This window comes from Drosophila montana, unplaced genomic scaffold (genome assembly GCF_035044405.1).
Source record: "Drosophila montana isolate Dmon_TW-CO22-7 unplaced genomic scaffold, ASM3504440v1 contig_3733_1, whole genome shotgun sequence".
Classification (NCBI taxonomy): domain Eukaryota; kingdom Metazoa; phylum Arthropoda; class Insecta; order Diptera; family Drosophilidae; genus Drosophila; species Drosophila montana.
Window position 1 is genome coordinate 3,943,669 of NW_026998620.1, and position 72,089 is coordinate 4,015,757.

The 72,089-nt window shown below is 37.7% G+C and overlaps 1 protein-coding gene and 1 long non-coding RNA gene across 4 annotated transcripts; both read right to left on the reverse strand.

The window, feature by feature from the left end:
• Positions 1–15,136: 15,136 nt before the first annotated feature.
• Positions 15,137–15,746, reverse strand: LOC135436791 (uncharacterized). The gene is made up of 2 exons (XR_010437592.1): positions 15,562–15,746; positions 15,137–15,504 (listed from the first exon to the last, which is right to left on the reverse strand). It is a non-coding gene; the product is annotated as an uncharacterized LOC135436791 (long non-coding RNA).
• A 24,950-nt stretch (positions 15,747–40,696) lies between these two features.
• Positions 40,697–46,370, reverse strand: LOC135436477 (uncharacterized). 3 transcript variants are annotated; one of them, XM_064694083.1, is made up of 2 exons: positions 44,792–46,370; positions 40,697–40,917 (listed from the first exon to the last, which is right to left on the reverse strand). In XM_064694083.1, the coding sequence occupies exons 1-2, from the start codon at positions 45,737–45,739 to the stop codon at positions 40,834–40,836; spliced, it is 1,032 nt and encodes a 343-aa protein (XP_064550153.1). In that variant the 5' UTR covers positions 45,740–46,370; the 3' UTR covers positions 40,697–40,833. The 3 variants fall into 3 exon arrangements, with proteins under 3 accessions (XP_064550153.1, XP_064550152.1, XP_064550151.1); XM_064694082.1 differs by having other exon boundaries at positions 44,780–46,370; XM_064694081.1 differs by lacking the exon at positions 44,792–46,370 and adding an exon at positions 41,378–44,773.
• Positions 46,371–72,089: the final 25,719 nt, after the last annotated feature.

Here is a 72,089-nt window from a genome sequence, read left to right on the forward strand (position 1 = left end):
AGTTGGCTGCCTTCGCCGAGGTCCAATAAATAATGTTCAAAATGCAAGTTGTATTCTATATTCTATAATTTTTGTTCTACTCATTCAGCATACTCTTCCTCCCCCCTCACAATCTCTTCGTTACCAATCAATCACGAACGAAATTGTAAATGTCACAACTGTCATGTCCACTTACAACTTTCCCCGGCTTTTCAAATCGTGGCGGCCCTGACAAATTCAACGGCCCCATCGTCCCAACGCAAGCTCAGAAACTCTGCTGTTGCTCATATTAATTTTCCCTCACATAAATTTTCACGCCCCGATTGATCAATAGAAAACACTTCTCTTTAAATTTGAATATAAAACAAATATTTTTGAATTTGAATTTAAAGAAACCTGTCTTCTATCTTTCTCGTGGTCTCGAACTTCGAACCTCGAAACCCGGAATGCTACTCAACCTTTAATTACTATGACAAAAATTTAGATAAACAAAATAATTTAGAAAATAATTATTAATAATAATTATTAATAATAAAAATAATTATTAATATTAATAAAATAATAATTATTATTATTATTGTTATTATTATTATTATTATTATTATTATTATTATTATTATTATTATTATCATTATTATTATTATTATTATTATTATTATTATTATTTATTATTATTATTATTATTATTATTATTATTATTATTATTATTATTATTATTATTATTTTTATTATTATTATTATTTTTATTATAATTATTTTTATTTTATTATTATTATTATTATTGTTATCCATTTTCCATTTTCTCGTTTTTTTTAATTCCTTATATGCTACAATTGCTTTTATAGTTGCTCCAGGAGTTGAGCCGGCGACTCTCCGCTTGTTAGTCCGACGCTCAGACATACTTTTCCTATCAACTTTCACCTCCATTTTCGCCCACTTTTAGTTCGGATTCTGCTCACTTTCGACCCGAATGGAAGCTTCAGTCCTTTAGAAAGTAACTCAAGACAAACTTAAAACTTTAATGCTTAAAGGATAACAAGAAATTGATTTTTTAACACGAAATTTTCCCAGCCAATTCTAATCATTAATTTTTCTTTTATTTGAGGTCAATATGACTTTGCAGAGTTTGAAGAAGGAGAAGTCTTCGACCCTTAAAATATATATATATATATATTCTGATCAGTATAAACAGGCAAATTGATAAAAATCTTTTCGTCCATCTGTCTGATTCTATGCCTTGTGTTTTTGTTCAAAAGCTTTCTTGATGAAACTCCTGCAAGGGTTTATCTTTAATTACTTTCAGTACATTATGCCGTCCGATAAACAAATACTATATTATGTAGTCCCAATTGCCGAAATGGTCTGGAAATTGGGCTTCAGTGTAAACACACCGTTGTGTGGCTAACTATAGAAATATAACGCAAATAACATGTATGTCTGCCAGGATATTGCATTTCTGGCATAATAAAGATAACAATTCTTTCTGGCTTCACTTAAATTTTCAGCATATGTACTTTATTGTATTTATGCCATTCGACTGCGGTGACTGTCTCCATTTTGTTTGCTTGTTTGGCTTCTATTATCCTTGAAACAAGATGTTGACTTGGTCAAATAAATACATGGACGCATCTTTGTTTATATGTCTCTGTCTGCGCTCAGTTCTAATTCAATTTGTATACCCTGAAAACCCTGAATGAAAATTGGCATTATGCTTTTGAGAAAATGTATGTAACAGGCAGAAGGTCGTCTATAAAATATATATATTCCTGAGCAGGACAACTTGCTTAGTGGATCCAGGCAGGTGCCTAGATCTAGATAAATAATCTCCTATACAACACGTAATATGCGTAAATGTTTATAATATCGATAAGTATCTATTCTGAGGAATGGTTTTTTATTTAAACATACTTTGAGGACTAACAATATTTTACTATATGCAAACTTCCCACTATTTTCCCCAAAGTTGATTAAAAGCATATTTTTAAAGGTATATCCTTGCGTCATGTACACACAGTTATATGCCACATTTATGACTTAAAGGATCGGACAACAAACACCGAAGATTTTCAAGAACTTTTTCCTAAGGTATAGAGCTAGGGAACGAAGAAGCATATCTTATACTTAACTGCGTGCTTGTATGTGCATGTAGATGTGTGCATGTGTGAATAGAAGGACTCTTAAGTATTTTATTGGGTTCAGGGTATCTACTTGTCGGACATCCCTCCACTGTCGCACTCTTACCTATTGGCTTGGCCTATATTTCAGGCTAACCTGATTGGAAAAGAGAGAAAATTAATTTCTGTCAGTAAACGTCAGTCGTTTAATGCGCTTTGCTTTGAGCCTATCCACGGACTAAATGCGAGTGCTTTAAGAGGCAAATACAAGCGTAACTGAATTTGAAATACTTTAATAAGTGGCCCCTTTTAGTTAGCTGCTTTGTAGTTGTTCAGGATGCTCGCCAGTAATTTGAGCTAATTTGCAGGCACTCATAAAATTTCAAGCTGCAGCAGCGAGCTATCCTCCCCCCCCCCCTCCCCACCCTGCGCGCGGGCGTGGGTCTGAGTCCAGGATATTGGCGCAAACAAAATGCAACACTTGAGCTGAAAAATTGCCGTAATGAGCGCGCGCTGCCAGCATCCGGACCCGGACCCGGGAGGGTTGCGCCAGTGCAAAATTGTTTAATTACTGCAAATTCCTTCAGTTGTCGCTCCTGCACGTTTTGCTGTGGGTTTCGCCCGACCGTGGAGGGGCTGCTGAAGTGGGCGAATGAATGGTGGTTTGACACATTTCCAGTTGTTGCTTTTGTCGGCATTTTCGGGTTGGCTGCTTCCCTGCGAGCCCAATTCCATTTTAGCTCGTTCCCTCTCTCTCTCAGTCTCTATCTGTTTCATTCCGTTTTAACATTCGGTTTTTCTATTTCCGCCTGCCGTCATGGATTTCATTAATTCGCCATTAATTTGTATTTTCTTTGCAGTCGCTTGGTCTTGTTGATTTTTCTTTTTGGCTGCAAGCGAAAACTTGCGCATTATTTCAACCCATTTGGGGGCTAATGAACTTACTGAAGGGTTGCTCCTCGTCGTCATCCCCCTCCCCATCGCCCTCCTTCTCCTCTTCGCCCCCTGACGCTGCTTAACTTGTGCCAGACGTTTGCGAATTCGCTGGCTTAGTTTTTGAGTATCGTTTTTTAGACTGCCTCGAGTGCTAATGATAAATTAATTTGAGGCTTGAGTTCGCATAGTTAACAGGAAACATTTAGACGAGTGAATGCGCTTTCAAAAGGGCAACAAATTAGCATTTTATTTAAATTAGCTTATTCGTTTCAATTGATAATAAAAGCTAAATGTGTCTTGTATCAATTCTAATAGCTGTCATAGAAGTATTAACAAATTGTTATTTATAAATAGTTGTGGCCTCGCAGGGGAAAGGGGCAAAAGCAATAAATATATAAATCACAAAATTTCTTCGTCTTTCACTTTTTTAGATCTGTCTAATAGAGATGTCAAGCTGTCGATAGTAGTTCGATACTTTCGATAAGTTTTGACTTCGCCTTCGATACAATCGAGTTTAACAACATAATTGCGCATTTCTTTAAGGCTGACACTTATAAATAAAAAACTAGCTTTATTGCTATCTCTGGAAATATCTACATATAACATATTTGAAAGATCTAAGCGCCATGTCCTATTTTACAGTTGGTAACTTTATTGGAATTATAAGATAGTTCTGGAAACTATACGAATTGGTCAGACATCTTTTATCAGACTGCTTTAACTAACCTAACCTCATAATAGAAAAACTATAATAAATAGTCATGTTTGGAGTTTTTCTATAAATAAGGTAAAGATGAAGAATTTAATTGTCATTCCGGATATTTTAGGGTCAAATATTTACGACGAAGGCTTAATACGACATAAATCTATTTATTTTACCTCAACTTCAACTGTTCAACTTCATCAAAAGGTAACCACAGTAAAAATCTTTGCTTCTTAGCTCTTACGATTTCGGCTCTGCTTTGAACACCCACAAGTCAGGTCAAACAGATTTTTATATAGAATTATATATGTGTTTATAGGGATACAGTAAGTGGAATGGAATGCTTTACTTGCTGACGCATTAATGTAGTCCTTATCTATGGTTCATTTCAGTAGCTTGATGCGAGCTTATCCCTACATCAGGCAACGTTCAATGACATTTTCCAGTTGACCCCGAAATGCCAGTGAACTTAATTATGGGCCAGGCATTGCAATCGCCTACAGCATGCTAATGAACAGCATATTTGCAGCAAGTTAGACGAGCTACGAAATTCTGACATACTCGAGGAAAGCTGACAACGATGGGTCGGTCCGATGACAGACGACACGATTAATAATTGTCTGAAAATATTGTGCCATTTTAATGGGGGAGAACGACAGGGCAAGAAACAAACACAGACTAACGTGTGTCTGGGTATATATATATATATATATATATATACGAATCTGTAAGCGAGAGTGAAAACTGTAATTAATGGTTTAGCAACAGCAAGAACAGCAACAAAATTGTCCATTTTACTAATCTGCAACACAAATATTTTATGAGCACACTAAATCGCAGAGCCGAGTATGTTTGTCTGTGTGTGTATCTGTGTGTGCTTGTGTGTATCTGTGTGTGCTCAGTTGATATTATGAACTGGCAAGCCGGCAGCCCAGGACAATCATATTCAAATTAATATACCCAATGTGTTGTACAGTCATAAATTTTAAGGCCAGGCCCAGTTGCTGGCATTCGGGCCCTTCTGGCTGTTGTTGTTGTTGTTGTTGTTGTTGGGGGTTCTGTTCTGTTGGCTGGCCGGGCTACCTTCACCTTGTAAACAAGATAATTATGGCAGCAACTATGACAGCGAACTTCCTGTTCCTGGACAGCGCACTCGCCCCACAGTCTCTCGCCCCTCGTTTTTGGTATGGCTGGGGAGTGGGGTAGGCCAAAGTAAACTCATTTCCTGCCAGACGATTTTGACTGCGACACGAAATGTTGACAATGCCTAAATGTTTGGGGGGAGGGAGGGGCATCTAACCGTTTGGGCTTAGCGTTTCGTGCATTGGACCACAGGCGCATAGCACCTAATGAGGCTTTTGAACTGGCGCTAACCCTGTCCGTGCTCGTCGCTATTGACTTGGCTTGTTAGCGGCGCGAGCAAACAACTCAAGCCAAGAACCAGCATGCCAACTCCTGTCAACACTTGGGCCAAACTTTAGTAAACACAGCTCGGAATGCTGAATATATTTGTGAATGGTTGGGGAGCGGAAATCACATCAAAGCTGGATGCTTGTCACTTATTTGGATGCCGGCTTATTGCCAAAAAGTCTGAGACTCCACTCTCTTAAACAATCCTCAAGTGTAGCTTACAGCTCCGACACATAAATATGTTAATAAATGAGACTACGAGGGGCAGACCCAACAGCTAGAATAGTATGTACATATTTTTAATCTGTGCAAAATACTTGACGTATATTGCGCACTTGTGACAATCAAATAATGTTAAATTTAAAAAAGCATGCTTTTTATTATCGCCCTCCTATGCGATTCTCATGCTTTTAAAGCAATCTAACAGGTTTTAATGCTATGCCTATATATGTTACTTGTTTGTTGTTTACACTCATACATATAATAGATGGATAATTATTTGTAAATAAATAGGAATTATACTTTAGACCTTTGCCTATGAGCAATATCCTACAATCGTATCGAGTTCATATAAGTTTTAGCTATATTTGTATTTACATTGCCCTACAACTATTTTTAAAACCGTTTCATATTTCTTGCCCTTGGCCAGTCCAACTTTTCTTCTTCTAATTTAGTGCTCAATTTTGCAGATTTTTCCCCGCAAGTGCAAAAATTTAAATTGAGTGTCAAGTCTACCGAATTAAGAACATAAAGTTGTAATCAACTTTTTTCGCCCATTGTAGTCCCGTGGATTCAACCTTGTAGACGAAAAATGAACTTTTTATGTTTATGCAAACGTTGACCCGCATTTTCTTTCTGAGAGGGGTGGATTTTGCGAAAAGTGCTAAACACGTCTCAAATTAATTGTAACATTTACATTTTTGAAAATGAGTTGGAAGCCGATCGGATAGTAAACAACAAAATTTCGTTCAACAGTTCCCGCGAATTTCCCACACTTGCAGGTGGAATTCTCGGCTATGCGTGCACCTTACACTCATAAGGCTTAGGGATATTTATTTAAATTCAATTCTATAAAGGGGAAAACAGTCGTCACTTTCCACATGAAGATGCTTCTTTACTTATCGGAAGATAAACGACCCCTAAGCAGAATAATTAAAGATAGTGATAGTCTACTTTTACTCAGCCTATTTCTATCTTTTCAGAGATGCGGCTTGTCATTTCTTTGACTAGAATCATTGTCCCTTCATAATTTGCCTTAGCCTTGGGCGCCCTCATTCAATGATTTTGGCCCTTAATCAAATTGCCACCACAAAAATTATCTGAGCCACATGTCAAAAAAGTTCTCGATATCTCTTGTTTGGTGATGGGCTTTCGGTTCTCAGCTCTCGACTATCAGCTCTCGTCTCATATTCATTTGAGCCTATTATTGGAAAAGTTGTGCCAACTTCGCTAAGCTTTTGTTATGACGACGATGATGGGCCTGAAGCGGCGTTGTTCGCTTTAGATTTATCGAAGTGGCCATTAATAAATATAAGTATGCAGCCAACGAGTACAGTTGTTGTTGTTCCTGTTCTTGTTGTTGTTCTTGTTGTCGTATCAACTCTCCAGCGTGCGATACAACGACCAACACGTGCCTACAGTCCATGTCCAAACTTTTTTCGTATTATATAAAAATGTATACAAAAGCCAGGTATATATAAAGTGCCGAAGATTGAATACCCCATGTGAATAACATAATTTGTTACCTTAGGGTAGGGCAATACGTTTAAGAGAGTAATAAGAGAAATAAAATAAAAATAGATCGTACCCGAGGAAATTCGTTTAAAGAAATAGAACCCTCTTTAGCATTACTTTTAGATCTAATCGACGATCATTTTGTTTGTAGTCCTTTGTGTTTGTTTAGCTATAATAAAGCCCATATTTAATTACTTTGTAAAATTAGAGAAATAAATGGAATACAATAAGTTTTAGATCGTACTCGAGGAATTCTTTTAGAGAAATAGGAATTTTGTAGAACCCGTTTTTAGAATGGCTTATAATAAAGCCCATATTTAATTACTTTGTAATGTCGACATGTTGTTGACTTTTTCGTTTTGCCCATATACTCTACGCTAGGGTATATAAAAATATAAAAAATCCTTCACGTTCATGAACTTATCGACGGCGTTAGCTCAAAGCCACTTCACCAAAACTTTTGGCAATGCGCGCAAAAAAAAAAAAGCGGCCCCAGGCTGAATGTACTCGTATCTCGTAGTTGTTTTGCATCTAGGAAGCTTTGGAGCCGAACACGTACGCCAAACTTATTGATTTTCGGTGCGGCATGCAGTTTGCGGCTTTTGACTTAGTTAGCGAATTATGAAAATATTTGCGCTGCGCACTTGGCAATCGAAATCTGCCCTGATGCCCGCCAACTCGTTGTCCCGCGTTGTTTTGCTGCAATTTAAAAATCCTTCGTGCGTGATTCCCGCTCACATGTGAACGAATTTGACTGCCGGTGAGAATTCGGAATTCTGGCTCTGGCCCTGCAACTGCCTCGCCCCCAAGTGTCACGCTTCAACGGCACACAAAAATCAAATAATGAACGATTTCCCTGATAAGCCGAATCACATACACTCTAAACAATCAAATCGATTGTCGTCTGTTGTTTGCGCAATAATATTAAAGTTTTAGGTGGCAGAAAGTCGACTAACACATTTTAATAGACCATCAAAATTGTGACATGCTTTTCAGCTTAAAAGCTTGGGTACTTTAAACATTTGATACATTTTATATAAAAGTTGCTTGTTATTTTTGTTTTTTTTTTTTTAAGTTAATAGCACAAGTTTCTTAATACTCTGTTTCCATAAAAGAAAGATTATATTGTTTAATGTTTATTGAAAATTATATAGTTATATCCAATTCAAGACTGAATCTGCGAATTCTCCTGCCTCAAAGAAAAGCTTGACCCGCACGTTTGCAGCTTTTATAAATCGCTTACAGAGTATTGCGCAGTCGTTATACTCCTCTTGCTTTACTTATTTTAGTGACAGGTATCTACGACAACGAATAGGAAAGTGCTCGTAAAAGCACAGGAAAACGGCGAAAGTATACAAAACATAAAACAAACTTGTAGCAACATAAAAAAAATGTTGTTTTCCGTTGCCCAAAAAAAAAAAAAATCAAAACAAAACTATTGGCCAGGATCTGGATGTCGGCAGTTGAAACATTTTTGCGTCGAATTCGAGGCATTAAAAATAGAATCGACGGCGCATCGGTTGGGCCAAGGGTTAAGGCGGTTCGAGGTAAATGGGGTAGAGAAAAGTGCGCCCATAAAACTCGTGTCCGTCTCGTTTCCATATAAAATGATTTTGATGGATGATGTTGCGCAACTTGGGAGCATGTGTTTTGAGATTTACGCCAAGAGCCAAGAGCGAATGGGAAAGTGCTCTGGATGTGCCATATGATGTGACGTCTGGCGGCAGCTGAGTTTAGTTGATTTAAGTCGAGTCGAGTTTAGTTGACTGCCTGGATGCGCTGAGATGGGCGTCTAAGACGCGTGGTTAAATGAGCTGGAAATCATCTGAGCATGGGTTCAGAGACGGATATGAAAGATTGAGCTTGTTTTTTTCTTGTTAAATGGAAAGGAGAGATTTTTAGAGTTTATACTGTGAAATTTGTAAAGCCAACAACATTTTAATCCAAATTTTTATTCCAATAACAATACCTTGAGGAAAAAAAACTTTAACCAAAAATATCCTTAAAATAATATTTACCTTTGATAATTAATGTGAAGCAGTTCAGAAGATGTAGATCTTTGCAGCTACGAATGAAATATGCCTGCGATTATATATTCAAGTTTGCCTTAGGACTTATCCTGTAATATTTATTTCTTAATTGCTGAGCAATCTGAAGATCGCATCAGCAGAACCTGACTACCTTTACGAGGAAGTGAAAACTTTGACCAAAAATATTCCCTAAATAATATTTACCTTTGATAATCAATATCAAGAAGTACAGAAGATGAAGATCTACAAACGAAATATGCCAGCGATTATAAATTAATTAAATATATTAATTTATTACTTGCTTAGCAATCTGGAGATCTCATTAGAAGATCGTAAACAGAACCTGACTATCTTTACGAGAAAGTGAAAACTTTAACCACAAATATCCTTAAAATATGTTTACTTTTGATAATTAATGTGTACGAATGAGATATGCCTTAGATTATATATATTCAACTATTATAATATTTATTTCTTACTTGCTTTGCAATCTGATAAGCAGAACCTGACTACCTTTGCGAGAAATCTGTAGAGCCTGCAGTCATTTTTTGTCGCAGGACATTTTGAGACCATTTTGTAAGTACGGGCGGTTTTCTCAGAGGACACGCCTGTCAAGTTTTACACCGTTGGGTGCTAAAAATCGTAAAATCAATGTGTCATAAAAAAGTATCAGCGAAGCCGGCAAAACGGCTAGAAGGAAATTGTTTGACTTGAGTATTTTTTTGTTTTGTTTTATGCCTTTTCAATGGCTGCGCAATGCGTGTTTATGTGCGTTTCTTTATGACTGTTTACAGATGGCAAACAAGTACACACACACACACACACACACACGCACACACACGCACACACACACAGATTTATACTTAAGTCAGAGTGTGAAGGCGCCAATTTTAATCAGCGCTGGAAATGCGCCTCTGAGATTTCACACTATTATGCGCTGTTAGTCGTCGAAAACTAATTTCTGCAATTTCCTGTAAACAATGCAATTTGCCGAGTATATAAGCAAAAATAACAATAAACAAAATTACAGCACAGGCAAAATGTAGCACACGAAGGGGATATGTCGAAAGGGGGGAAGGGGGGAAGGCCTAGTCTCGGAAATAATTAAATAAATGAAGCAGCTGCAGCAACATGCTCGAATTCCACAGGCAGACAGACAGACAGACAGATGGATGGATGGATGGATGGATGGCTGGATGGATAGTTATAGAGTCTGGCATTCAGTTGGAGTTGAGCGTTGCCGAGCCGAAGAGCAACATGCAAAGCTTTTGTGCCTTTTAGCGGGAAAAGGTTTGAGCCGTGTCGCCGCCGTGTTGCCATCCAACTTCATCTCTGGCGTTGTCGTCGCCATTTTTGCCGTGTAATTTGATTTCGTGTTCTTTTCCTTTTGCCATTTGCTCTCTCTCTCTCTCTCTCTCTTTTTGGCCTCTTGGCATATTTCTGGTACATTTTGCGCCGTCCTCTAATGAATGACAGCAACAGCCGACGGCCGACAGGCGACAGCTAAGACTAGGACAACCATCGACCGACATCCTGAGCCGACATCCTGAGGACAACAGCGAACTGCCGCCGCATAACTGACATAATGCTGATGATAATGTTGATGATTTTAAAATGCGCGTGTTTCTCCTGCAATTGCTGTCATTTGGTGTCGTTTGTGGGCGGCTTAGGCTTTAAGTTGTCACCAAGCATGGCATAGTTGCCACGGGGCGTGCCTCCTTCAAGGATAACCAGAAATTGACAACAAAAAAGCAAGGATATTCGACAGCTTGTCTCGTGGAACTAACGAGCATGCTTTGTGCTTAACGAATTGCTCGATAATCTGTGAAGCAATCAAAGCTTAAATTGCTGGTGTAAAGATAATTTTTTAGCGGTCTACAAAAATTAGCTTTAAAGGGGAATGAAATGTAAAAGGAAGCGTAACAATTGAATTAAGAGCAGGTTATAAACGAAAAGGGTAAAAAAGGTAATTGCAAAATTATTGATTAAGAAATAGAGTGATGGAAAAAGTGACTGCAAATATTTAATCAAATTATGTTTCAATTGAATATACCTCGTATTTCACGATATTAGGTCAAACAAATCATTTGTATTTGATTTAATAATTATTTATTATTATATTACAGATACTCACGGTAAAATCTATGAATTACTTGTGCTTAAATATGTATTGTACATTTCTTTTTAATAAAACAATTTTATCTTCAATTGAGTAAAAATTTATACAAAATTGAGTGATGGATAATGTAGTGTAGTTAAATGTGTGTGGATTTTTCAGCTTTTATTTGCTGAAATAATGTCAAAATTAATTTACATTTTATATCAATACATTCAGTCGAAAAAAGGAATGTCAGTCGCTCAGAAAGACATATATATTATTAACCAGTAATCTTGCTACTTAAATTGATAGATTTGTTATATGCTTATAAACCAAAATGTTTTTTACAAGGGATTGATTGCATGAAGTGTCTTTCGCAGACCAAGTTGAAGTTGTTTTTTCCTATCTTCTGCAATTGCTGCAACGGGCTAAAAGTATGCCTTTGTACAATAAAACTAGATTCGAAACAATTAAAGTCTGTGGTTTATGGTCTAGAGTTTGCTTATCACCGCACCTTTCAGCTTAGTTTTAAAATTTATTGAGAATAATATTCTAATAATAAACATATGCATAAACAATGTTACGAAACATAAGCTTTTGATAAAAACTGAAAAGGTAAAAAGTTTTGCAGCCAGTTTAATTAACCGCGGTATTTTGTTGCCAAGCAAACACAAAATGGCCAGCAACATTCAACTGACTGACACAGAATCCCTCCGTTGTCTGCCAAACTGTCACATTCTACATAATGAGCTCTATGTCAGCCGCAGATACAAGTATATATATATAAGTGTATATATATGCTTATGTGTATGCCTGTCTGGAGCTGTCGCTGTCATAAAATTAAAACTATGAAAGACAACAGCGTCAACTGTTGTTTGCCAGAGACGGGACTAGAGACAGAGACAGAGACAGATAAAGTGAGAAACACTTAAAAGCAAGAAAATAAAAGCAACCCAAATTAATTGTTCCACATGGCAAACAATTCAGATATATAGAGCCAACATGTGATATTGATGATAATAAAACCATAATGGGATGTCCACAAATAAATCCAGCGACAAGCACTGCCCGTGGCAGACACTGACTGTCTGTCTGGAGGTCGGCAGATGGCCTGGAATGGGCTCTGGGCTGTGTCAGAAAAAACCTAACTTAATATCAGACAAACGCGGCTAATGAGGACAACAAATAAGTCCATTGTAAGTACATGGTTGTGGCTGTTGGAACTGAATTTTCCTTGATGTGAGAAACTTTCTGCGACAAATTTGCTCTACTCAGGACTTCAAGTGAATTTTTGTTTTTTTTTTTAAATAGACGCGAAGCTAAGATGCCCTTGATTAAAGTAAATGTTATAAAATACTAATTAAAAACGTGCAGTAAAACATTGAACAAAATATTAACCTTAGTAAATGGTACAATTAATTTTAGTTCAAATAATTAAATGCCTAAATAAATTGGAAGCAATTGAATACAAGATGATTGTAAAAAATTAATGAACAAAACAGATTATAAATAATTTATTGATAAGTTTTTATATATATAATGACTGTTGTTACTTCGATATAAAAGTAAAATTAACAAGTAAGAGGTTCTAGTCGGGAGCTCCCGACTAGGGGATACCCTGAACCCTCTTCTTCCAACAGGCGATAGGTACAAAATAAAAGATACTTGATATATATATATATACACTATTCTAGATGCTACATGTCAAGTTTGGTAACTCTAGCTCATATTATTTGCCGAAATTGCTCAAAAAACAGAATTTCGATATACATTTTTATCGATTTCTTGGAAACGGGGCAAGTTATCGAATATCGGAGGCAAACTCAATCTGCGCGGGCACTAGGAGGACTTACAGCTAAAATTTCTCTAGCTCTTATAGGTTCTGAGATCCTTGCGTTCATACATACGGACAGACGGACGGACGGACAGACGGACGACTCGACTGTTGATGCTGATCAAGAATATATGTATATACTTTATTCGGTCGGAGATGCTTCCTTCTGCCTGTTACATACATTTGCACAAATACATAATACCCTTTTTACACATTTTCAATGGGTTCAGGGTATAAAAAGGGATGCACTTGTCCAGAATCTTGATTCATCCCAAGTCGCAATCATCTCTGTTAGGGTATTCCGAGCTGTGTGGCATTTGCCACTTACAATCTCGACGAGTGACTGAGATTCAACACACGCACGAAAAGGCCATTGACATGGATTGTTGTCTCATCAGAGCACTTCAATCGCAATCAAGTCAAATAACTTTGCGCTAATTTACTGTCTTACTGGCGGCATTCGCATGAATTAAAAGGAAAATTCTGCACACAGTTCGAAATAATTTATTTGCGCCAGACAAATGTTAAAAACGTACAGACAAACAATGCCAGAATGCCAAACGCAACTTAAAACTTTTGCGCGTTTTACTTTAGCGCCTGGCAAAAAAAAGTACCAAAATGCAAACAATACAAAACAAACGACACACAGAGAATATTATTCAAAGGGCGCAACCAGAACTGGGAAACACACAGCCAGAGGAATTGTGTCTGTGGGCGCGGGAATGCACATGGGGCAGATAGCTGCAGGAGTGAAAAGTCTGTGTTTGTGGCAGGTTGCACGAAGCACTCGGCTGCAGTTTGAGGCCAATTGCCAAAAAGACCTTAGAGAAAAGTTGCAATGGTTTTCCCCTGCAGCCGAGATACAGATACTTTATGTATAAAGCAGTTCCGCAAGCAATAAATGTGAAACTTAACTTTTGGCTATATTACGGCTTAAATAAATGTAATTAAATTGAATATCAATTTAGATGTGAACCTGAACTAACGTCCTAATAAAATGATTCTATTTGCTGAATTGAATTTACTTTGAATAAAAGTCAATAAAAGTGACCAATTTAATTTATTAAAAATTATTTTTGCTATATCTGCATATTTTTATACCCTGCTAGAAGGAACTATTAGTTTGTCATGAAATGTGTAACGCATAGAAGGAGACATATTTGCACCTATAGAGTATATACTATATAAAAATATATATTTGTATTAAAAGTCGACTCGCTACAGCTATGCATGTCTGTCTGTTCCTCTATTTGTCCGTCTGTCTGTCCGTCTGTCTGTCCGTCTGTTCCTAAAACAAATTATTCTCTCAGTTTTAGGTCCGACTTTCTTATGCAGACAGTCGAAACCAGCCAGATCGAACCCTTAAGCCATATTTTAGAATCGGTCGAAATGTATAGAAACATTTTCTGTTCTTCAAGATATCTTAACCAAATTCAACAAATTGAGCAAATCAGTAGGCCATATTTCTACAAGGGTATTTAAATTTAAATAAATAGGTGTGTCTTAGATAGAAATTTTCAATATTTATCAAACTCTGTTAACTTTTCATATTCATGGTTCGGAAACTAACTTAGGCGCAAGGTGGAAAATTCCAAAAAAAATGTTGCCACAATATTCCCAGTTTTTTTTTCGAAACGAACCATTTATCGAAAATTTTCTTATAAATTCGTCATGGTTATTAAACAACCGCAATTCCGGACTCAAACTATGCATTTAGTACATTATTATTATTATTAATATTATTATTATATTATATTACTACAATATTCCAGTTTATTATTTGGTAAGCCATTCTTAAAAATACAACTTAAATTATACTTAAATTCTTATATATTATTTACTTCGAATAAGACAGAAAAATGTAGTCTATTTTTGGCTGTGACATAGAGTAGCCCTAGGATATTTGAAATATAATCTAACATATATTGAAGACATTTTCTAATACTATATTTCTAACATCTAGTAGTAGGCCCATACTTGCTATAAAGTTCTGTTCTCGAGCTGCGGTTTTCGCCTTTAGAATTTCCAACCCATCATAATCATCTACTTCACTGGGCAGACGTACGGCTTCTGGTCTGTGGTATGCCCACCTTTTGCCGCGCCTTTCACCTGGTTTAGCTGTGCCCCACTTTAGCCCAGGAGTACAAGCATATATCTAGATAAATATGAAGGAGGCGCATGTATAGATATTTTGCGCTGCGCGGGCTACAATAACACTTTGTTGTCTGTTAGCTCCGTTTTATCCTGCCGATCCATAAGCCGGCTCGCCTTACACATGTTCATAACTTTTTATGCACATATGTAGAATACATTTATATGATTGTTTTTTGCTGTTTGCTCAATTCATGATTTTTATACATTATTTGTTTATTATTTGTTTTCTTCTGTCAGCTGATGCTGGTTTGTTATGACTTCGAAATCATTGGAGGTGGGCTTTAACAGGTTGCCTTGATTGGGTTTAGTTCAGTTTGACTCAGTCTGCAAAATCGATATGTGTACTGAGTGTACTTACACATCCAATTTGTTGTTTGTTTGCTCTTATTGTTATGTTTAAAGGAGATTTTAAATGTTGGTTTTCATATGCCGTTCAGATTGGACTCAAGTTGCACGTTAATGTAGCTCATTCTTAAAATGAGCATGAACTATTTGCCTGCATCAGTGGAATACTGATAGAAAAATGAATATTAAATGTGTGTTTTTTCATATTTCATTCAATTTCTTACACAGTTTTGGCTTTAAGTCACAAATAATTGAGCCAACTTCCAAATATGGATATCGATAAAGGCGAATAGCATGTTAAGCGAGTCCTGACCTTCACTATTTGGACATAGATTTATTACCAATCCATTTACCCACTGTACTTATTGAGATTGGGTAAAAAAAGTATAATGCTTTGTGGACATTTAAAAGGTGGCATCTTCGACTCAATTAAAGAAAAAATTAAGTCTTGATCGTCATTAAATGCCTCGCCGATCTATCTATATCCCTCTGTCTGCCGAACTCAGAGACTATAAGAGCCAAATACTTCAAAAAATCTTATGTCAGGTCTTTTTAGTACAAGAAATATTGAGCTTGTTATCGATAAATCGCCACGATGAAATCGAAAGCGAAATAGAAGTATCAATTTTAGTATGTGGGATGTAGGCAGGTATAGACAAATGCAAAATATTTCAAATTCTCAATACATTCGGATGCTATATATATGGTATAAACACCGAAGCTTAGCTGATGGTAGAAGAAGCACATCCCTTGCTGTTGAGAATCTGTATTTGTGTTTCGGTGTATATTTAAAAAGCTCAACATTTTTTGAGGGTAGCACGGCACTGATTTGAGGGTATCTTCTAGTCGAGCAGTTCCAACTTTTTCTGGCCTACATCTGTAAGGGGTAATTGAGATATATGTATATAAATCTCCCTAGGGAATCGCTGTTGCAGCTGGTTTCGGCTTAACGTATATCTGAATTGCGCTTCTTTAAAGATCTTATGTCCTGATTGGCAACTGATCAGAACATGTCCACTTATTTACCTCGAATTGCTATATATTCTATAATACATGAATATTTTCTTTTTGGAGCTGACTAAGCAAATGCACAGCAAGCAGCTCGTAGGGGTTCCAGCAGGCAGGGATAAAGGACGACATATTGAGGGATTGAAACAATCTGGCGCCAAGTTCGCTACTCGTTCCCAATAAAAATGTGAAATGACAAGCAAACACATACCCATACTAAAAGTTGGCGAGCTGCCGCTCGACACAAAATTTGCAGAGAGAAATATGTCAGATGTCACGATTTGCTATTTGTGTGCCAATAAGAAGATGAAACTCGATGTTGGCATCTGTCTGCTGGCGCTGTTGTTTGTATTTATTTCGCTTTCAAAGCTGAGGCGCTGTACAAATGAAAAATAAACAAATTTCTTAATGACAATACTCGCCCGGCTCTGTGCAAGAGTAAATTGATATTGATGCTCATTGAAGCACATTTCGGGCACAATGCAACTTGCCACTGGGCCAGCTCCACAAAATTCCAAGCTTCAGTTTCAGCTGCGTGTTTCCGAAACCGTCAGCTGTTTGGCGCTTATGCTGTACTCTGTGGGAGAAACACTTTCAAAAGAAAGCAGCAGCTAAGGAATACAACATTTAAAATGTTGCTCTCAAAGAGATACATGTACAGACATCTGCTGCGGTGTGGAGGGTAAGCCAGTAAGGCGAGAAAGCACGAGAAAAGCTATCATCGACACACAGAAGATTTAATACCCTCGAAGACATTTGTCCTATGGCTTCGTAGATGTGTGAGAATAGTAGTGAAAAATGTTGGAAAACTGAATTTCGATATTTTCCGATGTTGATAGGATTTTGCATAAGGAACAATATATTCGAAATTTAGCCTATGTACAATTATAGGGCTATGTGTTTTTTCGACCCTTTTCATAAAAACTTTGGCTACCGTGTTGACCCACTTGCAATTCGCAAATCCCGTCTTAGCGCTTACTTCCAGCCCAAATGGAGCTTCAGTAAAAATTTCAGCTCCATACATTTCGCCAGTCAGGAGACACTATTTTATGCATAAAGATTATAACTCTGATAAAAGATACGTTTTACATAAATATGGAAACTCTCATACTATTTGTGCTTTCAGTCTGGGTCTTTTATAAAAAGTGTTTGCTTTAAACTTATCCAATATTGAAAAAAATATGGTTTGGTTAGTTTTACGGCTTAGCTGTTTTTTTGAAAACTGGTTTGACTTAAAGTTAAAGTTAAACTGGTTCGCTCCAACTCCGGTTTTTAGCCCTCCTTAATAATCATGCAATCATATTGTGTGTTCTTCCTATATATGGTACTTATATTTAAGCCAGCAATTTTCCCGACTTTAGACATTCTTTTTTGTGCCATTGAAAACTCTGTTTCGGGCAGTTTATATAATTATCAGATTCAGGTGCTACCGTTTCCCCGAAGCTTATTGCCACATTCAGCTTTTGCGCGCAGAGAAGTATGCTACACAATCGCATTTGCATATTGTCCCCATTCATTATTTGTTGTTTCGGTCTCTGCGCTTCCGAGAGCGCACATGTTGAAAAAACATTTGCTTCATACATTTTAATTTTCTTGTTGTTTTCCTTATCTCAGAACACACATCGCAAAGTAACTCTTTAAATGGAATGCTTGGAAGCAAATGTTAATGTGTATAATATATTATTTGTTTGTACTTGTTGCATAAATCATAAAGGCAATTAAATGTATTGTTTCCATATAGAAATTGACAGCATAATCTAATTTTGACTTTCCCACAAATAGGTCAAGTTCGAAGTAATCTGATTCTTAAGTTTACTTCGATTCTTCACATTCTTCCCAATTTTACTAAATTTTGAGATAGATTAGTTTCTAGTTCAAGTTCAAGTTCTAATTAAACATCAGAAGGTACGTATATATATATATATAATTTTATGTCCAAATTGTCAGTTCTACCAAAAAATAGCAAAAAGGGGCTGGCGGCCGTGTAAGGGTCATAAAAACTAGAATTTATGTGTGGTAATACATATTCTCTGAGTTTTCGAGACAACAACACGGCTTAATAGTAAAGTAGTCGAGACTTATAGACTAATGACTTATATAGACTATGTAGACTTATAAACACTGCCAAAACAGCTAAAATTCACAAGGCTTCAACTCAATGAAGTTATATCCCAGCAAAATGGCTTAATTTTTTCACGTCTTAAAGCTTGAGTTGATTTAAATTGTGCTTATGTATATAAAAAGATTTGTCCGCATCCCAAAAAGTAAGACCTAGAAAGTTGATTAAATAACGGGGGTCAAAGGTTTTCTGTTTTCGCACGCCCATTTCTATTGGATGTAATATTCGGATTAAATGTAAAATGAAAGAAAGGTTGCGGTAAGCTTTTATTAAAGTTCTTTATTAATCTTAATTATTGTAATTAATTTAAACTCATTTTCAAATATCCATGGCCAATATAAGTTGACACGTAGAGTCAAAGACAAGTAGTACGGGTAGATTAAAATGTTCTACAAATAGGAAATGGCTTAATTTTATTCATATATGTCAAATAACTAACTCTGTCTTTGTATTTATATGTAACATTTAAAAAGAACAAAGGCAAGTGTCACGCAGGAATATGCATAAGTGTTTGCTTGAAATGTACAAAAAACGTTATTAAAGTAGAGAAAAGAATGGTTGCTACACACACACACACACACACATACACACAAGCCGGCACACACACAAACATTTATATAAATAACATAAATCTTTTTATTTGTCATTTTTATTGGTTTTTATTATTATACCTTTTTGTATATTTGTGAATGTCGCTGACGTCGTCGCCGTCCCCGTCGCCGTCCTCTTCCTTCGTCCTCGTCCTCGTCTTTCGTTCCCGTCCTCGTCCTCGTCCTGTTTGTCGTCAGCAGCGACACTGGCGTCGGCAGTTGACACATGCGTGCCCGATAATGTCATGGGGACCTGGAGACATGAGTGAAAACAAATGAAAGACGTCGCAGCTGTACGCAAAAAACATCCCAATTGGCGCTGCTCCATGTCCATGTGTGTGTGCGTGTTTAACTAAAATTTCATAAAATGCCAGAAATATTAAATAATAATAAAAAGCGAGCATTCGTTGGTAGTATATGTAAACGTATTTATGTGTCGCTGTCACTACTTTTGCCGTTTCACTTTTATGTTTACGATGTGCACCTCGCACAAAACATTCCGGGTACTCCCCAGTGTGTGTGTGTGTGTGTGTGTGTGTGCCATATGTGTGCGTGTTGTGTGCGTGTGCGATTCTAATCAGCAGCCAAAACTACTTCAATGGCAGCCGAACAAAACGCACGAATTGGTTGGGCTTCAGCGTCTGTTGGCGGCACAGACGGGTCCGAGACCCTCGAACCACGAGTCAAAGAGTCTCCCACGAAGTCGACCCCAGAGCCGGGCCAGACACTGTTTTGGGCAGCTAACAACGACAAAATTGACAAATATTCGTTATATGGTTTTACCAGTGAGCAGGTTCTGCTTGTCTGCCCTGCCTACCACCCACCATTCCCCCCCTTCGACCCCTGCCACCTTCTAGGCCCCATCAATTGTTATTTTCGCGTGTTTCGTTGGCTTTTGAAGCCGCAGCTGGCGACGTTTTGTCGTCGTTGTCGTTCTCGAACCATTTTTAATTTGTCTGCTAGCCAAATTGAAAACTGTCAAAACTGTTAACGTGGCCTTTTGTTGTGTGTGTTTTGGCCACAGACATTAATAGTTCTCGAGAGGTTGTGCGTAGGCCTGATATATGTCCATGCTTTCCGAGTTCGGCTTGTAGTTTACGTAAATAACTTTAACATTATTCATTTACAAATGTAAATTATATTATTACTTATTTAAATACTCTATTTGCTCTCATTAATATATAATGGCTTACATATATCTGAGATCGAAGATTGGCATGTATTTAGGATTTAATTAGATAAGGAAAGATCATCGACTTTATAGATAACTTATAAAATCTAAGTTAGATATAACCGCCTCTATCTTTCTAACAATTTGCTTCCATGCAAAATATCTTGATAATAGTTTACATATATATAGCATGTATTTAGGATTGAGCTAGATAGGGAAAACCTCATCGACCTTAAAAAGTAATAAAAAAATTCCAAGTCGATATTATAATCTATCTATTATTCATTTTATAAGCCTTAAAATTACCTTGTGGCTTGAGTATTCGGCATCCCAAGCTAAAAACGGAAAATTAGATGTGATTCCCGTTTAATACCCTTTCCAGTTTATTACAAACTTTAATAAACTTTAGTAGTATTTTATTGTTGATTTCCGTATTCGAAACAAATGTATTTAAAATATTATTTGTTTTGTTCGAATTGAATGGGAATATTAAAATATGCAACATTTTGAATGCTGCTTGAATTCATATTTCATTTGATTTTACTCTCATTCAACTTTTGAAATTCATTTTCGCTTTAATCAGCTTTGAACATGCATAATAAACAATTTTATGATTGAATACTCGTACTAAGTATCACAATTAATTAAATTGCAATTTAACAATATTATTTCGGGCTTAAAAAAAAAATTGCGTACACGTTGTATACGATTTAATCAGGCTTGAAAATGTTGCATAATTTTGTTGCATGTGAAAAAAAAGAGAAGAAAATTGAATGCTGATAAAATGTTGCTTGTGAAAAAATATAAAATCGAGCGGAAAGCAATTTGGCTGAAAGGTGCACGCCACTTCTATCGATAGCTGACTGTAGTTGCGTGCGCTCTGGGGGCGGGGCGGGGCGGGGCGGCCGCTTAGTACACCTACATACATGTACATTTATATGTATGTGTGCATATGCAAATGTTTGCGTGTGCGTCTAACGGTAACGGTGTGAAATGGCGCATATGTAAGCAGGGCCCCAATGGATTTATGGCTTTTAACACAGGACTTATAGACGGTTGAGCCTGGGGCCCGTTATTGTTGTCTGTATATCGCGTCCTTCGGTGGGCCTTTCGCTGACTTTTGCCACGACGCGACGTCGCGACGATGTGGCTTAAAATCGAATCGACGCCTTTGAGCCGGGCAGCCCAGGACTGTTTCTGGCATTGGCCGTTGCGCGTTATTTACTGACCGGAATTACCACTTTCAGCGGCATAATAGATTACGCAGATCTAACAGTTGGATCTGAAACATGCCGAACCGAAGATACAGTTACGCATAACATTTGTAATTGCTTGCTGTTAACATGAGGAAGTGGGCGGCACCCACACACACATACACACAAATATCTGGGCATATTTAATGAGAGCCGTTTTCCGCCTTAGCCAGCCCCTTTCTTCTCACACAACATATTGGCTACAAATCGTTGGCGGGAAAGCTTACGGCTTTTGGCTATTATTAGCAAATCGCTTAAGCAGGCTTAGGCCAGGCAGCAGCGGGAGCAGGAGCAGGAGCAGCAGCGGGAGAGCGGAAGTCCTCGCATTTAAATTGATTTTCGGGCCAGGCATTTTAAATGTGAATTCCATTTGGGGCCGGCGAAGTTACGCAACCGAGTGCCATAACAGCTGGGCAATTTGTGTGTATTATGTTCGTTTTTTTTTCTGTTTTTGCCAAGCGATGATAATATTGAATATCGGTGAATATTCGGGTCATGGATTCGCATTGCTGCGCAAGCAGAGGCGGAAAAAGTTAATTGTAAAGGTGAAAATGTTGTTCAGGCCATGTCAACAGAAGTTCCGTTTGTTAACTGGTTATATACATTTTGTTTTTTTTTTTCAAGGGAAGCACCTATACACAAAATAAATCATATTAATTAATAGTTATATAACTATTTCAATTAATACTTACGTTTCTATCATATATAATTGAGTCCGCCAAACTATATAATATTTTAGGGGATTATATGGATTATAGAGATTACTAAGGATTATATAAAAAATACGAATTAATACAAAGCAATATAAATGAAGAGACAAAATCGCATTGGCATTAAATAGAAATATGTTTTACCAGAATTAAGAGCAGGAGGAGAAGATGTGAGAGCGATAATTATAAAAAGTTATGTCTGGTCAGTTGAACGATGAATGTTTTTTTTTTAATAATTCTTTGTATTGCATCGTGAAGCCATTACATTTTTGATTATTGTTGGCAAGAGTTAATTATTTAATCATCAACCCATATTTCAGTTTTAATCATTCTTTTAATACATTTTAAATATTTTAATGAGTTACTCAACAAGAAAACGAACTTTATTGAGTAATTAAAGAAGAGTGAGTTTCATTTTATTCATAAAATTTGTATATGTATTCATTTCATTTTTGCTGGATTACTTTGCTGCTATCATTTTCAAGAAACTTCTATAAAAGTTCAGTTCAGCCTAGAAATATAAATTGGAAAAGCCTTCTTCGTCAGCCAATCGACTGAAGAGACACACAGCGACACATAAAAGGCGATTAAAATATATTTTTTAATTACCATAGTCAAATAAAAACTTTTATCATTTATCAAATGAGTTGTTCAACAATAAATTCAATAAATCAAAGTAAGCGCGTAAACAGTCGAGAGTCCGTGATAAAAGGAGACACGAGGCGACGAAAGGCATCAGAATGAAGGACGAGGAGTTCGCCTTTTCGACTCTTCGACTCTAGATTATGCAAGCACCATAAGGATACGGCAGTTCATTGTGAAAAGTCTTTGGGCTCACGATTTTTTAATTATTTTTTTAAACAAATTAAAAGTTTTTGGTTTTAAGCGCTTTAAGTGGTTGCGACTTGTTTAAGGGTTTTACTTTGCTAACTGCTTTAAAATGTTGTTTTGTATTTATTTCTCTGCTTGGCAGCGCACAAATGCAAATTTAAAATGCTTCCTTTTGCAAAGGGTATTAAAGTTTTGTTATACAATTTAATGCCATTTGATCCATTTCGTTATATATGGTTAATGCAATTAGTCTATTCGCATGGAATTGATATACAATATTCAGATAAAATGAAGCTGTTTCATTAAAAAGTTAACTTAATTAATTTGGAATAATGAAATAGATATGCCTGCAATTCTTTTACATATTTCTCTCTATTAATATGGGGTTTTTTTTAATAGATTTAACTATTCACCATAATTCGTGGTCTTTTGAAAATCGCATTAAAAATCGGGCACTAAACACATTGATGAGTGGTCTGCCAGGGGATTAACTAGACGTTAATCGTTTTATCTTTCTCATGGTTAAGATAATTATACTCTTTTTCTATTTTCTATTTTTTTAAGCAGAGCTGAAAGCGTATTCACAGATTTTCATACAAATCCAGCTTCTCAGCGCAAAACGAGATGCAAAAATGGCAAAAAAAAAATAAAATTGTAACTACAAATGCAGCTGCTGGCAAGAGTCGTCGTCAATGAGAAGTGAGACTTTAATTAATTGTAATTTGTTTTAATGCCACTTGCGAGCGATGCAAGCGCTGCCAGTCAAGCGGATTAAGCACCTGGCGGCGATAAGAAGGACACGGCGCTACCTCGAGCTGCTACCTGGTGCCTGGGTACACGTTCTAGTAATCCTTGTCGCAAGCTGCTCATTTGATTTGATTTAGTAAGCAATTTAATTAAACTTTCAGCTGGCGCCTCAGGCAGTATGCTGCTTAGCTAACTGAGTTATGAAACAATTTGTGGCGCCCAACGTGCCCCCATCACATGTGCTTAGCTGCTCGTGTTTGTAGGCGTGGCCGCGTATAGGTATGCGGAATATGTGCGTATGCAACCAAAATTGATCATTAAACATTAAAATCGAACGAGAGAGGAGATTTTTCCTGCTGTTCTTTTTGTTTTTTGCCTGCCCGACTGCCTGCCTGGCATTGCGTCAACTCGCATTCAAGAAGATAATTTCGTCAGAAACTCATTTCATTTAATGGCGCGCAGCTTTATGAGTCAAACAGACGCATGCGAACGGGCAGGAAACGGACGCCGATGATGCCGCGCATTCAAATTGCAGATTGACAAACTTTGTGAGCGAGCGCGTGTGTGTGTGTGTGTGTGCGATGTCCTTCTGCCATTTAGGGTGTGTGCCTGTGTGTGTGTGTAAGCAGAAGCAATTAAAATGCGGCAAACGACGCAGTAAATGAAGCAAATGTGCCAAATGCGTTTGCCAAAAGCATTGTGGCCCAACTGCGTTGCATGTCTGTGTGCGGATATGTGGCCATGGGTGTGTGCGCAAATTGTTGTAATAGTGTGCTGCCGTGTGTGTGCATACGTGTGTGTGGCCTGTGAACCAAATTAACAAAGGCAGACCACCAGACCGCTAAACCACCAGACGACCAATAACCAAAAGCCAGTAACTTGCGAGCTTGGACAATGCCGTTGCCCGCCCCATGTAGATCGCCAGGACGATGATAGGAGTGGGATGGTTGCCTGGCACCGCAGTCGCACACTAACCGCGGACAAAAGGATTCACTGCAAAATTACTCAAATTGAGTTGGGATTTGAGACGGCGTGAAGAGACGCATTGGTGTTCAGCACAGCGTACCGACGATGCCAACTTTCCATTTTATTTGCGCCAGCCAATGCCAGCAAGCAATCATAAAAGTCAACCGAGTTACGCCTCCCCCCCTTTGCTGTTTATGTGTGTGTGTGTGTGTGTATGTGTGTGTGTGCCATAGCAGCAGCAGGAGCGGAAGTCCTTGAGTAGCAGCAGCCATCACTAGCGGCACTTTCACTTGGCATTGTGCATAGTTTATGGGCCGCACTTTCCCTTTTCTCCACGCTTGCCCCCGCTGCCTCCTCGAACCCGGCTTTGTTTCGGCATTTTAATTAAGTTCTCGCACTTGTAATAAACGACGCTGCTTGATTTGTGCGCTGCCTGACATCATTATGGTAATTGCACAAGGGCGCAGCTAAAATTTGACAACCAGTTGACTTGGCCAACCGCTTCAGAGCGCAAACCTTTCACGCTGTACTGTGTTTTTTTTTGTTTCTTTTATATTACTTTGCTTGTCTGACAATAAGGTATTTGGGAATGTTCCCAAATGCGCAATCTTCGCAATGAATTCCCTTATCAATTCTTTTTCCTTCTGAATATGGAGCAAAGGAACCTTCATGTCGAAACACTCTTTCGGGATTACACGGCGAGTAAGAGTATTTGAGTCTCTGCAAGCGGACAGATGAAAAGACGGACGGACTTGGCTAGATCTACAAGGCAATTGTTGCCTAAAATATACTTTATATAATTTCCACTGAGCACAGGGTATAAGAATCACAATTTCTGTCGAAATAAAGGACACCAAATTCGGCGAAATTGAAGCTAAAGAGTTTTAAGGAACACAAATGCTCTTAAACGTGCGTATATATATATATTTTTTTATATTTATTTTTGGTGTATTGTTTTCCGACTTTATTTTAAGTTATTGGCAGACATTTTTGATGGATCTGCTTAAATTCTGACGTTTGCACGAAAGACAGCCGAACAAATTGAAGCAAATTGTGTTTGCCTTGAACTTATGCAAAAACAAGTTGATTACCTGCCGCAAGGTAGGCATTAATGAGCTCGAATCTTATCATTTTTTGGGGGGCACACTAAATGCATTTCATAAACAATCAAATGTGCCATTAGGCGGTCACTTATCACACTTGGCAAACTTTTGTCGAAAACGCCCGGAGTCAAAGGAGCCGGAAAAAGAGCAGCCATCCCAGGCCATGTTCCATGCACACATTTCCTTATCGGGGCTGGCACACGCGCCATTATGAAATAGCCCCGACACGTGATTTGTGGCCATTAAAAAAGTCGAACGTTGAACTAAGGCAGCCGAAAGAGTAAAACTGCCTTTGATTTATTTCGAATGGAATAAAGCTCAGAGGCGCACAAAAGTAGGCAACGCAAATTGCCAAGCCAAAGCCAAGGCAAGAAGTTTGACATGCGATGTTAAAATTAAAATCAACTTCTTTTGCGTGTTGACATGTTTATTTCGATTTTTTTTTTTTTTCTCCTTCTATGCCAAAGTTAAATTTGCAAAACATTATGCGAAAATTGTATTGTCAAAGTAGTCGAATCGCATTGGAAGAAATTTGTTTTTAATGTGCTGATATGAGCCACATTTTATGAATCTCACGGTTGAGTCCACAAACATTGCCTGCCACGTTTATTAATTATGTATAAGCATGTGTTTTTTGGGCCTTGACATTTGCCAGAAAAAAAGCTGTAAATTGTTTTAATGCTTCTGATATTAGCCGGGGCACTTTGTGGACCCGCATAATTTAATATTAATGAACGCAAAAATCGATTTCGAGCGGAACCACAAAGGCTGAAAGTTGTTGACTTCCAAAAAAAATATACATATATATACATACATATATATTTATATTTAAAAATGTGATAAATATATATTTTTCAACATTTTCTTTATAACTTTCGACATTCATACATATATTCCATTATAAATTAATATTACCTGCTAAAACTATTTTGCTTAATTATGTATACAAAATTAAGGCCTATTAATATATTTATCAATTACATATATTATTGTTAAAATAGTTTTATTAATTAAAATTGTGAAAAGCACACATGTACCTTGTTGAAATTTCAACAATTTCATTTAAATGAATCATGTTTTTTTCTGCAGCACAGTTAACTTTCCTTTGGTTTTCCCTTTTTGATTTATGCGCCATATTTTTTATACAATTGAGTTTTTACATGCGATACGCCAGTTAGTTACTTTTATATATTTTTTTGTATATTAATTTTTTTATCTCCTAATAAGTTTTATTAATGTATAATTGAAGCATGTGGCATGTGATTTACCGAGGGCTCGCGGCAATTTAAGCAAACCAATGAAATTTAATACACGTAAAGCGAATAAAGTCAAACAAGAGCCGATCAAATAAGTTGTAAATATAAAATGTTCCAATTATATTTGTGGGAAGTCCATGAATTCAGCTTGCAACAATAAAACATTAAATCGAATGAGACATGATGAAATGTAGTATATAACAAGTAAGAGGTTCTAGTCGGGCGCTCCCGACTAGCGGATACCCTGAATCCTCTTCTTCCAACAGGCGATAGGTATAAAATGAAAGACACTTGATATATGTATATATATATACTATCTAGAAGCTACATGTCAAGTTTGTTGAATCTAGCTCATATTATTTAACAAAATTGCTCAAAAAACAGAATTTCGATATCGATTTTTATCGATTACTTAGAAATGGGGCAAGTTAAGGAATATCGGAAACAAAGTCGATCTGTGCATGGACTAGGAGGACCTACAGCTAAAATTTCTAGCTCTTATAGGTTTTGAGATCCTTGTGTTCATATAGACGGACGGACGGACGACTCCGACTGTTGATGCTGATCAAGATTAAATATTCTTTATGGGGTCGGAGATGCTTCCTTCTGCCTGTTACAAACATTTGCACAAATACATAATACCCTTTTTGCCCATTTTCAATGGGTTCAGGGTATAAAAAGGCAATAATGATATGGTGTAGAACCAAATTAAGAGGACTTTGGAGTAGACCACTTTGGGGGCACTTCAAAATCGGATATGGCTGATCGCTAGTTAATAATAGCGTACTTTCCCCCCTGATGAGGCTATCTCAATTACTGCGCCATTTCCAATTCAAATTGATGGGTCATTCAATTCCAATTCCATTGGCAACAGCTGGCTCGCCTCGACAACTTAATTGCTGTGTAAAACAACATTAAAATGAACACAATGCTCGTAGTTGGGCGAAAAAAAAGAAAATATGATCAAATGATAATTAAAAATGTACAGCAATAAAAAACCTCTTAATGACATAATAACAGATGACAAATAATAAATTGCACGATGAACGAACTGCGCAAATTATTGGCCACACAGTTGTCCTTGTCCTTGTCGTTGTTGTTGTTGTCGTTTGTTAATTACTGCAGTAATTAATACGCACAGCAATGTTCATTATTTCCCAAAAAACTCACAGTCGGTCATATGGCAAGCTGATGTATTCATATCATTAAACATTAAGGTAGAGGTAGTGGCAGGCAGCATCCTCATATGCTCGTGCTGCAAATCGTTGCAGATATGCGCCAGATGTGTATCTCACGAAGCATTATTAACATTAGTATCAACAAAATCTCACGTCGTAACACATTCTATGTACCTAAAAGAACAGCCAGGGCTGTGCCCAAGATGTTCTGGGCTATAACTTAATTATGATGAACGCAGCGAAACGAGACTAAATACAAGCTATATACAGATGGGAGAGAGAGTGAAAAGCCTGCAGCTGGTCCGTTCTCTCTGTGGGTCCAGGGCCAGCTAGAAAAAGTGTAATAATAACTATTTGCATTTTATGTGACGCTTATTTTAGCATAAATTTTGTAGCTTATGGAAATTATTCGTGTTTTAGCCAACTTGTAGTTTTCCACCACACTCGCAGTCGCAGTCGCCGACGCAGTCGCCGACGCAGTCGCAGGCGCGCAAGGTAAAGTAATGACCTTTGCGGGCGTACGCTGCGTATGGGTAATTGTGAAAATTGCACAGAATGGCTGGCCGGGCCGTGTCGGGTCGGGTCGGGTCGGTTCAGCTCTGCTGGCTGCCTGGCTGGCACACGAAATTTCACATGGTTTTATATGCAAATTAGAGCGTTGCCTTAGAAATTGTTCGTTCATTTCATTTTTGCTGTAATTTACATTCAGCCAATTTAATTTAAGCAGCTTTTCTCTAAATAAACAGTTGATTATACCGAAACCTATTTAAAAATTTCAAACTAATTATAAGTGTTAAGAGTAGTTCACAGAACTATTGTTCACAATAGTATAATATAATAGTTCACATAACTAGAGTTCACAATTGTATAATTTATGCACAACTTTTAACGAGCTCTGGGAAAATGGAAATATGCTCCTGTCAATTGTAATTAAAGCAACTTGTGCTCCATATTTACTTATCAGGCGAAAATCAATATTTATTAAATTTATTGATACTTCTTTTAACATATTATAATAATCCACTCAACCGTTGATATCGATTAAGAATATGTTTTAGACTCTAGAATCAGATTTGTCTAATTTTAATATTTTGTCTAAGGTTAAATATCCCTGCAGACATTTACCTTTTGCAGATATGTGGAAATAGTAGGCTTGTAAATTTTGAGCGTGTTGAAAATATCTGAGAAAACAGAATATTTTGCTTACTTTTCGACCGAGCGTTCCTATGAGAGATATATGATAATTTGGTCCGATCCGGCCGGATATATATAGTACACTGCCTGCATCAGGAAGACGTCCCTATGCATAGTCTGAAAATGATAGATTTAAAACTGGAAGAATAGCTCGCGCAGAAACTGACACACATACATGCATATATTTTATGGAGTCGAAGATGTTCTATGCGTTACGAATTTCACAACGAAATTAGACTACCCTCAACAAGGGTATAACAATGAAGCGACACGCTAGGCTGTTAATGCTTTTCAATTAGGTATGTCATTTTCTGGCCAATATGTTTACCCTACACCGAATACAAGTTTATTGATTTTCCTTATGGTATGAGTTTTCGGTAAATGCACAGAATTGTCAAAGGAAAATAACAATTAAAGCCATAATTATTTGAAGGCCAGCTCGTTTGCCTATTCATTAATTCGTTTTTTTTTCTCTTTTTCTCGCGGTTATTTTCCTTTTGACAATGCGCCCTGCATATTGACATTATTAATAAATTGGATTTTGCTTGAATAAGTAAGGCATTTGCTGCATGCCTCAGGCTGAATTAAATATTTAAATCTATAGAGCACACGCGACTCCGGCGGGCAATGCAAAATATTTGCAATTTTTATTTGAGCTTGTGGCAGCTAACGTATTTTTCTTTTATTTTTGTAAATAACTTGTATTGAAAGGCAGCCGCGCTGCAGCAGCAACAAAATGGCAAACGTTCAAATACCATTTCACTTATGTACTTTTATTTATTTATTTTTTTTTTAGAAAAAATGATAACAAAATCAATAAGTGCGCCGTTGCGGCGACTTGTCCATAAAATAAATGCAAAATAGCCACAATTGCCAGCGATTTATCTTGATTGTGTGCCAGATACGGAAATGATGATAATAAACGTTTTAAAGAAATTGAAAATAAGAATGAACTGTTCGGATCGGAATACCGAACTCAAAATACCCTCGCAGACATATTCAACTCCTTGCTTCTAAGTAATCAAATGTTGAAAGTAATTTTTAACCAAGAGTTAATACCTTATTTTATTATATTCTTATTATTATTATACTTAGTATTATACGACCTTCTTCAAATCTCAAGCAGCACAAATTTCCCAACTGTTTGGAATATAAATCTTCTCTTATTACGTTAAGCACCTAAAAGATATTTTTAAATAAAGATGTTGGGTTGAAGTAAATAATAAGTTAATATTTTACTTCCGTAGTTGGAACTTTGAATATTAATCTGTCGCTCAATCAACCATTATTCCTCAATGTTTCCGCACAGGTGTTGTTAAAAGTATAAAAAACATTGTGAAACATTATGCTAAATGAATATTGACAAAGATCTTTGAAAATCAGAATTAAGCCTGCTCTACACTTGTCGGCGGAATTTTCAAGACCCTGACTGAGCGTCCAAGGCTGCAAGCCTGAAGAAACAAACTATCAGAGGGAGGTTCGGTTTACGGCTGTAATCACATCTTAAACGAATACGAGTACGTACAGACATGTGCATGTACAATAAGAATGTGCGTCAAAACTCTTTTGGTTTGTTTCTATGAACAAAATTCGATAAGCAATATTGCTGTATATATGTAAATTTAATGCATTACCAAAGCAAACTTAGTTCTGGTTTCAGTTCGTAGCAAAAATAATGAAATGGAATTCCGGGATTGAACCAGTTAGATTCAAACCCGGTTTGTGGCATACGTTACAAATTTCAAGTAAATAGTCTTTGTGGGTAGAGCTGTGCATGGACAACAATCAGTCAGCCAGTCAGTCAATCAGTCAGTCAGTCAGTCAGTCAGTTGGTCTGTCAGTCAGTCAGTCAGTCAGTCAGCCAGATATTCAGTCAGTCAGTCAATCAGTCAATTAGTCAGTCAGTCAGTCAGTCAGTCAGTCAGTCAGTTAGTCAGTCAGTCAGTCAGTCAGTCAGTCAGTCAGTCAGTCAGTCAATCAGTCAGTCAGTCAGTTAGTCAGTTAGTCAGTCAGTCAGTCAGTCAGTCAGTCAGTCAGTCAGTCAGTCAGTCAGTCAGTCAGTCAGTCAGTCAGTCAGTCAGTCAGTCAGTCAGTCAGTCAGTCAGTCAGTCAGTCAGTCAGTCAGTCAGTCAGTCAGTCAGTCAGTCAGTCAGTCAGTCAGTCAGTCAGTCAGTCAATCAGTCAATAAGTCACTTTGTCAGTCAGGATAAACAGTTTTATGTTAATGATAGATAGCAAAACTTTGTATCCGTTCCTACTTAACTTTTGTTCTTCAACCTTTTCAGAACTTATAATAAGATTTATATAAGTAGCACATATAACAGATTAAGTTGAAATATTAAAAGACCCTCTGCTAGGGTATCACATAAAGAAGAAATGGGGATTGAATGTACGCCTAGCAGCGATGTATTGAAATGCTATGGGGAATAACAGCCCCATGAGCCCCATCTCTTGCAGACACCACACCAAGAGCTTAAAAGAGCCAAGTGGGCTTAGCTTAAAGTTTATTTATATTATTTGCTTTCTGAAAATGCGACTGTAAGCTAATGAATTTACTGATGTTATTGCTGTTGTTGTTGTTGTTGTTGCTTACATTCATTTGAATTGCTGGGAAAAGTTGCCACAATGTGGGGCACTTAGGCACAATTATTATGGATGACCTTGTAGTGGGGCCCGTGGCAATGTCTATTGATTCAAGGCGATTCACTTGTCACTCAGAAACAGTTCCTTTCGGTAAACATTTTGACGTATCGATAAATTTGACATGCGAAGCTAACCAGAGGGCTCAAAGTAAACGATGGAAAGGTAAACGTGTCTTGAATGTGTGCCTGAGTGGCCTATAAAATGCTTTGGGCAACAAAAATATCTGATTCCGCATAATTGTTAAACCTTTGATTATCACGTTTTGAATATGATATAAATACCTCTACCTATCATCTATATACTGTAAGAGATATATTCATGTACATATTTTCACGCAGGTCTCTACAAAAATGTTAAATGTTTTGAATAATACTGTAAAATTCCAAGAACTTTCTAATTGGATTTTAATTGTTCAAATGGCCTTAAACGTTTTTTCCGTATGCCTCGGCATTTGCCACGCACACTCTAATTTGATGAAAACGTTTTAATTAACTGGCATGAATTGTTATTTCTATATAAATATTATGAAAACAAGAAATTAAAGAGCGAAAAAAAAAAATGAAGATAAAAGCAAAGTCAAAGGAAACAGCCGTAAGGTAATTTTTCCGAATTACCGTCCCCATAAAGAAGTGTGCAAAATGTGAATTCTACAGAGAAGTGGAGAGGAGGGGAGATGGTGGAGAACTTTTAGCTGTTGGCACATCGCAAAATGTTAATTAAACATGAGTGAAGGGAAGGCAATGAGCCGGACAGCCACAGTCATCCTGCCGCTGTGCAAGTTGTTATTGTTGTTGCTGCTGAAGCGAAGCCCACGTAAATGTCAGCAAAATGTTTTCATTTGTCAGTAACAAAGCGGGCAAACAGCGCGCTGGGCATAAAAGTCGTGCTCGTGGCAATAAAAGCAATTCAAATTGTAATTATGTCGTGAAGGCATGAATAATGTGGCCTGGACTGGAAGTGTAGTTGAACTTATTAATGTGTCCTGCGACTGTCTGGCACGCGATGAGAGTGCGCCAAGTGTGTTAAAGTGAGATGATATATAGTTTAGTGTACCAGCTGGAGAGTTACTCACATTCTGTCATGTGCAGTGGCACACTTCAAGACTCTTGGCCACTGCTCAAGTATCAAAGTGTCCGACTGGTCCAACTGGTCCAACTGGCCATCCAAGTGTCGATTCGTTGAGTGGGTTAAGTGCAGATGAGCAGTTCGCCTTCAGTCTGTTTGGAGTTAATGGCCGACATAAAGCAAAGATGAGACAAGTCAAAAGCCGTCCAACTCATGTTGCTCGGGCTTTAAATAACTTATTTATTTGGGGTTCTGGGTTCGTGTGCTCGACTCCAGAAACAGTATGGAGTGGGAGTACGCGATATACCCTATATTATATTTAATAGCTTAGTTATTTCTGTAAGTAATTGGATTAGGTTCTATATAAAATGATTCACAATTAGACAATTAGATAGCAAAATGTAGCTTACGTTATATTTGAGTGTATTTAAATAAATTAAATTAAATTAAATATATAAATTAAATTAAATTAAATTAAATATATAAATTAGATAACAAAATGTAGCTTACGTTGTATTTAAGTGTATTTGTATTAAATTTGAAGAAATACATTTAAGATCTTTATCATTGATTTTACAAATAAATCTCATTTATATGAAGGTAAGAAACTGGTTTTTATAAACGTAATAATAATAATGCCTCAACTTCTTTATCAATGCGGATTATCAATAAGAACATGCGCAAAATTTATTAGTTGTGTTTTTCTTTTTTTTAACCCTCGCAAGTCATACTTTCTTTACTTTTCGAAAGCGTATAAGCGTATAAAATGATAGCATTGCAATTTAAAAAGATTAATGCGCAGGCACTTGAATAACACAATTAAGATGCGTAATGAGGTAGAAGTGTGTCGCAGACCAAGCCACCAAAGGACTTGTGACATTCTTAAAGAACACCACAAAAAAGTTAACTCAAAACATGAAAGACATTGCCGTCGGATGGAACCGACTACACAATACTTTGTTCTTTAAGAAACAGAAGGTTAAATCTTTATTATTAGGTTGACAAAGTAATAGTGAATCCCATCTGCATATAGAAAAAAAAAAGCAACCGATTTAAGTCCAGTTGCTGCGAAATGACTTCAGAGCTAAGGAAAGATTGTTGTACACATATAAATGAAGCTCGTACTTATGATCAAGAATGTTAATATATAATTTTTAAAGAGAGGGAGATTGTTTTCTTCGAAATATTTCATGCGAAAATAAATGAAAAATTGTTTGACAATTAATATGTTATGGAATATTTGGGAGGAATGCAGACGAATGAGATTGTCAAGCGAAAATAATTTAAATTTCATTGTTTCTCTTGGCGTTTGCTTTGTTAGTCGAAAAAGCGGCAAAAATGCATTATAAATAAATATACGCAACCGAAATGAAAAACAAAAGTCGATTTTTTTTTGTTTTGCAGAAAAATCAATAAATATATAGACGAAAAGTTATATTAAATATTCATTACAATAATCTACATGTCAGGACGAGTCAGTATTTCCAGTTGCTTTTTGGCCATGTCGAAGGCATAATTCAATGCTCATTTACGAGTCGAATGTCGGGGGCCAGAAAAAGTTTGCCCCGACTCGCCAAAAGTAGAATATTGAAAGAGATACACATAAAAAGAGGGTGCGAGCGAGCGAGAAAGAGAGAGAGGGAGAGAGAGAGAGAGAGGGGGCCGCGAGAAAGTCACACATTTGATATGCTGGCGAACATATTGAATTCCAATTTTGCGCTTCAAAGTTAACGTGCTGCCATTACATTAAACGTGATGAGAATTAACAGCTTGTCAGGCAGAAGGAAGTGTCTGTAGGACACACTCTTGGCCATAAACACACAAAAGCACACACACACACTCATACTCACGCCCACACCAGCTAGAACACAAAGGCATACGTGTGTGTTGTAGGCGTGGCTTTGGGCCCACACTAAATTCAATTTGATTGCCTACAAATAATGCTGAGTGTCTAATTATTTTCCGTTGCGTGTGGAATGGCGGCGGGGCGAAGCACATTTAATCGTTGGGCTGCAAGGCAGGGCCATAAACCACAGCTAGCGCTCATTGAATATAAGATTCGGACCCATGCTGCGTATACGCAATAATCCGCATGCTTTAATTGCAGTCCTGCACCCCTTACAAATTCTGACTTGCAAATTCTGGCATGTTGCTGCAAATATTTGCGCAGTTATGCAAATGTGCATAAATTTGCGCACATTCAATTATTTATCCATTCTTTTCGAGTGATTGAACTGGCATTAAATTAACAAGCTCTTTATAAGGGGTATTTCGGTTTTGTGCAAATGTATGTGACAGGCAGAAGAGGAGGCTGTACCGGCTCCAAAGTTTATCAAGCATGCATTTCCTATGCTTGGGTTGGTGCATATTCTTGTAGAAAGAACTAATTTGGAATGTTTGTAGTGGAAACTCGGCACTGAATACGGGGTGTTTCCTCTTCTCCTAAAGTGTTTTTAATCAGCTTCATCGACTAAGAATAGTTCAAGGCAAGGCAGTCCGCAAGGTGGCCGGCCTTTTATGGCCTGTCACAAAGGTCGTAGATCAAATTTTCAATTTCGTCAGTTGCGACAAGCTGCTGCGGCTGGCCGAGCGCGGTCGCCAGGGTCCAGGCTGACCCCATTACAGAGGAGCGCCTCGAAAGGCTACACCCCTGGGACCTAGAAAGCAGCAGAAAGCAGAAATATTTTAATCCTATTATTTTTATGGCTATACCCTTAATAGTAAATAGCCCATCATTGTAAATAACCCTTCAATTGTAATACCCTAATAGACACAACCTTCACCTCACAACCTCAGAAGGCACTGATAGATATCATAACAAAAAAACAAAAAAAAGGAGATAATTTCTGGTAGATTATAGGTGCTAGATTAAAGATATAACTTGTATAATCACAAAATAGTTGTACGCTCACTTGGATTGCTTTAACAGACCTTCCAACCTACCTTTAAATAAATACCTATCGATGTACATTTTAGTTATTTTGTATTTACTAACCGCACGGTATAAAGTTTTTGGTTAGTTATTTGTCGTTTAAAAATAAATTAAAATGCATCTAATTTAGAGCCCGAGGGGTCGACGAGCTGGGTAGAAAAAAAACTATGCTTTTGTGGCCCGTGGAATTTATTTCCCTCGCCCGTCTCTTGTTCTGACTAACGCAAGACCGCAAATTCGTCAACATAATAGTTGAAGTGCCACGAGGACCGCAGGCAAGATTTTGTTTGATTATTAACAAAAATTAAACTAAACACCGAAAAGTTATTGATTAAAAATACGCATGTTACACAAATCGTTGTCTTTTGTTCGCGTCACAAACGATTTCGAAAGTTTAATTACAATTTGTGGTTTAAGGGCAAAACTACTCGGAGGGAGAAAAAGCAGGTAAACGTGAGCTACTAATTTAAATATTTGATTAAATTTCTGAATAAAGCCAAACTAAATGAATGCGAACGAATTTAAATCAAACTGCATAATGTCACATGTCCGAAAGAATGATTGCCAAAAGTGGAGCATAATGATTAAATGTACAAAATTGGAAACCACACAAATAGCCAGACAAATTGATACAATGGCAAGCGTTTTTTTTTTTTTTACGAGTTCGTTTGGCAATTTATCATATCGTGCGCATTTTGATGGCAATTTAAATTTCGAATTTGTCGCCGCAAAGTCAATAAAACAAAGTTGCGAGAACATGCTGGAAAAAAACGTGAGTCAATACGGCAAAGAAGGAGCAAAGAATATTATGGAAATTCAGTTAAATTCAAGTGGACTTTGGAGGCCAAATGCCAAAGCGGTTTATGACACAAATGCCACAAAGGCCAATAAAAAGTGGGCCAGCGACTCACAAAGGAGTCCTCGAGCGACGGCCAACGGCGACTGTTAAACGGGACGGGGGACAAAAACTGTGGTCAGCAGATAAACTGCATACATATATTGTTGAAGAAATGGCAGGAGCATGCACACAAGTGTACAAGGAGCCGGCCAGTTGGCCAAAGGTCCTGGCAATGAAGGATTGTGCAATCAAATGCATTGATGCCGCTTCTAACGAGAGTCCTGTGTACGGATTGGTCCCAGGGACCATGCTGCATTGTCTTGCAAATTGATATTGTCGAAAGCCAAGAGAGTCAGCCAATTTACCAACGGGGTCAACAGTTTTTTAGACAACATCTCGTTTACATGACAACAATGTTACCATTCGCTCGGCTCCTCCCGATGCTTAAATAATATTACAAAGCTATTGAACCCCGTTCATTGCACACAGCAATTTATAATTGTCATCGTATGTGAGTACATTTCTATTATGGGATATATTCAGCAGTATTCAGAATACGTTGTGCTTTGAATTTAAATTGCATTCTCAGAGAAATTTCAATTCGAATGAATATTAAGAGTATATTAAGAAGTGGAATTAATACCAAGAAATCTTAATGTCAGCTGTTGTGCTGGTAAATTATTTTAAATTTGTTTCGAGGAAAACTTTAAATATATGATAAGAACAATAGAAAATGTTCACAGAAATTTCAATTCGACTGAATAATATACTCGTACTAAGAAGTGGGATTAGTACCAAGAAACCTTAATTTAACCTGTTGTGCAGGTAAATTATTTTAAATTTGTTTTACTTTTTGTTTCGAGGAAAACTTTATATATATTTATTTATATATATATATTATATCATACGATAAGAATAAGACCAAATTTGTAGAGAAATTTCAATTCGACTGAATAATATACTCTTACTAAGAAGTGGAATTAATACCAAGAAACCTTAATTTCACCTGTTCTTCAGGTAAATTATTTTAAATTTGTTTAGTTTGTTGCTTCGAGGTGAACTTTATATATAAGAACAATATCTATTATATTTGGACTTAAACACAAATTCGGCTTAAACGTAAATATCTAAAAGTTTTTAATACTCTACGGGGTCGGAGACGTTTGCTTTGCGTGACATAACTAATATGCTCTCCAGAAGGGTATGAACCATGCCCGCAAATCAATCAGATAATTCCGAACATCACATTTAGAATTTATAGAAAGAAACTTTACAAAAAGCTGTGAAAGCCGTAAATTGTAAATGCATATTTAAAGCACAAATTGTTAAAGTACCCAATGTGTATTTATGTGAATACAAACTGTTGCTACACAGTTAAATAAGTAGCTTGTATTTTCTGTCGTAATTCCGTTGCTCTCTCTTCTTAACGTCTTCCTCTGCTGCCTTGGCTTAACCCTTTCAGCCCTCAAATGACCCAACAGCCGGCCAAGTGGGTGCATGAACCATTCATGAAGTTGCATCTGTTGGGGTTAACTGCTGGGCGAAGGCGAAATGTTGTAAAACGCAGCTTAAAGCTCTTCCGAGCATGATTGTATCTGTGTGCTAACGAGTTTATAACTGCTGTTATGGACATGCTCCCCACTCCCGCAGAATATAAGTACTATTAGTATGTGTGGAGCCAGGCGCTTAATAGTCATCTAAATAAGTATACGACCCGATGCGTATGTAATTCACGTAATGCTCTATTGAGTGCGCGTGTTGGACACGCTCCCGATTCTAATGCTTATCAATAATACTTAGCTGCGAGAACAGGTGTACGAATTTCAGTGGATTTGGCCGACAATTTATGACCTACCTTATGGTTGGAGTCGTATTAGAATGCTAAGCTCCAGCAGGACGCTGAGGCATGAGGCATATAAAAATCTATGCACTGTACGTGCTGGCAGCCAAAAGCGGAACCTTGAACTCCGGCTAATGGAATTCACATCACCTGCCTCATGAGTAGAACATATATATATATATATATATATATATATTTTATATATATTTAAAATATATATAATAGCTTTTGCGACTTTTGTTTGCATATTAATTGCTTTCTGGCACTTACCGCACACTCAAATGGTTTTCTTCTTGCAATTGATTTTTACTGTTTTTCAATTAAAATCACTTTTTGATTGTTTTGCGGTTAGTCAGCAGGCATTTGGCGGTAACTGCTACTCGAGATTGGGTTTTCCAATCGTTAACAGGACGTCAGCACAAAAGAATCCTATTAATTGCTGCCTTTTTGTTGCCCGCTTTCTACATAGAAAACATTAAAATTTATGGAAATCTATGAAAAGTCTGTGGTAAACATTTTTGTCAATCAACTCAGATGTTCTTTGTTCAACTTTTACAGTTTGTCGTTAATAGTTGGGTTTTATAGTGTTGTAAAATGGTTTTTAATTGCAGCCCGAAGTCGATAAAGTTTATAGCTCCCTGACGTTAAACGAGCTTGTAATGAACTAAACTCTTATTGAAAATTCGGACAAGTGGCGTCAAGTCAGCTAATTGTTGATCCCAAAATCAAACAACTTTTGCCTGGTAATCAATAATATGATGCATATTTAATCGAGTCGTCTCGAGCGCATTTTACTCATTTAAAGTATTTTGATATTATAATATCACTAATATTTAAATAATATCACGCATATTTTAATAATATCACTAATATTTAAATAATATCACTAATATTTTTATAATATCACTAATATTTTAATAATATCAATAATTAATTAATAGTATCACTAATATTTTAATAATATCACTAATATTTTAATAATAACCTTAATATTTTTATAATATCTCTAATATTTTAATAATACCAATAATTAATAAATAATATTACTAATATTTTAATAATATCACTAATATTTTTATAATATCACTAATATTTTAATAATATCACTAATATTTTAATAATACCAATAATTAATAAATAATTTCACTAATATTTTTATAATATCACTAATATTTTAATAATATCACTAATGTTTTCAAAATATCACTAATAGTTTACTATCACTAATATTTTTATAATATCACTAATATTTTAATAATATCAATAATTAATTGATAATATCACTAATATTTTTTTTTTAATATCCCTAATATTTTAGTAATATAGACCCAGAATAGCTTCCTTTAATTTTCTTAGCTATAAATTCTGTTAATTTGATCTTAGGGAATTTTCAGCTCTTACCCCTTACCGAAATGAGCTTGTTTTGAGGAGATGCTAGTTTGCACCCCACTTCGGCCCCTTTTATGTTTTATAAATTTTAATAAAAATCAAAGGAGCCTTTAGACTGCTTGTAATGCGTGATTTACTTCTCGAACTTTCAACAATAACTATCGATAGATTAGTGGTGAGCAATTTACAATGGTATTTTATGGTGGTTTAAAAATAATAGTATGTGACTTCAATATCGTGATTTGAGAAGTAAAGATATATTGTAATTCAGATATAATATTATTCAGAGGGCGTTCTGCTGCGAACATGCTCCCCCCGTTGGAAGATACAAGCTTTCAACCGATGTGGTCTCGATTGGCAGAACGGCGATTTTGGCAATGGCTCTCTTGACCAGACCATTTTGTGTACGAATGACTGCTACTCTCACAATGCCGTCGTCACCCGTGATGACGCTGCCGACTCGACCAAGCGGCCACCTGAGTGGTGGTGCATTGTCCTCCTTGAGCAGCACGATGCTGCCGGCCTGAAGATTTTGCTTGGACGATCGCCATTTCCCGCGCTCTTGGAGCAACGACAAATACGATGTACTCCATTTCTTCCAAAATGATTGCTGCATGTGACATATTCGCTGCCAACGGCTGAGGCGACCTATGCTTAGGTGAGTTATGTCTGGCTCGTCGATAGTGGCATTGGCTTTGCCCCAGATGAAGTGCCCAGGCGTGAGTATCTCCAAGTCATTCGGGTTTTCTGTAATAGAGCAAAGCGGTCTTGAGTTAAGCATTGCGGATATTTGACAGATGAGAGTTCGGAATTCGTGGAATGAGAGAAGAGAATTTCCAACGACGCGGTAAAAATGATATTTTGCTGACTTGACAGCGGCCTCCCACAATCCTCCAAAATGTGGCGAACGGGGCGGAATGAATTTCCAGTTGATTCCCAGAGCTAGGCAGTTGCGAACAATCTCATTGCGCTGGGGATCGCTTATAAACAGGTCGCGCAGTTCCTTCAGCTCATTTCGAGCACCCACGAAATTTGTGGCGTTGTCTGTCCATATTGTATGCGGTTTCCCTCGAAGGCTGATGAATCTCTTCAAGGCAGCGATAAACGATGACGTGGACAGGTCCTCTACCAACTCTAAATGCGTTGCTTTCGTTGCAAAGCATATAAAAATTGAGATGTAGCATTTCGTTGGTGAGCGATTCCTGACCTCTGATTTGACGTAGAAAGGACCGCAAAAGTCGATGCCAGTTACGTGAAACGTCGGACTTGGCTGCACACGCTCAGCTGGTAGCGGGGCCATGACTTGCTCCAGAAGTTTAGGTCGCATTCGAAAGCAGCGCACGCACCTGTTGATGATATTTGAGACAGCCTTGAGACCTCCGATGGGCCAGTATCGCTGGCGGAGTGTTGCTAGAAGGAATTGCGGACCAGCATGAAGAAATTCCAAATGATAATATGTGATCATAGCTGCGGTGACTGGGTGGCGTTTAGGCAACAATAACGGATGCTTTGCTTCATATTCCAAGTTTGAGTTCTGAAGGCGCCCGCCGATGCGCAAGAGTCCCTCAGCGTCCAACAGTGGGCACAATGAACGAAGTTTGCTTCTTGTTGGAAGCGGCCTTTTTAAGCTGAGTGCTTTGTACTCTTCGGCGAAGTGCGTAAGTTGAATGTTTTTTATAAGTAAATGCGTTCCGCACTTGATATCATCTGGAGTGAGTGGACCTTTTGAACTCGTCGAATCAGATCTTTTTAGCGCAATAAATCGATACACGTATGCGAAAGTGCGCTGTAACTTGGCAAATGTGTTGTTGAATTTACAAGATGCCGATAGGTCCGTCTTCGTTGATACTACCAGCACTTTCTGGCGTCGTTCTGGAAGCTCAAAGGGGTAGGCGACGTTTTGAGGCCAAGTCGAGCTAGCGGCCTGTATAAATGGGGGTCCATTATGCCATAGCTGTGAGTCTAAAAGTTCCAAAGGTGTGCATCCACGTGATAAAATGTCCGCAGGGTTCAGCTGAGAGGGTACATGATGCCAGGTCATGCCCTTGGTTCGCTCCTGTATTTGTGATACCCTGTTGGATACAAAGACGTTAAACTTTGAAGGTGATTCACGAATCCATGCAAGCGCTACTGTTGAGTCGGTCCAGCAATGATATCTGCATTCGAACTGAATGCACTTGGCAATGTTCCCTATGAGCTCTGATAATAAAAGTGCAGCTGCCAGCTCAAGCTTTGGGATTGTCAGCGTCTTTAATGGGGCGACCCTTGATTTAGAGCATAGCAAATGTGATGAAAATACCCCTTGCATTTCGGATCTGACAAATACGCAAGCACCATAAGCGGCTGTGCTGGCGTCGCAAAATCCATGCAGCTCATACGTAGCTAGCGGCATCAATACAAAACGGGAGAATTTCAAGCTGCTGACAAATGAGAGTTGCGATATGAGTTTGATCCATTCGAAGTGTAGCGACTGCGACAGGCATTCGTCCCAATTGACCCTTTCCTTCCACAGTGCTTGGAGAAATACCTTTAACCTGGTAACGATGGGAGCGATCAATCCGAGCGGATCGTAAAATCTCGCTATCATTGATAATATGCTCCGCTTTGTGACTGGTCCTTCGGGTACGATCTCCGCAAAGTTGAAAAGCAGGCTATCCGAGCTAGGGCTCCAAGCTAAACCAAGCGTCTTTGCAATGTTGGTGCCATCCTTGAACTCCATTAGCTTCTCACAATTGGATTCGCTTTCTCCTTTTAATGCATCAGGCTCGTTTGAGCACCACTTTCTGATTGGAAAGTGACCTTTAGCCAGTAGCAGTTTTACTTGCTGTCGGATCTGAATGGCTTCTTCTATAGAGTCCCCTCCAGAAATTAAATCGTCTACGTAGAAGTCGCGACAAACTATCTTTGCAGCTAGTGGAAAGGTAGGCTCTTCGTCGTGGGCCAGCTGCTGCATCGCTCGAATTGCTAGAAATGCAGCGGGTTTAGTTCCATAAGTTACTGTATCCAGGGTGTACGTCCTTATGCTTTCATTTTGGTGATCACGCCATAAGATGCATTGCAGAAATTGATCTGGATGCGTTATTCGGACACAGCGGTACATCTTACAGATGTCACCGCACATGGCAACCTTTAAAAAACGAAACTGAATTAGAATGTTGAATAATTTGGGTTGAATTGTTGGGCCTGTATGCAAAAGATCATTCAGAGATGCGCCTGATGTGGATTTGGCTGATCCATCAAAAACGACGCGCAATTTGGTGGTTGAGCTATCTGGCTTTTCTACGCAGTGGTGGTGTAAATAGAATTGTGGGACAAGCTGCTGCTTGGAAGCCAAAGACATGTGGCCCAAGTCGATGTATTCGCGCATGAATGCAGAGTAGCTCTCCTTCAGCTGGTGATTTTTGTCCAATTTGTTTTCGAGCGACTTGAAACGTCGTAGAGCACGTTGATATGAGTCTCCTAGCGTGTCGAAGCTGAGCTTTGCTGGAAGCCTAACTGAATACTGCCCTGACTTTAGTCGCGTGTAGCCTTGGAGAAATAACTGCTCACATAGTGCGTCTTCATCAGAGAGCGCAGGGGTTGTACCGCAGCAATTGTCGACTTCCCAGAATCGTTTTACAATATCCGACAGTGGATCCTCCCATGGATTAGGTTCCTTGTAAAGGGCTGAAAGGGATGTGTGTTTGTTGTGTACGCGAGAGAGTCCGCCAGACGCAATCCATCCGAGCTTGGTCTTTTGGAGCGTTGGTAGGTTATCCGCCATTCGAATTTGGCCGATGCAAATGAGATCGAAAAATAGTCCGGCACCAAGTAATAAATCTATTCTTTGAGATTTGAAAAACGTTGGATCCGCGAGCGAGATGTTTTTGGGGATATTCCACCCAGAGATGTCTAACCCAAAGTGGGGCTGATAATCCGTTATAGTGCGAGTAACGACTGCTGAAAATGATGTGCTGAAGCTCCTATCACGTGACTGCGCTGATATGTCAGTGGACATGTTAGAAGATAGGGTTGATTCGCCTATACCAGATATTGATACGGCAGCATGATGAGTTTTGAGTTGGAGTTGCTTTACTAGACGAGCAGTGATAAAGTTGAGTTGAGATCCAGAATCCAGTAATGCACGACAGGGTATGAATACACCTGAGTGGCTCTTGGCATATAAGATGGCGGTTGGAAGCACCACATAGTCTACAGGCTGGGCATTCGTGGCTTCAGGTGCGAATTCAAGAGCAGTGCTGACGAGAGTTGAAGATGGTGGATTACTTGAAGACGATGCGTGAGGCTGGATCGTGGCTGCAGCCTGCAAGCTTGGTGTACACAGGGCAGATGATTGAGTTGTGATGGGGCTCATGTGCAGCAACGAATGATGTTTTTGTTGACAATGCCTGCAGTGACCTGAGCGACATTGCTGCAAGCCATGGCCTTTGCGCAAGCAGTTTAGGCAAAGATGCAATCGCTTGGCCTCCTTGTGGCGCAAACTTGGGGACAGATTCAAAAACAACGGGCATTTAACAAGAAAATGCTCTTTTGAGTCGCAAAAATTACAATTTTGCTGGTAATTGTTAGATGAGGATGCAATGAATGTGTTACGATTCAATTTTTGTACATTTCTGGTAACCTGGTGGCTAGGCGTAGGTGCCGTAGCGCCTTTCAAGTTTTCCATCATGCGGCATCTCTTCTCTAAGAACGCCGACATATCCGTCCACCTGGGTAGCTTATCCGTTGCAAGCGCTTCCTGCCACTTTTCCTGGCTGTGGTGATCGAGCTTGTGCGATATTGTGTGTATGAGTAATCCGTCAGCCAGCTCCTCAGTTGTTGACATGGTGCTAAGCGCCCGAAGATGAGAGTTAATTTTGTCACTCAACTCACGCAACGCCTCTGCTGATCCCTTTTCAACGCCTGGCAGGCCGACTATAGCCCGCACGTGGCCCTGAAAATGTAGCAACTTATTATCAAAACGCTTTATGAGTAACTCCAACGCCTTGTCGTAATTCACGTCGACAGGCTCTAACGATTTGATTGTGTTGAGAGCAGCACCATCCAAGCACGCACGTAAATGTTGTAATTTCTCAATCTTACTCAGGTCCTCATTGCTGCCAATGACAGTCTTGTACATGGCGTAAAAATCCGGCCAATCCTCGTAGGAGCCGCTGAACCTGGGCAGCTGCAATTCCGGTAGGCGAGACTTACGGTTGAACAAGTGAGCAAATGTGTGCGTACTTTCAGCAAAGCGTGGGATAGTTGTTGAATTGGCGTCAGTCATACGTCCCTTAGTGACTACGTCCATTTGACGAGCGAGAGTGGATTTGATCATCCAGTAAACCTTCTCGAAGTCTGAGCGTGCGTCCGTTGAAAGCTCGAGCAAATCTAATTTTTCTAGCCTTGACTGGCTGATATCAAACTCGGCCTTCAAGCTCTCCGCAGATTCTATACGCACCATCAGATCGGCCTCGTCAAAGCTGATCATCTCACCAGCGCTGAAGAATTCGTTCATTGCTAATAGTTGGCGTTGAACAGAAGCGCATTTGGCTTTGCAAAAGTCTTTTTCACTTGTCGAATTTTCCATTCTGTTGTTGGCGAGGTTATGTTCGGTTGGTACGTTTTGTTGAGTGCTCACTGTACTCCGGCCTGTCACCAAAGTCCACTTATGGAGAAGAGCTTTGCCCTTGACCACTGCGAATGTCACAGAGTGAGCAATGCGAGAATGCGATTACCGTTTTATGTGTGCAGCGGCTTGTGTATGTGTATGTATCGAGATCAATTGTAGCGGCACTTGCATTCACATTCATATGTATGTATGTAAGTGTGTAGGTATCTGCTCGACGGCTTCTTTTCTAAGCAAAGGGTTGTGCTTGGCACTGATATGCACCAAACAGCTTGGTTATAATAGCCGATCTGCTAAATAACGCGATAAGATCGTTAGAGAGAAGCGCGCACTCGAGCCGGTGTGCGAAATATGTATGTACATACATATGTACATATGTCTGTACTTGAGTTTAGTGCCTATGCTGCAGCAGCAAAAGAGCGATGAACAACGAAAGTGAGATTTGCGGCAAGACGAGAAGCAAGAAATAAAAATCACGTCGGGGTCACCAATGTTTTGAGGAGATGCTAGTTTGCACCCCACTTCGGCCCCTTTTATGTTTTATAAATTTTAATAAAAATCAAAGGAGCCTTTAGACTGCTTGTAATGCGTGATTTACTTCTCGAACTTTCAACAATAACTATCGATAGATTAGTGGTGAGCAATTTACAATGGTATTTTATGGTGGTTTAAAAATAATAGTATGTGACTTCAATATCGTGATTTGAGAAGTAAAGATATATTGTAATTCAGATATAATATTATTCAGAGGGCGTTCTGCTGCGAACAGACTTGATGATTAAAATGATTTTCAACTGCGCTCCATAGCTGGACAAAATATTTCCATTATATCAGAGCCATCGAATCAGCCGCATTTTTGGTCCCCTTCAGGCACTCACGTTGTTGTCTGTCCGTGTTGCTTATGCCTTGTGGCAATGTCAAAAATAATAACGCGAGATAAACAAACGCAATTGACATGCAAATACAATTTTGGTATAGGCCAAGCACCAGACGGCGCTCAGAGCAAATCCTGCAAGGAATTCCGGCGCCGAGGCGCATCAGTTGTACAGAATGTGAATGTGAATGTGAATGTGGCTCCCATCCCTTGCAACATTTGCCCGCACAATGCCAAATCAAATATTTTGCTATGCTTTTGTTTTTGGGTTGGCTGCCGCTTGGCTTTGGTTTCGAAACAAATATAAAATATTTGCTCATTCGTCTGCTGGATTTGTTTTAAGTATCCTGCACTCTAAATTCCACAAAAGGGTACGATGACATATTCTGTTGAAGTGGACACGAGCTAATTTAAACTCTATAACATGCTTTTGTACATAAATTAAACATATCGATACTTTTTGCTTACTAAAGCTCAATTAAATTACTAATTTAAATGCATAATTTTTTCATAATTTATTTCAATTTATTTACATTTGAATCAATTATTCTGGTTTTCTATGAATTTCCAGTAGAAATTACTTTGCAGCCTTAAAGCCTATTTACGTGGTAGCTGCTATTCGAGCATGCTCCACATTATTGAACTTACATAGATGTTGTTGTTGTCGGGTTGACACAAGAAATCAGAGCAAGCAGAGAGTAGGATATTAAGCTTGAGCTTCTCCTGGCCTGAGCTCAGACAACCTGCCGCGGGTGTTGCAGACTCAAATAAACAAAATTGAAGACGTCAGCTAAATGCTGGCAATATTTATATATATACGAATAGAGTGAGGCAGATAGAGAGAGAGAGAGATGGCTGTGTGGATTTAGATTTATGCATGTTAAACCACACGCACTGGTAAACAAGTCCAATTAGCATAAATTTTGGGCATTTCTATGCCCGTTTATTGCCAACGTTTGCATTTTTATGTTTATGATATTTGGCCGCTTATGTTTGGGCAATTGTCTGTTACGCTTGTTATTATTATTATAACTATTATTATTCTGGTCGTCATCGAGCGGAAATAGCAAACTTAATTTACTAATTGTTTTCATTAATTAGTGCGCATAGTTTTGTCGGCTTATACGCTTAGCCCGATTTTGATTGTACGCAACGAATATGTTGCCCGTCAGCACAGAAACCTGGTAGAGATTTCCTCTTATCCCTGGATGTGCGCTCAACTTGTGTTTCGCCTTCAGTACACTTGTATTCTTGTGTTAGCAAAAAAAGGAATGTAAGTTACCGGGCATGACTGCCTGCCTTTGCATAGACGAAGCATACATACTCTCTGAATGTGTCTTTGGGTACATAAGCAAATAGTAGACAGCATATATACGTATTCGATATGGGAATGGGTTTCTTTCAGTGAGTACTTCAAAGCGCTCTCCTTTCGCTTCTTATGATCTCGAGCCATGTAAGTTTGCTGTAGGTCGTCCACAAAAGATTTCCAAGCTGAAAGAGATCGATTGCTGATTTTTATAGAAAGTGGGTGCTACTTACGTTGTGTTCATTTCGATTTTCCTGGTCTATTGTGTGACTTCTACATTTCCATGTACAACTTATGCTATGTGTGCTGAATTAATCTGGTTCACAACCTCTAGTTATTTGGGATAGGGGACGGCTTCCTTGTATGAAAATTGTATAATCTTTATTAGCATCTACCTCTGAGTCGATCTAGCCATCTACGTCTGTCTGTATGTTCAGTATGAATGCGTCGATCTCCGGGGAGCAAGAAAGAGAGATAGGGCGAAATGGAGAACGAGACCTTGGGACTTAAAATGTTGACCGTAGGTGTTTCAATTGCCCGAGTAATTCATAAATCGAAAGGAATAAATCTCAGATGTATAGCATCGAAGCTTAAAAAATACATACGGCTGGAAAAGCTTTCACCTTGCACAAAGAAACAACAAAAGATAAATATGGGCTCGATTTTCGATGTTATATATCTCCATACATAAATCTGTTTGACCTGTTTGACTGACTGACTCTTTGGTGATCAACGCACAAGCTTAAAGCCTTATGATCCAGGAAGTTGAAACTTTTACCAAATTTACCTTATATCAAGATCTTCACACTAATTGATTTCAGGAGCAATCATTTTATTATGAAGCTGGCTCAATGTCGGGCTTATTTATTTACACATTCGCACCGTTTCCACAACTCTTTTTGCCATCTGATCGTCTTCAAACTCATTTTTAACACTCTTTGATGAAATTCTAGTAAGACGTGATTCAGCTCTTCGCAAAATACAGGCCCTTGGGTCGAGACAGTGGATCAATTTTAGCTTCCTAGGATTTACTTATATACAGAGATACAGAGAATACAACACAGAGTTTGTTAACGGAAATAAATATCTCTCTGAGAGTAATTCATATTTTTAGTACTCTCTTAGAAACTTCAAATGTATCTTTAAAATACAATTGTTTTTTTTCATGTCTTAAGCCCTTAGCTTATAGAATTATTTTCATTTTATATGTTGCACACCGCAATCCTAATGCATAACCCGTGATACCCTGGAATTGAGTGGCATGAAAATCTTCAGCTGTTGCCTGTGGCACTAGAACTAACTGCCCAGTCAAAACCGTCGGCAGCTTAAGTTTCTACTTCGTTAGCTCTGTTGCTGAAATGCACTTGATCAAAAATGGCGCGTTGAGGAGAGGTTTAAAAAGGAAAACGACTTGGACTAAAGTGCCATCAAACAGCAGGCCAAGAGGGACGCTAAGTAGGGCAGGGGCAAAGTCATGCAGCTGGCAAGTCAGCCGTGCCACATGTCGGTTTCCATTCCATGCAGCTGACCCATTTCCCACAGATTTCAGACAGTCAGACAGTCAGTCGCTCAAAAACTAGCCATTTCCATCAACGTGGCCAGCATTAAGTTGACATCTTTTATATCTGCCATGCATGTGGGCAGTGCATGTAATTGCAAAAGTTCAATTGCCGCAAAAATTAAACGAAGCTGAAGCATATTTATGTATCAAGAGAATTACTCTGGCCCATAACCGCACTCGAACTCTGTGATGTGGTCCGCTTCCATATGGAGTCAAGCTCAGCAGCTGACTATTAACTGACCGGCAGACGCATTGCCTAAGGCGACATACTTTGTCCATTGTTATGTGGCTCGACTTGCATATTAACTGCCTAGAGCACGGCAGTTATTACTTTCTCATCGAAAGAGTTGATAATATCAATTAAAATTTCAATTTACCTGTCATATAAGAATTGTTTTTTCTCTTTTAACTTCGCTTGACACTAGTTTTGTTATTTACATAAAGTAAAGTAACGCAAAAACTGAAGTTCAAAGTTCAGATTCTCTATAATAAATCTCAGATAGGACAAACACCCGTTGCCATTATTCTTGGCTCGGAAATTTAAGCGAATGCCAGGAAGCTTTGCCGCTTTGCTTTAAAAACTTTGCCAAGATTTGAGTCTGGCCAAGTACCACGAGTATGTTGTGGCCATAAGTGAATGAGCCTGTGACTTTGGCTGAGTTGCTGGATTACTTATTAAAATGCGCACGTGTCGACATGCAGCAGCGCCAACTGGCGCATGGAGATACACTCAGCCGTGCGAGCATGTCTGCGGACTGGCATAATGGGCATTACTCATACGCAGTGGGTAACAGAAGGAACAGAACGAGCTGCTACGCCGTGGCTTAAGTCAAGGCAAAGCTTGTACGCACGCGAAAAATCAATTATTAAAATGAAAATATTCTCATGTGGCCGGGCTAGAAATTAAAATGCATATGTAACGCGACAACACAAATAGGGCGGTCTCGGTGGGCGTGGCCGGGCGCAGTAGCCCACCATTTAACTAACCAAAAATATTTATTTTCCAGCAGCCCGAGCAAAGCTTTCTAATCAATTTGTGGGCAACGCCGAAAAAAGGGACACAACTGTAAAACAAATTTGACGGAAAATGCTTTAATCTTGACGGTTTACTAATATGAAAAAAAAATAGAAAATTCATAAAGCATCTGACACTAAAAAAGTCAATAAATACTAAAAAAACGTAACTATGCCAACACGACACGCAAAGCAAAGCAAAAAGTTATTGCACTCACATGCGCGTGCACACTCGCACAAACACAAACATGCACGTGTGTGTGTGTGTGTGTGTTTGAAGGCAGCTAATTTAATTGCAAGCGCTAAAAAAGTTTTGTGGCACGCGTGGAATTTGTGAAAAGTTTTAAATATTTTCAGAGCTGCCTTGGGTAAACAACTTCAATTTATGGGGCCCATGGAAATACAAACATGACTTTTGTAATTCACCTTTTAATTAATCATCATTTTATGACGGCGAAAAACTTTCATGTAAATCTCTGTGCCTCCATCTCTCTCTCTCTTATTCCTATATAATATGTACCAAAATAAATTTTTCCAGCTTGTGCATATGTCACAAAGATAAACACAAAATAAGCAGAAAATTGTCAATTAGCCTGCTGTTGACTTTATAGGTGATATATGTGTATTTGCAGTTCAATTTGCTGAGCATTCTATTTACCCATACGAATTTACTATTACACTAGACAACCCAATTAAGGTTTCTGCAAATCTGAAGATTTTACTTACTTATTATTTTATTCAGATTGTACTTGCAGCGAATGAATGTATGAATATTTCAGCAGCTAACGAAAGTATTCGAAATTTGTAATGTTTTCGTTCTTTTAAGAGAAAATACTTTGATTAAATAGTTGCAAAACTTGAAAATCGGAGAGTGTAATCACTTTGAAATACATATTTAAGCTTGGGTTAATTAATTTTTAGCTCATGACAAACACATTTATTTGCAGAAGGATATGGGAATTTACACAGTGCCTGCTAATTACTAAGAACTATTGAGATTTGCCTGGCTCTGTCTGTGATTTTCAGTTGAATTAAGATGAAAACGTGGGAAATGTGGAAAATTTGGCAACTTGTTGCGAATCTTAAGGCTTTAAATAAATTATGAATTGATGCAATAAAGCCAGCAGCTCATTCATTTTGCTGCTAATGGATTTTCCTTGGAAAGGCAATGGGCATGCGAATAAGGATGAAAGATGCGCGTTTATCACATAATTATATATGTATACAGATATATATATTTAAATGTGTTGAGCTAGCTTTGCTGTTTAACTAGCTGAAGGCTGACGGATTTTGTTGACTTTGGGCCTTGGTGTTTTGGAGGGGAATGTTTTTTAGCTCCCTTTGCTCTTGGTGGCATTTAAGTTATTGCTTGGCAAAGTCACAAGTATTATTTATCGTTTGATGTTGCTTAGTCGTAATTCGGCAGACTTGTAATTCTCGCAACTTTTAAGCAGCTTACAGACGGTGGTCAGTCGCTGGAGGAGGTTTATTTACTTAATAAATGAATACTTTTTGGCATTTTGGGATTTATTAAATGCTGTAAGCCACTTTGGCCGGCCACACTTTAAGCCATCCGTTTTTTATTTTTTGTCTTTTCCCATTTGCTAGCAAACAAACTTTTCAACTGGAAACAAAGGGATTTGGTCATTTATCTTCATAATTTCTTTTATTGCGGATTGCTTTTTAAGTTCTTGTTCTTTTCTTTCCATCTTTTTTTGCAACGAGTTGCCCATAAGCGTGGAATTCTTATTGTAATTCGCATATCAAAAAGCCAAAATTGAAGGCAACAAATGTGCACTGAATGTGCATTGAATGAATGTAGAATGTGTGCTAGTAATAAAATATATTTATCTATGAATTGTTTGTCTTATCGACTTTATTCAACAAATATCATCAAATATAAAATATAAAATTTCAACAATTAATTGATGTATAAATTGTATTTAAACATGCCTTAAGAACCTATATACATATATATATTGAGATACATTTAGTATTTGACACAAGTCATACAAAATCTTTCCAAAGTTCTCAAAGGTCCTCTTGCACTCCGCCTCGCCCCAAACACAAGCAAGGAAGATTTGCTTGCTGCCTCAATTTTTTGGCAGGGTAAAAACAAGCGACTTCCGGGAGTGGAAGCATTAGGCAAAAGCCAAGACAAAAAAAGCATAGCAGCAACATAATTGACTTATTAAGGCAAATGAGTTTAGCAAACGCAGCTCGGCAAATGAATTGGCTTCGCACTGGCAACGCTGCTGGCTATTAGAGTTAATTTAAAGTGGCCCGAGGTCAGAAAAGTGCTCCGAGCACTGTCGACAAACAAATAATGGTTTATGTGCTTCTGTTTGTGCAGCAGCATGTGTGCTTGTGGGCGAGCCTAGGCACACATGGCGTATGCGTCGTATTTGTCGTTCGCTCGCAGTTCGGTAACCAAAATGCACACAACACAGCACACAACAACACACAACAGCACAACAAGAACAACACACAACAACACAGAACAACAGAGAACAACAATTGGAACGGCAGCAGCTTGCTTTCTCCTCTCTCTCTCTCTCCCCCTCTCTCTGTTGTTGTGTGCAGCTGTTGTTAGTGCGCTAATTTCGCTAAACATGCAAATTATATGTACACCGAACAACGCGCATTCTGGCCGGTCACGCCCATGTGCCGCCCCTTGGCCCACGATAGCAGGCTGGCTTGCACTCCAGTTCAAGCTGCTGTCGCGGCCGAGGCACGCGATGTTGGCGCCTTAGGCATTTGCCTTGCAGGTTGTCATTACGACCAAATTGTGCGCTGGAGTACTTAATAACAAGTGCAACACAATGTGGCACACACTCGCACACAGCTATGCTTAGATGACAACAGTGTTGCTGGCATTGCGACAACATGTCGTATTAGCAATGTGTTGAATTTTCAATGATTTGTAAGTGCAAGTGGCGCCCACTTCAAAGTAAACTACACTCAAAATAAGCATCGGCGCTGCAACGTTGTTGCATCTATCCGGACCCCAGCTCCAGCTGAGGCAAATTCAAATGCAGAGCAGCAGCTGCAGTTGTCTCTGCCTCTCTCTCTCTCTCTCTCTCTCTCTCTCTCTCTCTCTCTGCCCCACTCGCTGCTGATTGCAACTGCATAAATTGTAACGCTCTTCGATGTATTTTTATCTATTTTGCATAATATTGTGCTTGTGAAATGGAAAAAATTAAACATGCCACAGCTGCTTAACTGCTGGCTAAAACCGAGAAAGCCACAAAATAATTGGCTAAATGTTTAGTTTGAAAACACAATTTCAAATGGAGCCGTGCTCAAGAACCGACTCGAAATGCTGCAGCATATAAGAACTACTGAACTACTTTCGCAGACTTCTTTCAATTAATTAAATATATGTATTTATTAAATACATTAAATTACATATTATGTTAAGAAAAATATTATTTTTATTATTTATATAGAATTATTATTAAATATAAAACATAGATATGCTTATGAATTAGAATTTTTTTGTTTAATAGCTACGAACAATTTTTATATCTACCATAAAACTATTGACAATGGATATAAATGAAGGTAATAGGCAGCAGGATCAGGACGACGAGCTGTGTCCATGCTGTCACGTTCGCTTTGATCTCAAAAACTACAAAGGCTTGAAATTTGAAATAAATATTCCCATTTATCACACGTCGAACTAGCTTGTATGTATTTTTTTTTCGATATTTCCCGTTTTCATGATATCGATTAAAAATCGATTTTGAGAAATAGTTTCTTATGCATAACTCGGAAATTAGAAGACCGGGATGTACCACTAGCGATTTACAGATACAAACGTTGTCTTCCCAGCCCACCAATCCCGAACAACCATATTGACTTTCCATTTACCAAAGTAATAATGAAATTCAAACAACGTTCACATTTCGATCTCAACTTTATGACGCATGCAGAAGAAATTGCCTGCCATTACGCGAGTCAAATTGAATGTTGGAAATTCAATTGATACTGAAATCATTGTCTAATACTTAATCTAATGATCGCTGAGTTCTTAACCCGGTTCCTTAAATCAAATTGGGAAATATTTAATGCTATCAGGTATTTCCCAACCCAGCCCGATGCATTATTTAACAGGCATTCACCTTACTCCCATCCAAAACGCGGTCGAATAGGTTTTTTATCTATTACAAATGAAACTGTAATGTCTGTCACTGGGATTTTATAACCGTTAGATAGTTAATTCTGGATAGGAAACTCATTACTATTCTCATTCTTAATATTTTTATACCCCGAACCCATTGCAAATGGGTAAAAAGAGTATAATGTATTTGTGCAAAATTATGTAGCAAAAGTTCCCTAGTTGGGAACTCCCGACTTCTTAATTGTCTAGCTGCACCTGTACATAAGATAAGACTTGTTTTTTCATAGTCATATTTTCTAATTCAAATTTAAGATATGTATGTTGTTTTGTTGTACTGTTTTTCATTCCTTATACATTGTTTTTTAAATAATAAACAAAACAATTGAAAGTTGCTCCTGCTGCTGAACTGGCGACTCTCGCTTGAGAGTCCGACTCTCATACACCTGAACCACACACATGCTGATGACTTTACGTCTTTTCTGAAATATTTATTAATTTTATTAGATGACTAATAAACTTTCAATCTATCTTAAAGAAACACTGACTACCAGGAGCCTCGAAGAAGAAATTACCACAGCCAAGACTACCTGTCGGAAAATTAGCCAAATATTAAACTAAGCAATATACGAATATTTAAATTTCGTTGATTGCAGACCGGCTGCCAACATACAAAAGTTGCTACTTGTGTTGTCAATGGCCAAAAATTTAATAAATCGCTGTTTGCAAAGTAGATTGTTCTCACATTGTATGCATGTATGCACAGAGTAGAGTGTCTTTCAAACATTGACTGTACGATGTTTGCATAGTTCGGCTGCTGCGGCTATTTCCGAATGCCTGTGCAGCTGCAAGATGGCCCACTCTGCGTGGGAACAGTGCCACATCAATGTGCACAGACATATAACAACAACAAAAAAACAACTAGAACAGCTGCAACAACAATAAAAACAACAACAACAGCAGCAGCGGCAGCAAGCAAAAACAGAACTCGCCATATCCTGTCCGAGTGCGGCATGTGGAAAATGTTGTACATTTCAGTGTGTTGGTGTTTTATGACGGGCGACGATGAAGATGCAGCCATTCCCCAATTGGACTCTTACTCTTGGGGATTTCGCTCCCATGCTTCCATGCCACGAACCAACCATCTCGTACTTTGCCAGTGCGTGATTTCGAGTCGTTCGTCTGCTGTTGCTTATGTTGTTGTTGTTGTTGTTGTTGTTGCTTCTGCTGTTTGTCTTGTTTTAGTTGTTGTTGTTGTTGTTAATGGCCATTGTGAGGGCTGGATGCAAAACAAAATTAAACAAAAACAACCACGGGCTACAACGCACATTTGTTGTGAATTGAAAAATTTCTTTTATATGCGCGCGTGTTGCCTAGTTTTAGGCGCAGCCCGGAGCATAGCGGGCGTAAGATAACAGACCCCAGCTCCAAGACGCCTTCCCTCATTTGCCACAATTTAAATGCGTCTTGTGCTGTAATTTTGAGCAAAAAATTGAAATCTCCTGCAACGTCGCGCACAAAAAGCGGCTCCAAGCTCCTTTGGCGCTTCGCTGTGTTGTTTCACTCTCGCCTTAAAACGTGAATTTATATTCAATTTGTTTTATTGTTTTGGGCGCGCATATTAAGTTCGAGAATATAGAGTGCACAAACTGTGGTGATGTGATAGTACTTATTTTATTTATTTATGGAAAATACCAGTGCTGCCTTGCCTCGAAAATTGTCGCCTCGATATGTTCCTAAAATTGTTTATTGCCAGTTTCGGTTCATTGCAAAGTTGAGATTGATTGATATGTTACGTTACCTGATGACCTTCATACAAAACATCCGAAGCTCTTCTCCACAAATCCATAAATAGGAAAACTGACCAAATCTAAATATATAAGTAGTCCTCGTCTAACTGGTCTGCCTGGTAAGGTGCATTCATTTTGTTCAGTTAAACTTATTTAAGAGAAGAAAAAATTGTTTACAAATAACTTTACGTTACATATAACTTCGCTTTGTAGATCTATCGACGTTACCTTCAAATATGACAAATTTTATCTGAATGAAAATGAGATTTTTTACGAAAAAATAATTAAAAATTTACTGATGATTTTGAAAATTGTTGCTGATGTATTTCTTTTGATTTTACCTGGTATCCTTGTTTTTTTGGTATATTGGAACCTCGAAATGAAAAATATATTATTTTTTCTACGATAAACATTCAAATATTTATCCATTACTTGTGCATAGCTTAAGAGAGGATCTTAAGTATTGTAAAATTTTCTTTTTGAACAGGAAAGGTATATACCCAGTGTCATTCTGAACTACAGTTGATTGGTTTTTCAATTGTTTATTTACAAGATTTTCTTTTAAGCCCTGCACCCATTGAAAATGCTACAAAGGCCCAATGGGTATATTGTTTTTATGCAAATGTTTGTAACCTGCAGATATTTTATTATATATTTTCAGTTTCGACGCTCATATATACTGATTAAAACTATTTAACATTTCCTCCATGCCCAACAAAATTAAAAAAGATCAAGTTAAGTGTTTTTGTGTAAGTATCTCCGAGTCCGGTACTTACGAAATAAAATTTCATTGAAATTTGAACTTATAAACTTCGGAAAATATGTCAACTTCTGTATGAAGTTATGGAAGTTTGTATTATCCAAATAAAATAATCGATGTCTTTGAAAGCATATACGATAAATATTTTAGATGTTAAAAAAATTTTAGATATTATATCAATCACATATGAATAGATATATCAATTATAGACATAGACCTTCCTTATAATTTGTGTTCAATTGTATTTACCCTGCTCCTTATCAGGTTAAATATAAAGGGTATATTCGGACTGCACGAAATTTGCATGGCATATCGTTGACAGTTTCCCTTGTCACTTTCCGTTTTCCGCGTGCCCTCGAAGCATTCTTTCTATTCAATGATATCCACGTCAACTTTTGCCATGAATGATAATTGAGTTTGCTGCTGTTCCTATTGTTGTTGTTGCCGCTGCTATTGTTGTTGTTGCTTTTGTTGTTGTTGTTGTTGTTGTTGTTGCAGCTGTAGCTGTTGTTGTCCTTGTGCTTTTTGTTGTTCGGCTATTAGAGCTTGCTTTGTATGGTATGTCATTGGTTGGTCATTGTTTGGTTTTCGTACACCCCTACCATGCAAAAAATTACCCGGCGACCGCCATGTTTGGCGTCGAATCCATTGTTGCAGAATTGCCCCACTGTTCACAGTTTATTGGTGTGGCAAGCAGGAGCGCAAAAACGGAAAACGCATGACCAATGAAAACAGCAAAACATGAAGGCTTAATAAATTAGTTTTTACCACAAAGTGCGGCTGATGCTTTAAAATTCACAAAGCAAACTGGCGATAAGCGCACGGGGGAAACGTGTGTGTTGGCATGAGTTAAGGTGTGTGTGTGTGCGGGTGTGTTGCAATAATTCAGATTGTGATGCCAATCCTTGGCTTGCCTGGTCAGAGGCGTTGCATTATAGGTAAATAAAAAGTCAAGCTACTAAAAGACTATTTATACTTATACGTACTTAAAACGTGCGCTATGTAAATTATAATTCTTAAGTTTCTGAGGAATCAGCCAGGATTTCGCTCTGAAAGGGCGGGCGTACACAAAAAGAAATGAGCTGCTGTACAATACATGGTAATAAAATTGTATGAAAAATAAAAACCTCACATTATTCCCACAGTTGTTCTAGCTCGGGCGAAAAATAAATTTCGGCAAATCTTGCATCTTGCAACATGTAATCGGATTTTTTTTAGAGTGAGCGCTTTTTTTGTATGAAGCAAAACATTGATTTTCCTGGTTATTGTCTTCAGATAATCTGTTTTTAAGCTATGAGCTTACACATTATAAATATGGCATAAATATAGATTTTTTCGATTGTGTCTATGCAGCTGTTAAGCAACTATATTAGTTGGTTTCATATAAGTAACTTTTATTTGCAATTTTTTTCAACCACAGATAACATTTTATTCATCCGAATTTCTACATCATCGGTAGGGAAAGGTTCAATATTTTGATTGTACTTTGACTCTGTCTAAGTTAAAGCAACTGCTTCAAAAAGGAAACGAAGCAATATTTACCAGTTTTTTAATGCAATTTTTTTTTGGGTATTACTGTTTATGCAATCCCTTGATAATTCTTACGAAGTGCTCCATTTTCCATTGATAGTAATCAGAAAGTAATTACAAATTGCATCATTCAGTTTCGTTGTTAAAAGTTTAATTGTGTTAGATATCTTGGGGGTGCAGCTGCCAGATTTGGCCACACCTCGCTACGCCTATTCGCAGCAGACTGTTAATGGAGTCGGCAAGTATTCCATAAAGCTAATCTCTTATTTACTCTCTTTAGCATTGCTATTTTTGATGCATTAAAAAGGAACAACTAAGAGCGCTCTAGTCGGCAGTAGTCTCAAAAAATCCATATACTATCATTATATTTATTCTATGATTTGAGGAACATTTATCAACGATTTATTTTTTCACTTTCTGTATAGTATAGTATAAAACACTCAAAAATATATTATATTATTATATTAATTAAAATAATAAAATCTTAAATATCTTAAATTATGGGTATGGAATGCATTTATATTCATTTTGACTGTTGCAAGATGAGTCACGAATTGCCAAAAAAAAAAGCAATTAAGAGCGTCGACTTGGAAATGCCCTGCTTTCAGCGACGAGCTATGCCGCTATGCATTTGAGACAGATATTCTTTATTCCAATATCTTTTCCACGAAGGATAAGCCGAATATTCGTTTTTTTGCGGCTAATTTCTCATTTTTCAAGATATATTTACCAATCTCGGCAACTAGGAGCTCAACTATTCTCCTCACTTATTTACGAGACCATAAGCCACCATCCTATAAAAGTATTTATAGTTAGATATACTATGGTATGTAGATGTACTATGTATATATTTGGTATGAAGGCTTTCGTTTCGTACAAACAGACTAGGAATATTTCACTTTTTAGAAGCCTACTTCTGCTCCCCCCAATGTGTAAAATACACTATAAAAATGCGCAAGATTGTTAGCAAAGGTTTTTTGGTCAGTGTTTAGGGCATCTCATAGTCGGGCACTCCCGAATAAAGCACTTACTTCTTTTTACATCATTTTCGATCAAATCAAGTATAACCGAAGTTTGGTTGATCAATGTTAATTTATAGTTTATGCTCTAGACTGCAAAATGCATTAAACTAAAGCCTTGAATTTATAGAATACTCGACATGCTGAATAAAAGTTTATAAACGCTTTACAAATTTATAAATTGTTTTGTGCTCATATTTAACGCGGAAAATGCAACCCCTTTACATGAGGAACTCACATGTGGAACGTTTATTTAAAAGCCCTTCCAGATCCCTCCCCAACTTCGCAGCCTTCTATTCATATAAATCAACAAATAATTGTGGCAAAGTATTGTCGCCATTTGTTGTTGTTGTTTTCACTATTTGCCACAAGCGAAATTGGAATAGAAATATGCATAAATTGTGATGCTCAATGGGAAAATTTTGGCGAGTTTTTAATGGTCAGACCGCAGGCGTGTTTTGTCGAGTATTTCCATTATTTTAATTACAGCTGCCAAACACATAACAACACGAACCTGCAAATAAAATCGAAATAAAACTATTTACTAGTTGCGGTTGCCACACTTCGCATCGATGTTCGCGTCCAAATTAATTTTCCATAATTTTATGATCGTTTTTCTGCGGTTGCACTAAACTCGGTGGTCTATTACTCGACGCACCACCGCGATGCAATTGCCAGTTGCCATCAGCCGGTTGCCTGCAGCTTCATGTGCAATTAAAATCACTTAAATTGTTGCGAAACGTGCGAAAGGGGTGAAAGGGGCGAAAGGGCAGTGCGCGGGTAATGAATTCGTGCATTATTTATCACTTGACTGGATGGGCTATGCAAGAGGTTGACTTATGCGAAGGACAGAAAGACAAACAAAACACTTGAAACATCACTCGAGGCATTCATGGGCTGCTTTTCATGCCACACTTGCCGCACATAAAGACGACATGTTGGAAACAGCTCGGAAGGTGAAAATGCATTCATCAGCATTTACAACAACAACTAAAAATTGTAATTGCTCTGAAATAATAACTTGTGTTTGCGGTCAATATTCAGCTGTCTGAGTTAAATGTTGTTTTTCAAATTTTTATTTGCCTCCAAACTTTGAAATTATGAAAATTAGATTTATGTCGATTTCTGCTTATAAAATCTTGATCTGATCTTATATGAAACTGTGCTCATTGGTAACTAAAGTTCTTTATAAATTTTCATTGCTGAATGTTTCAAAAATCCGTCTGGGAATGAATCAAGTAAGAGGACTACTCCACAGATTATTGACCTTGTGGGCATACACATGTTTCGAAATAGCGGATGCTGAAGTGTTCGAAATACTTTTTTGGCTTTATTCGCAGTAGACCCATTTCTCCAGTGCGACTTAACTCCACAAGTAACTCACTCGGACAAGGAGTTTTATACTAACATATACCAGCGAGTTTTTTGGTTCAACTTTTAGACGCATCTCTTCCACACATTTCCCGCTAATATGAAATTTTAATATACCCAATGTCGCATATCAAATTTAAAATGTATGCTATTTTTGATTCAATACTATAAACATTTAAACAAAAAGATTAATAAATAAATGGTAAAAATATTTTAATCTGGATTCGATGAAAATTTGAAATGCAATAGATTTTAATATTGATTTTTGAAAGACAGAAAACCGCTTTCCACCAATTTTCTACAATTGCGGCTGTAATTTCATTAGCGTGCTTTACTCAGGCAGTTAGTAAGTCAGTTTTTCAGATAAAACTGTTTTATAAATAACAATTTGATGGCGGCTTTAATAAAATTGTATACTCTGGACAGTCAGCGATTGCACTGCCATCCCAGACCCGTAAAGAGCGCCAGTGGCTAAATATTTGCTGTCGTCTCATGCTAATGATAATGCTGCAGGCTCCTTCTAAAAGCAGCTACAACTCCTGCTTTTATTCAGCTGCTGCGTCATGCATCAATGCAAAGTTGAGGTGTGGGATTTCGCTTGAGAACGCATCAAATGCATTAGACCTGCTTAATAATTCAGTAGCGAGTTTTACGCTGCACCTTGTAGCCAGTTTATGCTAGAGCCCGAGCCAGAGCCCGAGTTCTACTAATTTAGAGGGCTTTAGAAGCCAGCAGCTCCGCAAAGTGAAGTGCTGGGGGCGTTGGCGGGTGTCTACCTTCCGGTCTATATGCCTGCCTGTCCTCAAGTCTGGCAGTGCCACAGTTAAGAAATGCATGGAGGTGTTTTGTTAGAGACAAAGACCCATTTAGCTTAACGCAAATTGTTTGGGCAACTCTTCGATTCACCCTCCACCATTGGCAGCATTTACACGTGCTTTCTCAAATTTGGGTGGCACTTGAATAAGCTGGGGTTGCACAGAGACTGAGCTAGAGTCTATCTCGGATAAGCAAATGCCATTAGGGTGGGCAATTTCTCGCCGGAGGATGAATCCATTATATTCCCAGCATTACAATCAAGTAGTTGCCACAATGGACAAGTGCAGGGTTTGAGTTTCACTGATAACACGGAATCAATTTGTTTTGTGCGTCTAGCAAAGTTATAAACAGGTGTAAAGCTTTTGATTAAGTAGAGGTATTCTTATTTTGAGAGAATCCCGAAGGAACTTGCTGCATCCCATCTCCCGCTCAACTGACCGAGGTTCGCCTTTATGTTGCAACCATTACATATGAAGGATCGGACTACTATATCATATAGTCACAGGAAGGAGTAGGTTATTGTATGGAAAACTCTTTTGTTTATCAAGATATCCTGGCCAGAATTGTTATTTATAAGTTTCACTTTACTCTATACATATGTGAAAAATCAACATCGGATAACCATAGCATATAGCTGCTATAGGAAGGATCGGTCGAAAACTAGGTTCTTTATGTTTTCGACAATATTTCCATCAAATCTATTACTTATGTCTGCAAAACTGTAAGGCAAATGTTATTAAATTTTCGGCTTGCTGCAAATATCTTTTCTTTCTCGTATTTTTTGTTTACTTATTAAGTTTTTATTACTTATCAATAAAAAATGTAGCTACTCTTTGTAAAAAAAATCAGCAATTCTTCTATCTGGAAGCCGTCAATAAAAATATCAATTATTCAGAATAGCTACGTACTTGAAAGTGCGCTTAGTTTGCCATGCCACTCTGACAGTTTCTTTGTGCTTCTCATTATTGAACGGAGAAAGTTCCAGAGGGAAAAAAATAAAGTACTATCAAAGTTTAACTTGCTCTCTCTGCTTTCGCACGGCCACTGATAAGTCAAATGGAAAAAAATGATTGTCAGCATCTTGTCGGCAACACGCTTTGACCCATACTGGGCAGAATAATTAACTGGCATACTTTCCTTCTTTTTGTTGTTTTCCGCTAGCCCGTGCTGGCAGAAAGGCAAACGCCATAATTACAGCTCACTGGCTGGCACTTCTGAACGCTCACTGATTTCTTTTAATGAGCCGGTGCATACCTTGCCTAGTTGTGCTGCTGTAAGCCCTTAACATGCTCGCAGAATGCGTTACTAATTATTTATAATTTGCTTTGATTTTCTGCCTCCTGCTGGAGCTGGGCTGGTGCTTATACCGCGGCAACTGTTTTTAAAGTGCGGCGTAAGCGCATTTAGTTGCTGCATACTAATTGATATTGTTGTGTGGCAGAGGGGGGGGGGGGGGGGGGGCAGATGATTTAGGGGGTTGCATCAATTAGTCACTCGCTGCTCTATTGGGAGAATATTTTTTGTACGGCCACTAGACTCATAAAATCAGTTATGCTCGGCCAATTAAACTTCTAATTACACACACTTCCACACGCAGACACACAGGCAGGCAAATACTAGAAACTGACCTGCGGCACGGTGCGCCGGTGTGCAAGCAATTTGGCGCACGCTGCGTATGAGTAATGCGCCCCCAGCTGGCCCTCGATATGCAAACTATTTTCGCGTGTAAAATGCAAATTAAATAGATACCTTGCCCTGCATTGCCAACGCATTAGACCGTTCGTTTTTCTTTATTGTTTTCTTTTTTGGCAGAATTTTCATTTTGTTTTTGGGGTCATGTGAAAATTACAGTCCTGTAAAATGGGGCAAGGCTTGTTTAATGCGTGACGTTGATTGGCGTTGTGGAAAGCCGCCAGAGCTAACATATAAGTATATATTAGGACAATCGAAACACCTCGCTCAATTATCCATGTACATGTAGTAGCAGCACTGAAAAAGATGTACCTGCCATTACAAACGGTATGCAAAAAATATTATTTCAGGCTGACGCAGTATGAAGAGCCTTGCAGATATTATATGATTACAAAGTAATTATCACTAAAGTCTTGTCTGTCAAATCGTTAACACTATTTCTACCAAAGGTGTCAAAACATACCTTTTCAATTTTTAACTTAAAATTGTTTTCTAAGTTGAGCAGTTTTTTCTAAATTTACTTTTTGATAATTCATTAATCGATTGTTAAATTAATTTAGTGGTAGCATAATCTTCGACAAAAAAATTAGCGAATAATTTTAAAAACTTTTTCCCCTCTTATTAGCAAGGTGTCAAAAGAGACCTTCAACCTTTTGGTGTTAAGAGCTTTTTAAGTAAATCGACTTAAGCAAAATAATATGAAGCAATCTGAATTTTCCTTAATGCAATTATGCTCACAATGCAATTGTTCCAATAATCATGGCTTTTAAGGAACATTTTATAAATTTCAAATATATATGAAACATTTCGTGTAAAATTAGAAACATTTGTGACAATTCAAGTCTTGCTCCAAAATCTGTGTTGATGTTCAAGCCATGAACCAAGCCAGCGACAAATTACAATTACATTTTTAGTTTATGTACACATTAAACAAATGTAGCTCGATTAGTTTCCATACTTTGTCTATATATATACCTGGCTACAAATCCGAGAATCGTTCCAATCAGACACACACATATGCCTTAATTCGTTTGACAAGTGTAATGAACCCCATTTTAGTTGCAGTAAATGCACATTGTGATTGTCACATTTACAGCTGTCTGTCGCTTCAATTGTGCCCCGCAGCAACTAAGCTAATGTGACACGTATGTGTCAGTGTGTGTGTGTGTGTGTGTGTGTGTGTGTCGAAGTGCAACATAATAACAACGACAAAACGCATACATGCATGCGACAAATCCAACAAAATAGGATTAAAACTTATTTAGCTCTTGCAGTTTTGTTTCATTTAGTTTTTTCTTTGCCAGCTTCCGCTTGCCGTGCCATAAATTCGCGTAGTTACCTCTGTTCGCGGCAGCCGCAGTATACGAAACATGGAATACGCAAATAAACCGAGCGCCATTGCACAGCTGCCTGTTTGCATTTTTGCTTTATGGGGCTCTTTATCTATGGCTTGCTGCAAGGTGTTCGGTTTATGCCGTCGCGCTCTGATCCTCCACTCTCCTGGACAACGCGAGCAAATGCTAAAGATAAATGTGATAAATGCGCGCAACTGGCCAAATAGTGTTATAAGCTGACCACAAGCTCTGTGTTGTTGCGGGGCCAGCATTTAAAGTAAACACATCTGTGCTTTGTATGTGTTTATAAGCACATTTTATGCATTTTGGTGTGCACCTGCACACACATACGTATACATATGCACATATAAATTAACCAATTCAAGGATACTGAATTATACAAAAATATATTTTTATATGTTTAGCAGCACTATGGGCTTTTCATGAGTACAAATTATAAACTAATTTTTGTATCTTAATTAATACCTAATGAAACCTCAGTCCAACGAAGCAGCGTCGCAGTCGGCGTCGGCGTCTCCAGCTTGGTGTTGTTGCATATGAGGAAATGACCACATTCTGCATTTCGCAGGGGTTCGCATTTCTTGGGAACCAATAACCTTTATTGGTTCCGCTGATTCCTCAATTATTGGCATGTGCAATAATTATGCCGAATTTGCGATCCCACGGTTTGGCTGTCCAACGAGAGCGCGACCTCCTATGCACCTTAAATTGCATACGCTACATCTTACTTCTTGAATTTGAATTCTATTTATACAATGACTGAATGACAGTAAGGCGGGGCTATTTATTATATTTATTTAATTTATTTTATTTATTTTATTTATTTTATATTTTTTATTTATTTTATTTATTTTATTTATTTTATTTATTTTATTTATTTAATTTTTTTATTTATTTTATTTATTTTATTTATTTTATTTATTTTATTTATTTTATTTATTTTATTTATTTTATTTATTTTATTTATTTTATTTATTTTATTTATTTTATTTATTTATTTATTTTATTTATTTTATTTATTTTATTTATTTTATTTATTTTATTTATTTTATTTATTTTATTTATTTTATTTATTTTATTTATTTTATTTATTTTATTTATTTTATTTATTTTATTTATTTTATTTATTTTATTTATTTTATTTATTTTATTTATTTTATTTATTTTATTTATTTTATTTATTTTATTTATTTTATTTATTTTCTTTATTTTATTTATTTTATTTATTATATTTATTTTATTTATTTATTTATTTTATTTATTTAATTATTTAATTTATTTTTATTTATTAATGGTCGCCAAGACAAGTGTCTTCCTAATTATTCAATACATTGTACATACATTATGAAAATTAAATGCTAAAATCCTAGTTAGAATGCACGATTTTCTAATAGCATCTTAATTTAACATTTAATTATTGCCCAAAAAGGGGGCAGATTTTAAATAAAATAAATAATAATTATGTTAAAAAAAAAAATCTTAATTTACTATATTATTTAAGGAAATACAATAAATAGGAAAAAGGAAAGAAAAGAGTTGTTAATAAAATAAAGTAAAGAAATTTATACTAGATATAGTGTCAAGTAGATAGGATAAAGAGATAGTCATGGGAAATCACCGACATTATGGAAGGATCTTTCAAAAACATCGATTGCGGAACTTCACTCAGCTGGGTGCGAATATCCTTTAAGCTTTAAAGATAACAACTTGGTCTATGCACAATTTATTATTTTGGTACGTGTGAGCGTAACTAGCTTAACAGTCTCTGCTGTAATTTGAAAACCGAGAGTGCGAGTAAAATCATTTCTATTGTCTGTTGTCGGTTGTCTGTGCTGCCACATGGCAGCTGCTTTGTCTCCGATGAGTATTAAATGTAGCGCCTGCCACCCGGTAAAACCATGTTACTGAATTTACATGACTTTCATCAAACCCGACAACAAAATCAACGCAACAACGGCAACCGGAGCAAGAGGGCAACAAGAGCGACAAGCGCACTTCACAATGTTGCACAACACACTCACCAATACACACACACACACACCACAGCATAGACACAAACACACACACATAAGTGGGCGACCAAGTAGCTGCTTACACTCTCGTACATATGACACTGCGTCCCAGATAAGTAGGCTACGAAAACTGTTCTCTATGCAATTGCTGCTGGCCATGTGTGTGTGTGTGTGTGTGTGTGTGAGTGAGTGTTGCAGCTTCTACATATACGAAAAATGTCATTTTGGCCAAAGTCGCTGTGGTGGCTGTGGTTGTTGCCCAGCATCAACGTGGGCAAAGACAGCGATGCAAGCGCTAATTATGGAAATTAAAAAGTAAGCGAAAATATAAAAATGTGCATTTTTTAATTAAATAGAACAGAGCGTGCCGTGACATACGCTGCCGCAGTAAGCATTGCAGTCAGTCTCCTTCCCCCTGCTTTCCCTGCTGCTGCTCAACAAATTGGTAACAAAATCTGGCCAGATGCCCCAGAGCCAACCACGTGTAAAACAAACCCAAAATACTTGCATTACTCATATATATATATTTTAGGCATTTTTTGCTGCAAGTGGAGCCTCGCCGGGCTCATTTGCTAACCAAACTTGACATGCCACATGTGTGTGCGCGTTGCTAATTTGCATTTTTGCTTTGACTTCGGCCTGGGCTGCTGCAAAGATGCCACACGAAACGCACAGCATACAGACATACGGACCTGGATGAAATATGCTGAAAGAAAAAGCGCTGCTCTAAAGTCAAAAACTGCAAACTACTGTGTAGAAAGTGAAACCTGCCGCTCTTCTGTATTTTGTGCGTGCACCCGCAAAATTATACATTATGAGGGCTTAGCCACGACATTCGTGTAGCATGCCTCAGAGAACGCAAAAGCTTCATGCCGCATTTGTTGCAATAATGAGGAGTTGCCCCTGGCAATAGCTTGGCCGAGATTCAGTGCCAGCATTGTGCTTGCAGCTCATTATCTAACTATGGATCAACATGTAGGATTTCAGTTATCTCTTTATATCTCTGCTGACGTTTTCACAATAGTTACCTTATGTTATGGAGGTAGACACTAGGAAGGGGTTTTGGGAAACTCTACCCGCAACAGTTGTATGAAAACTTTTTGTTTACCATCCGATTATCCTCATTTTCAAACATCTTTGTTCAAATTAATTCGAGGGTTGTTTCATTTTTAGGAAAATGCATGCCGCCTTGGTATAAATTCGGTTCAAAGATTAGGCTCAAAGATTCTTAATTCGATGGACTTTAACTGAGTGACAAAGTAATACCTAAAATGTTAGGCACAGAATTTGTCAAGGACGTGGAATTTTTTAAATATGTACATGAAATTCTTATTAATTTTTGATTTACGCATTAATTATGAGTTTATAAAGAAAATGTTAACCTGAATTAGAAACAATCTTTGACAGTAAAACGTTTGTTTAATTCGACAATCATAAAAACTTGTGTAATTCTGTAACGTCAGGTAATTTACCAATAAAAAGTTTAAGACCAAATCTTTATGGATTTCAATGTTGTTCAGATCACAAGCAACTTATTTTATATATAAAAAAAAACAGCTTTACGGATTTTGGAATTTATTTTACAAGAATTTAGTTGCATTAAAACAATGACAATTGCATTAATTACATATGGCAGCACAAAGATACGTGCATACATGTTTATTATTTAATTATGGTCCGGTAATTCTGGGAATTAACACCTGGCTTAACTTGGCTTAGGCTCATTCGCTTCGTGACTTGCGAACATGCGTTCTCCGAAATTGACTTTTGTGTGCGTCTTCGCCTCAGGTCACAGTCAACAGACACTAATTACTTGTAATTTTCATTCAAGCTCGGGCAGAGCCTCACCCCCCCTTGCACACACACTTTCGCACACAGCTGATTCCCACAAAACGAGCATGCCAAGTGAATTCTGGGCAAGAGCAAGAAATGGAATTGAATTAAACGAATGCTTTTGCATTTTAAACGTGCACAAAGTGTATGCATCCGTTCGAGTGAAAATTGTGCAACTCCAAATTAAATTAAATACAAAACCAATGTCATATTGGCCCAGTTAGCTCAGTTAGTATGGAGCTAGGCTGGCAACAATTGCACTTGTGCCCACGCTGAAGCACAGCAATTAGAATTACAGTCTAATTTCATTGGAAAACAATTTTCGAACTTCTAACGACATGCACAACCCCTCGAGTCCGCCTCCATATAATCAACTACGTGTACATTTACCATATATGTGTGTGTAACAATTTGCCAATGATTGTGGGCGCTTATTGCGGTTCACAACCTCTCAACTATAACAACAGCTAGATGGGGGGTGGGGGTAGGGGTAGGGACGGCTTTGAAAGCTACCGGCTAATACAAATTGGATAAAGAACCACAAGGTGATCGGTGCAGCTATGCTTGCAGTCGCTCATGAGCTGGCCAAAAAGGCCGGAAATAGCCACATGACCCAGATATGCTTCCTAACACACACACACACACACACACACACACACACACACACACACACGTACATTTGTGTTCCATCCGGACACTCGCACGTGCATTCTTATGTTTTTATAAACACACTTTAGTCTACAGCTCAGCTGGGCTGGCCGAAAAAAAATAAGCAAACCGCAAATTACGCTAGATTTAAATGGGGGTTAAAGAGTTAAAGGTCATGAGTACTGAATTCCGAGCCAGATGTGAATCTGATTACTTACAAATAAGATAGGCCTTTTGCATATTTTGTATTTGATTCCCGTAATGAGTTCAACTTATTATTGAAATGAATTTTATTCAGCTCCCTTTTACTTCAATAATAAAAGAAGAGAAGAGACTGTTCTAAAGAAGTTCTTATCGCGGAATACAAGAATATAGTCTATAAAAACAAACAAAATATGTTGCGATACAAAAACTTAATTTTTCGACCGATCGTTCCAATGGCAGCTATATGATACAGTGGTCCGATGTTAATAGGATATTGAATATAAATGAGGAGCATAGTGAAACAAATAAATACCGAGTTCGGTCAAGATATCTTGATAAACAAAATAGTTTTTCATAAAACAACTTAATTATCGACCGATCGTTCCTATGGCAGCTTTATGATATAGTGGCCCGATCAAGCTTGAAGATTATAATACCCTCTGCAAGGGCAAAAAAAGGAGATTTTAACAAAAAAATCTTAAAGCTAAACTCTTACCAATAAAAAAAAAAATAATTTTCATTATTTGGGGGTCCCAATCTACCAGACAACTCAGGTTGGACCTAACTGCACACAAAAAGGCTAGATTTGTTGTATAGTGTTATTAAAGATAGTGTTTATTTTTTAACCTTGTAGAGATAAAGAAAAAAGGCGAATCCAATGATTTTTGTTTTTGTATAGTGTTAGCTATATGCAATATTTGCAGATACATATATTTGTACAATATATTTAGTTGGTTGTGTCGAAATTTCGGGCAACTTTATTCGCCACAGACATATACGCTTTGCTGGCCATATTAAATGTACACCAGCATTAGAGACACACTGGCACACACATACACCATGTGATGTTGATTAAATGGCAAAAGTTGTATAATCAAAAATTATTTCATAAACGGGCTCGGCGAGCACAAATGGATGGCACAGCGGTCGTATATAAAGGCGCACTCAAATTCGCCACTCACAATAACTTCCCTCTAGGCCCCCCTTCTAGTCCCCTTCATCCCGGCATACTTTACTAGTTTTGAGCGCTAAGTTAATAATAAAAAGTTTTTGCCGCTGCGAGTTTATCTTGCATAGCACCGCCAACGCAAAATGTTAAGCATACGCAGTGTGGTGCGATGCGGCTGTTATCCAGCTACAGCTACACACACACAGCTACACACGCACACACACGTCTATTATTTATACACAATTATGTGTGTGGGCGTGGCTACAAGCATGTGGCAATGGGTCAAGCCTGATTATTAAAAAACAAAAGCAATTATAAACGAGATTGTGGTTTAATATTACTTTGGCTGCAAACTGTGCGCTGTTAGAAAATTTGCAATGTGCTTAACTTATACACAATCATGCATTTGTGTGTGTGTGTGTGTACAATATTTGAGTTTTGCAAAAACGGGTTTTGTTTAAACTGTCACGCCTACAATTTAAAAACAACCCTGCGAGCATAGGTCGAAACAAATTTGTATTCCATTTCAAAGGACAAATGCACTTAGCTTTAAATGGACGCAATTCCGTTTGGTGCGTTTTTTGACAAGCTTTATCTGGCATTGGAATATCAAAGCATGAACAAAATTAATATCCACATTTAAATTATCGCGCCGGGCAACTATGAAAATATTTCATAAATAAACGAATATGCCGGTCAATCTGTATCGGAATTAATTTATCAGATGTCAGTTGCAGCTAAAGCAGATTTTGTTTTAGGTTAGCAATTGAAAAAAAAGAATAGTATAAGTTTATAACACAGATAAAAGGCGCATTCCCATTGGCCATTATTGTATTAATGAGTCTTCGCTCTCTTGCTGTGGTTCAATGGTGGAATATCGAGTACACCAGCTCGTTCTGCTTTTTGGGCGTCTACCTGGAAAAGCTCGTCTGGCTACGAAAACCGCAATGCAAGCTGCAAATCTCCACGAAGGCGCTACCAGCTCCATCGAACTAAAACAGTCCAAGCCAAGGCAGCGCGCAAGGGTTCCGCACTGCCATGGTACGTCTCCGCCTAACAAAGGTCGGAGATCAGTTCCACTACCTCAGCAGCCGCTGCTGCGCCAGGGTCCTGGCTGACCCCATCACAGAGAGACGCCTTCAAAGGTTACAACCCATTTACAACATTTGGAACAAATCTTATCTTTTTTTCAGCAAGGCTCATTTTACAAAATTATCCCGAAATTTCCAACAATTAATAAGCTTGCACAAGTATTAAATTTTACTTTTAATATAGACTTTTTATTTCGTTTTAGAAGAAGTTAAAATTTGTTAACGTATTACGTATAGAATATACAATTTGCTTTAGTGCACCAATAACGTAATTAAAGTTTCTAAAAATCTTTTATTTCATTTAAACAAAAAATGTTAATTACAAAGTAAAGCTTTGAACATAATTAGACATGACTGAATCATAAG

Bases quoted from the DNA above. Each gene is read 5' to 3' on its own strand.
- LOC135436477 (XM_064694081.1), bottom strand. From the start codon at position 44,524: ATGAGCCCCATCACAACTCAATCATCTGCCCTGTGTACACCAAGCTTG. The intron at 40,918-41,377 runs GTCAGGAATCGC...GCTCTATTACAG, and splicing joins CTTTCTACGTCAAATCAGAG to AAAACCCGAATGACTTGGAG.